The following is a 59,947-nucleotide window of genomic DNA, read 5'->3' as shown; positions in this document are numbered from 1 at the left end:
ACATCAAGTCATTTAATAGCGCCGGCACTTGTCCCACACAAGCGATACTTCTGTCCCTCAAATGAACAGTTTGGATCTGGTCACCCTGTGTGTGCATGCCCTCTTCCCATTTCCTGACCTGAAAACAATGAAATGATGGAGCTTCCCAAACTAATTTCACCCACTTCTTTACACCTGAAAACCTGTGATACAATTGATTCTGATTCAGATTAAGTGGTTAATTTAAATCTGTAAGAATACAAAGTCAAAGTCAGAAGTGGCTGACCGACCTTGACTACGCGGATGACATTGCACTGTTTGCTGAACACATAAACTCTGCTCAAGAGCCAAAAAGACAGAATGCCTGCTTCTGAATGAAGACTCTGTTCACCCAACCATCCGCTCCATGGACGGCAGTGACATCAAAGAAACTGAGGATTTCAAATATCTTGGATCATATGTAGTCAGTAGCTGAAAGGACTTCCTGACAAGGAAAGGACAGGCCTGGAATGGACTTACATCTTATATGGCAGTCAGACATCTCAAGAGCTACCAAGATCAACCTGTTCAAAGCCTGTGTGGAAAGTATCCTTCTTTATGGTGCCAAAACATGGACAATGAATAAGGAGTTTCGGGATCGTCTTGACGGAACATACACAAGACTCCTCATGCGCGTCCAGAACCTCTCATGGAAGGACCATCCCACTAAAGCTCAGATTTATGGAGGCACCCCCCCCCCCATCTCAGTTGTTGTGGCAGAAAGAAGACTCCGCTTTGCTGGACACTGCCACAGAGCAAAAGACCAGGTCATTTCGGATATTCTACTGCCCATCAAGAGGAAGACCTCTCACATTTCCAGATGTTCTGAGTAGGGACACAGGACTGACTGTGAATGAACTTGGCGTGGTAATGAGCAACAGAGACCAGTGGAAGCAGCTTGTGTCGCAGATCTCGAGGGCACTCGAAGGATGATGATGAAGAATACAAAAATTAATAAAAACAGTGCATCATTGAATGACGTATAAGGGTCTATTTTTAGCAGAGTTAATTAAATTAACACATAGGATTTTGCAATGCAGCAGGTTCTGTGTTTTCTTTACTTGATTTTCTAGTTCCATCAGTGGCTTGTTACTTCCACAAGATGTAGGTTGATTTGGAAGTAATATTTTAAAAGTGTTCAACTTTTGTCCATGTCCAACTGCATGGACATGAACGTCTTTTTCTTTTTTGCTGATGGGTTTCCAGATTGCAGGGACTTAAACCAAATCAAACACTTGATGCTGAGTGCCTAGCAGGAGGGATTATAGGTACCATTTTTATAGTCTATGCCTATGGTATGAAGTTGGCTGGAAATTGAACCCGAACCTCTCACTCTCAGGGTGAACACAAGGCCACCAAACAGCTGTCAATATGTAAGGCCATCATTTTAAAGATACTTAGTTAGGATTATGTGACTCTTTTTTTATAGGCTCATTACTTCATCTATTCTAATCAGATTATTTTAACATTATAAAAACATTATATTAACTTATTTTAGTATAGGACTATTGATGTGTAATCCATACTGTTAATTGCAGCAAAGCTCTTCATTTGTGATGAAAATGTAGTATGTAATAGCCCATAGGCCCATAGTTTGATGCTATAGATAGAAGCTATTAAAGGACCACTTTTCAACTTACCTTCATATAATTGGTCCTCACGAATGTTCATGATAAAATGCCAAATTATTTTCTACTCTGTCTATGTTTCTTGGGAGGGCTGTGGGCAGTTCAGACACCCATCCACCAGTGACATCATCGATGGGGAATCCAACCGGTAATAAAAACGGCAGACTTTCTATTCCTGAAAAGTTGCAGTCCCCTTTTGTTGTTACTAAAATATACAGTGGCATTTGTCACTGTAAATTTGCACATTGGCCTACTACGTGAAATTTGTCTTCTGCATTTCTTAACTATTAAGGGCAGTGGGCACTATTAATACAGCGCCTGCAGGTGTTAAGTGTCCGTCTTGCTCATAGACCGTACGACACGGTAGACATGGGCGGACGGACAAACAAAACCAATGACCTTCGACCAATTTCACCTATTGGGGAACTGAGGTATAGGGTAGATAATAATTCTAGGGTTCATTATGAAATCATCTTGATTTCAACTCTTTGAAACCAAACATCTATACCGCTTACATACTGTTAGTTCACTTGTCTTTGACTACATTTATATTTATACCTGACTGTTAATAGATCATACAACACACAAATCCCTGGTGAAAGTGCAGAGGGCCAAGCAAGAGCTCTGTGGTATGTAATGAAATCCTATCGTTTTGTATTTCTACCTAGCTGTATCTCTTTTCTGTATCGGTCCTGTGTTTCATAACTACAATGAATTACTACCAGTACCAGGACAACTGTATTTCCCCTCTGGGATTAATAAAGGTCTATCTATCTTCCCAAAGGGGAGTTCACACCCTTGGCCATGGGGGAAAGATGATGCTATCTCCAGGCAGGGCTTACACTGCTACACATACACACATAAACAAAACATTCAGGATCCTTCTCTTAGAACCAGCTTATTCACAAACTCACATCAACAATAAAATACATGGCAGGTGAATTTATTGTTCCACTGTACAACTTTCATTGATTCTGTGCAATATAAGTTGAAATACATTTACTGACCAAGTTGCTACTATTGTCTGTGTACCAGTATAATACATTTACAATAATAAAAAAAAAAAAAAAAATGATCGCATGTTAGGGTTTATAAAGCTATAGTACCTTTTGGTGAGGAAGAATAGAATATGGGTTAAAAAAGTTGTGGTTTTTTTGTTTTTTAATGAAGGGTTGACAAGAGTACTTTAACCGTTTCAGTGCAGCATTATTGAATTCTTGCAATTTGTTATTGGTCCATTCTAAATAAATAATAATAATAATAACAATCACCATAAGAAATAAATACTTTGTTCAGCACGTCCATTAAGATCTGAGAGTCACAGTTCTATATCCTCAGTATTTCCAGCGCTACATTTATGTCAAGTCAACAGTCAAGTGCACTTAAAACAGTCAAGGGGAGACACAACAGGAAGAGCCACGGCCCAGGGAAGATAAACAACCTCATTACAGGCTCCTTCCCATACACTGAGGGGACTGTTTAAGGCACCATGGAGCCAGAGCAGTTTACCACTGTATCAATAGTTGGTATGCGTGTGCTGGAACTTCAGTTCTGGTGTACCTGCCTTAAGCCTAATTTGTACATGATCAAACAACCATGATGTCGCCTAATGAAATAACCAATGTTCAAGTGAAAAACTGTAATATTAGTTAAGTTGAGTGACCCAGTCGTGCGACTAAGTATAAATGATTATCCCTTGCAGTGAAACGCATGTGGCAAGATGGTCCGCATTCAGGTGCCCAATACTATCTGCCTCTGTTCTGTATTCTGAGTATTCAACACATTATATCTTGTGCTAGGTGTAACGTCCTTCAGTTAATGTAAGGATGATATGAAAATGTGTTGGTATCACTTGTGTACAGCATTTTCCTATAGGAAAACGCCCACAACAGAAAATGAAATGAGACTGTACATGCATGGGGAATGATCTCAAAATGTCAGGCATGAACCGCATGATGAAGTTTACAGGTGGATCAAGCATCTGCAGAAAAGTATCAACTGCCACAGAAAGTAGCCACAGGCAGGACACGCGCACGTGTTCACACACATGGGCACGCACAGTCGCGCACGCACACACACGCACACACACACACACACACACACACACACACACACACACACACACACACACACACCACACACACCTGTACAGTACCTATATAAAACGTTTGAGACTTTGCAACACAATTTCAAACTGTCAAAAAAAGTGCCGTCTTGTGCGTGCACACAGTTTGTACCTCATGTTGATAGTCTGCACAGACAATTCTTTTTTCTTTTCTATTTTTTAACATTTGACAACACTTGAGAAAATTTAAGGCATGGGAATACCAACATACATTCTCATCTAAGCCCCAGAAAAGACCAGACAGAACATTTACAGCAGATCTATGCTAAAGCAAAAATGCTATTATGTCTTGTACACAACCAGTGAGATATACAGTATATATATATATATATTTATAATAAAATATGATCTAATCTATCTATAAATACACCATGTCTCTGTACGTATGTCTGTAATCGTTCGCCCCGCCGACTTCAAATTTGACACACTCGTTTCACTCCCCCACAGGGAGTGCAGTGCCCGGTGTCGAGTCGGTCGGACCCACAGTTGTCCAGAACGGCCACAAAAGGCCACAAAAGGCCTCTGCCGGGGCTCTGGACAGGGCCATATACAGTATGGAGCTGGCCCTGTTCTGACATCACAAAACTCCATATATACACTCTAGGAATAAAGGGACACAGAGAGACAGATACAGAAATCTCCATATATGGGCATGAATGGGACACAGAGAATGGTGGAATGGGTACTCTGACACTGGTACAACGTGTATTGCATAGCCGAGTGGGGCATATCGATCTCCAACTCTGTGCTCGACAGCCGGGCACCAGTCTAGTATATATGTATATATGTAAAGGTATAAAGCTTGGTTACAGCTAGCTCTAATGCTGTGAAACAGCATTAGACCTATTGACCTAGGTTACAGCAGGTCTCAGGATGCTGGCGCATCACAGACAAACTTCTTGGATGGTTGAATGGCATACAGTATGTTCCAGTTTTAAGCATGTGTCAAAACAAACAAACTGTTCACATTTTCATTTTGGATGACTCTTCTCCATTGATGGCCACATGGGGGCAGTCAAAGACCAGTATACTGTTTCTAAAAAATTAAATGAAACCAAAGGGTATAGTCTCCAAGTAAAACATGCTACTTGCCACAACAACACAAGGTGGCAATATAGCATCACGTTCATTCAAACATCAAAACTCGGGATTAACGTCCTTCCAGATAAATCACAATTTAAATATATTTACAGTAATGACTCTTACACACAATATATTATTTCCAAAATGGTTTATAAATTTGTACAACTTCATAAGAATGTATATGCATTATATTAATGTATCATAAAATATTAAAAGTACATCATAGTGTCATATGACTCAATGTGCGTGTGTGAGTGTGAGTGTGTGTGTGTGTGTGTGAGAGAGAGAGAGAGAGAGAGAGAGAGAGAGAGGTTGTGGTGATGTATTGTCAATTGTAATTATTACAAAGTGGTTGACAGTTGACCGTGTCATTTGTCACATCACTACAGTTGTAGTTGTAACAGTTTGTAACCTTCCCAATAGGCCTTGCCTTTATGCCTGGCAATATTGCCGGTATGGTTACATTTGCGGTACATTTACCGCAAATATAGTTATTTATCCCCTTATTTAACCTGGAATTGTGTTTAATGGTTTTAATACACTGAAACCTGGGGGCTGCCAAGAACTACCTCAATCTTGAGCCTGATTTATTAGGTAACTAGGTATATAAATCATGCTTCAAATGAGCAGCAACACTGGAACAGCTCTTGGGTTTTCTGCCTGGCACAAGAGCTCAATGGTTCAAAAGAGAAGAGTGGTCACAGGCTACTGTAATATGAACCTGTAAAAGTAACTTTAGATTATCTGAGATTGTTCTTAATTGTCCCCGATGGGGGAAAATAACAAGCTCACTGTACATAGTAAATCCAAGTATAAGCAATATGTGTTGTTTGATAAGTTCATTATCAACCATTCATGTTACTAGCTCACATTTCTGTCAACATTTGGTGAAACGTTTTGTGAAAGAGTTCCACTTTGGGATGCTGCTAGTGGGCATATACTCTGTTTATCAGCTCTACTAAGAGGTTTTACTCAGAGACCATCTTTTACACAAGGATACCTTAGAGACAGACAAAGCTTTAAAGGTAGCAGATGATATGAATCCCAGGTGAATGCAAAATGCAAGGGTACAGTGATGGAACAACAGTAGCAGTACAGTAAAGTACAGTACAGTACACATTTAGAATGATATTAAAACGAAAGCCAAGTTTTGGTCTTGTAAAATGTGACCTTCTAGCAGGCCCAATCAATTTCAAGGCATCACAGATGCAATTACAAAAAAAAATTGATTACCGCTCCCAAGAAATTACCGGATCCCCCAACATTAAATATCTCGCTCCTTACATAATGCTTCAAGGTACTACAATCAGGCACAGTGTAGTTCACCCATGTATCCGACACTGCCTTTGGAGAAAAAGGGCAAAATCTAATCCCAAATTCCCAAGTAAAACATCCCTTTTTTTAAAACCAGACGTCATCACCAAGGGGGCCACGTCATCTGTCCAGTTCATACCAGTGTGCCACCACTGTAATTTGTCCAGCAGGTGGTGTAGGTAGGCTGCGGATGGGAGTGGCGTCGAAGCTACTGTCTACCATTGAAGCTGGAGTTGGTACTGCTGCAGCTTTCCTCGTATGTGGGAGGAGGCTCTGGAAAACATGCAAGTTGTTCACAAAGGTTATCTTCAGCAACATCCTACTGTACCGTTTAAGTTATGTGGTTGTTAGGCACGTGGTTAGGCAGATGCTAACGTGAAATGTATAACCCTTTGTGTGACTGCGGCAAAATAATTGCAGATCTGCAAGCTCACAAAGCTTCGCAATGAGACACGTTGTGAGCTTGCAAATCAGCAAGCAGATAAAAAAGTACAAACAAGTATACACCTGTCTGTCTAGCATCAAATGCTGGATGAGTGAGAACTTTCTCAAGCTAAATGTTTTTTCTCGGCTTGATTACTGCAATGCACTTTTTTTCTGGACTGCCTAAGAAAACAACTGACAGATTACAACTTGTCCAAAATGCAGCAGCCAGAGTTTTAACTAGAACTAAGATGAGAGAACATATTACTCCAGTTTTGGCTTCACTGCACTGGCTTCCGGTTGTTTTTAGGAATGATTTTAAAATTGTTTATAAAGCTCTCAATTGTCTAGCACCTTCCTATCTACATGACTGCGTGCCTAAATATGTCCCAAACCGCCCCCTAAGGTCTTCCACTGCTGGCCTGCTCGCTTTGCCTAAAAAAATGGCAACTAAAAAATACGGGGAAGCAGCGTTTTGTTTCTACGGGCCGACGGCGTGGAACAAACTCCCACTGTACCTTCAACATGCAGCCTCTGTAGACATTTTTAAAGCACAGCTTAAGACCCACTTCTACACTCTTGCTTTTAATTGATCTTTTAATTTTTTGTTATTCATGTCCTCACTGTATTGCATTACTGCTCTTGTTTTTTGATGTTTATGCCTTGCTTTTCTTTTCTTTTTTTCTCCATTGCTCTGTAAAGCACTTTGAGCTGCATTTCATGTCATGAAAGGTGCTATACAAATAAAGATTTATTATTATTATTATTATATAGACCCCTAGGCCCGGGGACACTGGTTCAACAAAGTATAAAAGGTCTAAGTGTGATGTTTACCTGCTAGTTGCCTTTCAGAACACACTCCTCTTAGCACTCTATTTAATGGACCACTTACCCTGTTACTGGTTGACTAGGGGTTATGGCACGAATATAGGCATCTGCGAAATGCCTACATTGTAATTTGTGTACAATTATTCTCCACAAACCTGTGCTACTGTTCAATGTTCTAGAGAAAGAAATAGAGTCTGCAACACTGGTAAGGAATAAAGGCTCATTCATAGTCTGGATTGTCGGTGGTGAGGTGACCACCGAACTACAACATGACGTCACGAGCCGCGGTGAAGAGCAAACCACCACCACCGCCCCAGCCCTTCTCTCTGTTTTTATTCACCACCGCTCAACGTTATTTCAGCTCCGGTGGTCAGCTCACCACCGGAGCGGTGGTCACCTCACCACCGAAAAACCAGACTATGAATAGGCCTTAACTCAGCTCCACTGGTTCAATGTTTCGATCACTGGGATCGTCTATAGGAATGAAGATTGTGTAGCACCAATTGGTGTTGTACTCTTTGGTGAATTGGTGGCGGGACAACGGACATGTTTCAACTGTACTACAGTACATGACTATGGTGCGGGTGGGTGGTTGCCACACCCAATCTGCAGCCAAATTCTCGAGATACGAGATAACATTAGCCACTGTTTCTCTGTAGAGAATGAATGGACTTCCACCACATACGTATTCGTTCTTTGGTTGGTCGTGGTAATGTGAACATTTGTGATCAACAGTGTGATCATCAGGAAACACAAATGGAATCATTAACTGTGATAATGATAGCAAGCATGACTAGTGATTGTACATGTACAGTATGTGCATGTATTTGTGTGCCTGTATGATCCAGTACATCTGAGGCCGGCATCACTCCATTCCATGGCAACACCTTCACACCATTTTCCCACATAGTGATACATGTGCACAAAAAGAACCACCACCCCCAATTGACAACCACGTCTCCTCTGACACATACATTCACCTGACAGAGAGGATTTTCACTGGAAATGCATAACACATGCGGAGGAACACGCTAGCCCTCTCAGTTGTACTCCGTGCTGAACAGGCCAACCTCTAGGAGCTGCTAGTGCAGTGCCATGGAGACTAGTGTTGTAGGGCAGTGGAGTTGATGCAAAAACACTGAACATGTGTGTGTGTGTGTGTGTGTGTGTGTGTGTGTGTGTGTGTGTGTGTGTGTGTGTGTGTGTGTGTGTGTGTGTGCGCGCGTGAATGCATGCGCTGTGACTGACCGTGCGGGTAGTCCCAGCTGCTGTATTCTGGAGGGAGGATAAGGGAGCAGGACGTGGGGACGGGAGTGATGTCTCCTTCGGTGAAGAAAGGTATGGTGGCCCCCGTGGACACGCAGAACATGGGAGCGGATGAGTCACTGGCATCCGGCCTTCTTTGGCCGGTGGGGAAGGCAGCACTGGGGGCCTGGCCGAACGCACCAGGAGACATGCAGAGAGGCTGGCCCGACGGGTCCTGCTGAGAGTGACTTTTGGTGGGGATCTCCTCGCTGACGGGACCCCCCGCACACAGCTCCTCCTCCAGGTCCTCCTCAGCCGGCGGAGCGCTAGGGGTCACGCCACCCGGGCCAGGGGCCGGACTGGAGGTCACGGGTCTCGATGGGGACAAGGTCACAGCGGTGTTGCCGATGTAGATGGGCAGAGTCACAACCGCCTCTGGAGACTTTAATGATACCTGCGACAGCCGTAAAAACACACAAAGCAGTGTTTATGTCATCAGTGTCGGGCGGAAGTCATGTATGGCCAAAACTGTTACTTTTCAGGAAATAATGTGTATTCTAGTGGATCCAAAGTAGTTATCGTTCAGTCAAAAGCTCTTGTGAATGCTTTTCACAAGAGCTTTCTGCCCAACAGCAACAATGTGAGACTCTGTGAGTACTTGTGTGTCTATGCTCATTTCATAATGTTCTCTGCGTGCTGTAGCCTAATGGCCAATCTTCCAATCTGGGAAGGAAATAGTCTAATGATGTTTTTCTATCAATTAGCATGTTCCTGGCTTAGTGGATGGCTTATGCCTTATCGTACGGTAAATTGAGATTGTATGAGATTGAGTCCTTGACTCTGATCATAAAGAAGAGATTCAAACATTTAAATAATTCAAATGAATAGTCAAATCAGGATTCTGTTTAAGCAAGTGGGTATCTACAGTACATGCACAACACATACAGTATTAGTACTAGTATATTCACCAGAGGTATCTGCCAAACATGGTTAGGCAGAATTTTATTTGATATAATTGTATGTTTTCATCCTCTATTCAAATCACAGTATGGTAAGGTTTTAGAATTTGAATGTTTATCCACACAAAGGCCAATTCGATAGTGTTTGATATCGATATGACATGTTATTGATCTTTCAAATATTCAACCCTTTCATCCTTTGATATAACAAGAATCCACCACCATAATTTACATATAATCCAACTGTGCCTCAACGAAACTGATCTTGTAGGATCATTTCTGAAACACAGGCATAATCGAACATGCACAAAAAGCATACACAAAATAAACACAATCATGCCTCAGCATACACGCACGGGTCACACACACACACACACACACACACACACACACACACACACACACACACACACACACACACACACACACACACACACACACACACACCTGAATGAAGTAGTCAACATCGATGAGGCTACAACAGGAAAGTGCTGACTGAGGAAGTGGGGGAACGATGATCTGCTCTCTCCATTCTGCATGCTTCCCAGCCTTCACCCCGGCTCCCTCCACCTCCGCTATGGTCCTCAGGTCATACACAGGCCGTTTGCTCTTATACGCCACTTTCTAGGAATGGAGGAAGTGTTTCACGTTGGTACACAGCAACACCTTGCAGTATGTATTTCAATTAAAACACATTTTTCAAAAATAGCAGACCTACAAGCTCGTAGCGCACCACTCGGTGGCGCGCTATGAGCTTGTAGATCTGCTATTTTTCAATAGCTAAATAATGCTTAGTTAAAACACCAAAACGGGTGCCCGTCCAGAATGGGTTAAAATGGTAGTAATACATGTAATGACTACCACTAATGATACATTAACTGAGACAATGGATAATGACTGGTAAGTGTGACCTTGTTTTTGGAGCAAAACTCAAAGTACTATACTTTCCAGTGTGCAAACCCCCCCCCCCCCCTCCATCAGTCACCTGTCATCATCAACATGTTATCATGAGATTCCTTCTAAAATGTTATATTTGGCTGAATGCCAACACTTGAAAGACTTAAATAATAACACATAATGCCTTATCCTAATACACATGTACAATATAACACAATATGTCTACAAGGCAAAACAAGGTTTGACAAAAATCCCATGATGATAATCATCACAATCATATTAGTTGTAGTAGCATTGCGATCGAGCTGTGTTACCTGTATAAGACTGGCCAACACACACCCCGTGTCCTTGCCAGACTTATTGTGAATCTCCGTGGCTAGTTGGATGACCTGACCAGGGATGTAGCCTCTCAGGTCACAGCGAGCCTTCAGCATCAGCGTTCCTGTCTTCACCAGGAGGTAGCTGAACTTCTTAGTGGTCACGGCACAACTGGGTTGCTGGGGAGATGGAAGCGACGGTCATCAATATGCAAAGACTTGGCCTTGTCTGTGGCAAACATTATCTTACTGTTCTCGTTTTGATCACGAGACTCCATTACTGAATTCTTTCTTCATTTTCTTCAGAATATGTATCACACTGATTTACTATGATCATACTATAGTATGTATGGCACATTAGGACAATGGTTGGCTTTTATTTTCAACGAACGCTGGGTCATCGCGGGTCGTGGCGAAGAGTGGCAAAGGGGCAGAAAGACTGTGCATCGTCAAAGTGATGCATGAGAGCAAAGGAGGAAATGATTTAGAGGCCGCTCTGCCCTGAAATCAAATAAACCTCGATCGAGATGGGAGCTGATCAAATAAGTGCATGCTCTACACAGCTTCGCTAAGTCCCTGCCTCTGCTGTACCTCTGCCTCTAAATAAAAAGTTTGATATGCCCGGTCAAAGACCCCCGTCACAAATATTTATCTCTTGGACTCCAATCAACACAGTAATATTCCCAGTGTTTGTTTAACTCTGAGAGTGTACAAATGTCACCAATTAGAGCCGTCCATTTGTTTCCATTTGCACACTCTCAGATGTACAGACCCATTAAGGGTCTATTTGGGCCCTTTGTGGTCCCCAGACTCGACATTGAGAAGAATAGTGACCGACCGATATGTTTTTTGTTTTCTTCCGATATGTCTGATTACCGATTAGTGGAGAATCAAAGAGCCCGATAGCCGATATTATGAGCCGATATGAATTTTTTACAGTAACATAAATTCCAACACAAGAATTCCTTTAAATGCATTGGAGAACATTTATTGCTTATAAAAAGGAAGTGCAAGAATCACCAACAGAAAAGTGCTCTAAATCATCTCTGTGACATATTTAATCATACTGCGAGCTGGCATGAGGCTGTTTACTGTTTGTAAAAGGATTGAACCGGCTCTCAAATGCCCAAGAATGTAGAAAACGGTTACAGACATTTACAGAGGTGTTTTGAAAAGCAAGCACTTGAGGAAAATCTCCGGTTCCCAGAGCTCTCACCTCAATGTCGAGCACTTCATTGAGGTTGAGCGGGTTCAGAAGATAGAAGGCTCTCTGGGCTTTGTAGTCCTTGGAGAAACGGGGCGTGTCGATGACAGCTCTCACCCGGTAAACAATCTTTCCGAAGGGCCCTTCAAAGGAGGTTGGCACGGCGGCTGGGCGCGAGAAGGAGGAGAATAGGGGAAAACAATTCAAACAATAGTCTGACATCAAACACAATTGAGCGTGATTCATACTTTTTTATATGACGTGTCCCACTGCGAGAATAGCAGATCTACAAGCTCACAGTGCGTTAACCCTAACAAATTTAAGTTTAAAGAATGACATTCTTTAAAACCTTGAAAATGTGTCTTCAAGGTCTTGAAAACACAGCAGCCATTTGGCTGCCTTGTTAAGTGGTCATACAGTCTGGCCACCAACGCTTTCAAGATTTTCAACTGAGCCCTGCTCCCAAAAAAGGATGGAAACCACTATTCTAGTCCCTTATAGGACATTTGTTTAAAGATAGATTTCCAGAAAGAGATCTAAACGTAAATTCACCAATCTCATTCCTTACAAGACGTATTTAGATGTATTACTTTGTACTCATGCGTATGTATGTTATCCAGCAAATGAACCCAAATGCTCTCAGGTTGAAGTTTGTCTAACTTCCGTGTGAGTTGTTGTGAAATAAATTCCAAATCAAAGTCACATGATGCACTGAGCCCGGTCGGTCTGATCTGTGGAGATCTGACTCATAAATCAAAGAAGGAAGATGTTCTGTCTATTTGTTTACGGACTGCAGTGACAGAGGAGAGGAGAAAACAGGGAGGGTTTGGGGGAAAGGGAAGAAAGAGAAGACCAAATTAACTATTTTTGGAGAGTGCTGTCAGGCAGAAGGGTGTTGATGCTAAAGTGCAGAGAACAGAGGAGGAGAACCAAGGGCGTGATTTATACTTAGTCGTACAATGGTGTTGCACGATCTACAAGGCTCACGACACAAAGCTTTATGGTGTGTTGTGAGCATGTAAATCTTTAAAAAAATAACATTGGTGAGTAACACCATATGACAGAGCATAAATTAGTCTGATATTCTATCATGCCATTGTTATGAACTGACAAAATTGATGATAGAAAGATTGTCCATTCAGCTCAAGTGCACACTAAAACTATTTAGCAGCCTTCAATTTTTTCAAATAAACTTTTGATTATTGGATATCTCAAACACATAGGGTACATACAAAAACATATTTATCTCTCTAATTCTGTCTATTGAATAAAATTTGTCAGGAAAAGGTGCTTTGCAATTCTGCCACTCCCTCCCACCCCAGCCTTTTAATCGGTTCGCTCTTCCCTTGATCCTCATTTGAATGATAATGTCAATGTCGGTGGCTGTTCTGGGGACAAGGCTGCCTGCCTGCCGCTGCCAATAAGGATTAAGAGCAGGGCTGTAGTCTGGTTGCAGACAGCTTGGCAGGGCCCTGCAGCCAGTGTGGGGGAGACTGGAGACAACAGCAGAGCAGACAGACAGTGTCTCTCCTCGGACACACATCATAGTCCTATTGCACGTGGCTGGCTGCATGGACAGAGTGGACAGGAAACGTACAGTAAACCCTGTCTGTGTCCTTGAGTGTGAATAAATGGATTAATTGAGAACGGCATATAGTATTCAGCTGAAAGCGCCTTTATTACAATAGCTAACACCATCTCCGCCGCACGCACACACACACACACACACACACACACACACACACACACACACACACACACACACACACACGGTAGCACGGCTCGGTGCAGCAAGTGGTGCGGGAAGGACTGGGAGCTGATGGTGGCGCTCCACCTCAGCAATCCATCTCCCATCTCGCATTGTAACGGGGATAGACTCCCGCGTGTTACCGGCTGATACCGACAATAAGCCACTCCCGACCTACTTCTCCTTCTTGTTTTGGAATTGTTCAGTCCCAGGAATATGTAATTGTGTCATTTTCTCTCAAGGAGCTGGCTGAATGATGGTTTTGAGCTAAAAAAAAAAAGTAATTAGAACAGAATACAAATGCTGCCGAAGTTAATTATGCACATAACGCCATTGATCATAAATCATCTTAAGCCTTGCTGCTGCTGCTGCTGCACGGAGCTGGTTAGTTGTTCAGTGCAGTGTAAGTTGTGCTTCAGTTGGTATCCCACTGCCGTGCAATCAGCTCCTTATCTCAACAACATGTCTGCCTTTCTGTCTGACTCGGCCTTGAATACAAAGACAAACTTTGAAGGAAGGAGGAAGTATCCTATACTCATTAATTTACTGTATATCACTCATCTTCTCCACAGTCTACTCTAAACCTTTCCTGTATCAGGGCCCACTCTGTAGCTCATGTGTCTTGAGAACCGCCCGACCGGCGGTGCCTACTGCCTAGTATTATTAATACAATGTTTTAATTAATACAATGGGAGGGAGGGGGGACTTGCAGTATCCTCACGGCCCACCAGAGGGCTCTGGCCCACGGGTTGGGAATCGCTGGTCTAAAATATCTATTTAGACTTAATTGCACGACAGCGAAAAGAACAGATATTGCCATGCAGCAAGTGACACAGCCATGAGTATAAATTAGTCATTATTCCCCCCTCTCCCAGCTGCTCTCTCTCTCTCTCCATCATTGTTTCTGGGAACAAGGCCATTCACCTCTTCACCTCAGCTCTTCTTATCTAAACCCATTCATCCCTCCAGGCCTAATTGCACTGGTCCTGTGGTAGAGGCAGGCAGGGCTCTGCAGCTGTGAGTCCAGTAAGCTGAGTCAACCTCGGCCAACGCCTCCCTCGTGTCTGTCTGTATGTCTGTCTACACTTCCTTGTTCTCCGAGGCAGACACATAAAGCAAGGCAGGATAGCCTGGGTGTTCCTTTTCATATCAAGGAATGAGGGACCTCCAAATGAACATTAAGTTTGTCTGCATCCTATGCCAGATTTGTCTTGTTAAGATGTTTAAAAAGTATATTCCAAATGTTTTTTCACATGATTTATAATGGGTATAAAAGGGACACAGACAGACGGGTCCAACATGTATGCTGACTGTGGGTACAATAATGGATACAATGGGCATATTGCATAATAAGCGAATGGGGCATGGATTCCTCATTTGCATCATTCCCGACATGCATCTTTCCCGAGTAGGCAGGTGCCCGTTAATATTGACAAATGTTGTTGGGGATGCCACTTTGAGAAGCACTGGATACTTCCTGCAGCAAACTACTTCAAGCCTCTAATTTATATGGTCACATCGCAACCCGTTTTTCAGTTGAATGCCAGTTGTTTTTGTGGAGCTATAATGCTTGAAGATCGGCTATTTTTGAATAGACTAAGTATAAAGTAGGGCTTAATTGATCGATACATTCAACCAAGTACTTCAAAATTGTACTTTATTTGAGTAAATGTACATGTACATGTAAATGTACTTTGTTACTGTTCACCACTGTTTATTAATCCTTTCTCGTTTTCAACCTCCTCCATCTGAAACCCTAGCCTTCAGACTCGGTAAGTCTACCATTCACAAATCCCCATGTGTGCTCTCATCTTCCTACAAATGTCTCCATCCCTCCTTCCCCTTTGTCCACACAAGCTAGTGGAAGTTTTCTGAAACTTGACAGGAAAATCTGTAGTGTTATTGTCTCTGCCAGGCGTGGTCAAGACTGTTTTCTCCCCTGTCAGTCCGCCCCTGTGTGTGTGTGTGTGTGTGTGTGTGTGTGTGTGTGTGTGTGTGTGTGTGTGTGTGTGTCTGTGTGTGTGTGTGTGTGTGTGTGTGTGTGTCTGTGTGCGTGTGCGTGCGCGCGCTCTTGTGTCCGTTTGTGTGTACAGTACACTAAGCAATTCTCCGGTGACAATCAACTTGAAACTGTGCAATATCACTAACTCCCTGGAGGCCAGAGCAGAACCTCTGTAAACGACATGACAGCTTGTGACTGCAACTTGTTCCTGTTGGCAAATAACTCGGCACTGCAGGTTGAAAAGGCCCTCAGCTCTGAACTCGGTAGAATCTGCACCTGGCTCGCTGATAACAAACTATCTTTACACCTGGGAAAAACTGAATCCATTCTCTTTGGATCAAATAGTAACCTCAGCAAGGCAGATGGCTTCTTGGTTAGAGTTGGTGACAATATTATCACACGAAAATATTAAATTCCATCCTGGAGGCTAATCTTTCCGGTGATAAAATGGCCACCAACGTAATCAAAAAAGTCAACCAAAGAACAAGATTCCTTTATAGGATCTCCTCACTGGTCAACAAAAACACCTTGAAGACCCTAACAGGAGCCCTCGTACAAGGTTTCTTTGACTATGCATGCACCTCTTGGTACCACAGCACCTCAAAGGCCCTTAAAACTAGGCTCCAGACTTCCCAAAACAAACTGGTCAGGCTCCTACTTGGCCTCACCCACCGAACCCACCTCACCCTTGCCCACTTTGACGGGCTGGAATGGCTTAGGGTTGATGACAGAGTATAGCATCTTGCAATGGGTCTGGTCCACAAGATTCGCTACACCACCAAGATACCCATGTACCTGTCTAAATACTTCCTTAATGTTAACGAAGTCCACACCCACAACACCAGAGGGAGTGCAACAAACCATGTGCAACCCAGATTCGGCACAAACAAGGGACTAAATTCTTTCCACTCCTATGCCACCAAAATGTGGAACGCGGAAGACATGTGAATCCCTTGACTCCTTCAAAATCGCTCTCAAAGGGCACCTACGGACGGCTGCAATTCGAAACTGGCCCCCGTAGAATCTTAATCCCCTCACCCCACCACCCACCCCTTTTTCCCCTCACTGTATAAGTTTCTTTTCCCTTTTTTACCTACTTTATGATGAATTCCTGTTCTGTTCTTTGGCTATATATAAGTGTCTATTTGTACGTCTCTAAATGTTTTGATGATTTGAAAATGGTGGACCCTCTTGTAAACAAGTGTAATGCTTTATTGGGTCGTCCACTCACAGTTAACAGTCTTTGTATTGAGTTGTGCTTGAAATGTACTGTAATTCTGCAAACTGTTAATACATATATCAATCAATCAATGGCCCAAATGTTATAGCGCCACCAGGAGGCCGATATTTGCGCAGATCGGTATACACATTATCTCTATAGTCGTGTGATCAAGATGGATGCCTCAAATCATGAACGCACCACAAGGCCAATGAAGAAATGCTACAATGTTGGTATTGGCCTGATGGTGGCGCTATGTATGACATGCTGATTCACGCTTGAGCCTGCAACTCTTGAACCATAGGTCATAAAATCAAAATAAATTTTCCATCATTACTGAAGTCCCAGATGAAAAAATCACAATATGACACATTGTAAGCTTGTAGCTCTGCTGTTGCCACTCATCATTATCTCTCCTGCCATCTGTTCATCTGCTGAAACAACACTTGTGTCGCATCATTACCTTGTAGAACAACCAACTTTGGCCAACAGCGACAATGTTGTACTATAGAGACTACAAATTAAGCTTAAGACAAAAATAGCTCAACAATTATTTTAACAGTGCGTTCCCCAACTAGTCTGGCACCAAGCCTCGCTAGCAGTGACTGAAGCACCCCATATTTCTAGAGTTTCTACACATTTCACATACTTTAAGATCAGTGGTTCTCAAAGTGGTGCCCGGGGAACCCCCAGAGGTCCTTTAGTGCGTTCCAGGTGGTCCCCAGCTAAATTAGTTATCAACAAAAAAATCTGTTTATAAAATAAAGTGGCTCCAAAATGGCCGATCTACAGGCTGGTGTGATCACGTGGTCACAAAAAAACCCTGTTAACGACACACATCTTGTATCGGGGGGTCCCTGGCACCAAACATTTTCACATGGGGGTCAGCAGCAAACTGCACACATACAGTATTAATGTGGTGGTCCTTGATATGGAAATGTATGAGAAACAACTATTTAGACAAACACCTGACAGCAACATGCTTGTCTGTCCCTAGGGCAGACACATCCAGCGACACCTGATCATCCCTGTGTCTGGATCAATCTGGGTTTCGGTTTCCCCTTATCCAACACACCCGTTAATGCCTTAAAGGACTATTCCGGCATTAATACATGTCATTGTCTATTCACAGCTTCAGCCATGAATAAAAATAGACCAATTTACCCTTCATTTTAGATTTAGCATTTATTTACTACTACCAAACCTCCCTGAATAATTAAGAATAAATGTTGGCTGAACACAATTGTGAGGTTAATAAGTCATGGACGCTTCAATTTCACAGATCAATCTTCTCTCCAGGGACTACTTTTCAAATCAATATGCGCTTTAAAATGCAACAAAACGCCATTATGACTTGACTTTGAAAAAACAAGACAAGCCAGAGTCTAGTGACGGCGTGGCTTCCCTGTACAAGCTGTAGCTATGGACAGCAAGTTTACAACTGTACTGTAGGTGTGCAGTTTGAGAATGAAGCATCGATGTTCTGCGAACGTGAGCTTAACAGCAGCATCGCACGCACGCACGCACCAAAGCCTTTGGCTGTTTTGGCTCATGGCTGGCCCCTTTCCTCGCCATCAATCGAAATAACAGTACAATTTCAAGATTTTCCTTAACAAACCATGAGTAAATTAATCGAACGCATTGGCTGTGTTTTGGAAAGTGATTAGTGATAGATAAGTCAAAGCTAAAAATGTCGGTCCACCAGTTTTAGCCCTGTTTTACTGCCTTCACAGGGTGAAGTTTGTGTGTAGCCTGCAGTGATCCACTCAACACAAATCAGGGAGATATTATAGTTATTATAGTTTAGAATGTTTCATTAGTTAGTACATTTTTGTTTAAAATTTCTGTTTAGTTTCAATTTGTTTTTGAAATTGGTTTGCTTGTTAAATCTTTTGAAAATGTTTAGTTTCAGTATAGTTTTTGTATTGTTAGTGTTTTCTACTGTAATATGGATATGTGTCAGCGGCGAGATATTGAAAAAGACATAACCTTCTCTATGATTTTCGTTAGTTTTGTTAAACACACAAAACCGTTTCAATTAGTTATTATTAAAGCCTCGTTTTTATTTCTTAACTTAAACGTTGTGTCATTTCTAGCCTCAGTTATTTCTATCAGTCGTTTTAGTTAACTATGATAGCCCTAGTTAACATGTGCTGTGCAAACGCTCCCAGGATCCCCATGGGGTCTGAACAGGGTAAAGAGCTGTAGGCTGAGTAGCAAAGCAAGAGTCCATGAAGAGCAATTAAACACTGACAGCACCACGAGACGCTGCGCTAAAAATAACCCCCGTCTCAACCCGCCCCAGAGATGAGAGAGAGAGTACAACATCCCAGACAGTTCCTGCACTGTGTGCCCTCACACCTGCACAATCACCCTTCAGTCTCCTTTCAAATAGGGAGAGAGTGTTTCCTGATGTGTCACGCATGTGTGTGTGTGTGTGTGTGTGTGTGTGTGTGTGTGTGCATACTGTATGTTGCTAGGCCTTCGAGTACAGTATCGATGACATAGATCTAGGTGTCATGCCAATCTTTATGTTACATCACAGTGCTTTGTGCTTTACTCAAAGGAGCCCTCGTAATACACTACGAGCCTAATATGTAATACACTATGTTACATATTACGTGGTTGGAACATTTGGTTCCAATGACACACCCCATCATTGTCAAATCATGCTTACATAAAAACATACAAAATAAGTCATTAATTTTATGGAGGCTAAGCATACAAATACTGTATTGCTATGGTAGGTATACCACTGTGTTGGAGTGTAGTACCACTCTGTCTGTGTATTGACTATTACACAAATACGCAAAGGCACATTTCACAATACTGAATAGTGATACTAGTCATACTAGTGACATATTTCTACTAGAGACCGATATCCGATCTCCGATTATTTCCAGGGTCATATCGGCCGATACCGTTTCCGATATATTACATTATTAGATTATATATATACTTCCTACTTCCCTCCCCACTAACAGCTGATGCTCTACAAAAGCCATTGATGTTCACATTATTATTGCGTCATCAATGTCGGTGAAAATAAATCGGGATTATTAATTTCTACTTTATTGCAGCGCAGTAATAGTCTAGCCATAGTAACGCAGACGGAATGGTTAACCAACTGTTAAATAAATACCACTGGTGGTTATCTACTCCTGTATCTCCAAAGTGACACGACGATATGATATCAGCAGTGGTTCCAACTGCAGGTCATTTTACGTCACCTATTTGTTTTGCCACGAAATGGAATTGTGATAAGGATCATGAAGTAGTTCACCTTGGAAAACAATTATGGGAACCGCGGGCGTGTCAGTGACATGGAGGAATGAAAGATTAAACCCCAGCCTACCTGGAATGAGGAACTGGAATGGGAAGGCGTATTCACCAGCGTTCAACGTTCCTGGAAAAAGACCATTTTAGTTTAGTTTATCATAATAAAATGATGAATAAAATCATGGGGGAAAAAGGAAACAAAAGTAAATTAAAGTAAGTTCAATGAAAATAATATCTTTTATATAAATAAAAACATTAATATTTAATAACAAATGAAGATTTTACTTGTTTAAACATATTCCAGTCCTCCTCGTGGACTCAAGGCAAACAATACCTATTGTCTTGATAACAAGAGAAGTGAAGTAAGAAGAAGCGACAGAAATAGGTCAGACACAAAACCTTTCAAAAGGTCACGCTGATGTTTTAAGATGATAGAAAGCTCAACAACAATGTCTGGTATGCGTGTCATAGTCAACATGCAGGTCAATTTCCCTACAGAGGACGTTTGTGTGCGTGAGCGCGCATGTTGCTTGCTACACTCGTGCATGTGTGAGCGTGTGTGTTTATTTGAGCTGTTTTTCATAGCCTTGAGCACAAGAGCTGACACAGATATATACAGGTGACACACGGCCATGCCTGGCGGGCTTACCTATGTCCCTTTAAATGGATGGAGTTTCAGTCACAAACAGGCTTTAGTGTTCAAACACAGCCCGGCTGAGGGAGATACTTTCCCCTGCTGATAACACAGGGGGGGTTCACATTCACACACAGCTGAGTCTAATCACACATTGTCAGAGGAAATGACAAACTACAGGTTTCGTGAAACGCAATGCGTGTCGGCTGGGAAAGTTCAACAGTTTCCCCGGCAAAGTTAATCAATGATTTACAAAGCACAGCAAGGCTAAGCTGTGATCGACCCAAGACAGAAGGCACCTCTTGAGTTGCTATACCTCTCTCTTCCACCTTAACATCAAAGGGCCAACATCACTCTTGAGAGAGTACAGTTGTCACCAAATGGACCCATGAAAGGTCCATTTTGTGACATTTGTACATTCTTAAGTTAACACTGAGGATTTAACTGTGCACTTCTCCCCTTACTAAGGCCCTATTGGCACACTGGGAAAAATAGGGCTTACCCTCCTTACCCCTTATACCTAAACTTATTTACCTTTTTTTAGCATTTTGAAATACATTTTAAAATACTTCAAATAACCGATTTTCATTAACATGTTGTGAGCTTGTAGATCGGCTATTTGAACTACTTAAAAATGTTTTTCAAAACAGTAACAAAAAAGAAAGTTTAGGGATAAGGAGTAAGGCACCCGCAAAAATAGGGCTCCTAGATGTGTTGGCACCGTGTTTATAATGCAAAAAGCTACTGCACTATTTACTGTGCTATCTATCTATTTGTTCAGTTTTACAGCTTCTGAAATCAATGTGGGGAATAGAACTAAATTAAGACCCCAAATTCTTGGCAGCTGAAATATTGAGTCATATTATTATCTACATATTATACCTGTGTGGCATCTATACTTATGAATTACCTTAGTGATTCCGATGCTACATGTTGACTTCCTGCCTATCCAAAATCCATATAGACAAATCTGCATTCCCTTAAACTAAATAAAATGGAGGCGATCCTATCCATTCAACATGGGGACCAAGTCAGCTTTCTGTCAGTTATACCTCCAAACTACGGCAATTCTTAATACAGCAGGATACTGAGATTATATGCCTTTATGATGAGACTATTGCAATACTCTCCCCAAAGAAGTCAGTCACAAGAGAGAATACCACCGCACACATCAGCCGAGTAATGGCAGGTACGATGCATCCAAGGAGAAGGACACAGCAGCAAAGGTAACAAACCACTGGAGTGGCACGGACTGTTACGTGACTTTATTAATAAAGAAGGTGCGACGTGCACCTTCACTAATACGTACAGGCACTTAACAGTCTCTGCTCCAGTGGTTGATTTAGCTCAATTACAAGAGATCCAAAACACAGCCGCTAGTCTCTGCTAACAGTACCAGTAAGGAGAGACCACGTCACGCACACTCTTGTTTTTGGCTACACTTCACTGGATTCCAGCAATTCCATTTAGAATTGATTTCAGCGCCCCAACCCCGGAAACAAAGATCCTCTGGAGCAGGTTTAATATACCCAAAGTCACTCATAAGACACTTGGCAACACTGCCTTCACACACTCTATGCTTTTAAATTCTGAAATACCCTGCACGAAGACATTTGAGAAGCAGATTTGGCATATATGTTTAAGGCAGAAGCGGAAGACAGCCTGTCTCTTGGATATTAGTACCTTTTTACACTTGTTTATGATAAAGGAAGATTCCATTCTCTATGATTCCTTGCATACTCGTCACATGGATCACAATTTGGACTGATGCCTACAGTTGAATTGTATATCAATCACTGCATTGTCAGTTTTATTTGCAGATATCGATATCGGCCGATACCGACTGCTCATGATGAAGTAGAGCATTAATTTACAAAGATGTATAAAAAGTTGAAATATGGAGAGATACGAGGTTTCTGCCCGACACCAACGATATTAGCCCATTCTGGACGGGAACCCCTTTTGGTGTTTTAACTAAGCATTATGTTATACTTTAGCTATTGAAAAACAGCAGATCTACAAGCTCATAGCGCAAATCGTGAAAATGCGGCACAAAGCTTTGAATATATATTCCATTTAGGGTTAATATTAACCCTAAATGGGTTAATATTAGGCCCTTTCCCTCTCCTTCAAAGCAGGGACATCTTGAGCGCATCAGACCATCACTTATCTCTATAGAAGTCTAATTACATTCTCCCAGACAGTAACATCAACACTGAACACTGACCTCTTCAAGGGCAACCGAGCCACTGCTCTTGAATAGCTCTTGAAAGTACTTCAATGTGTACTTCAAATGCCTCTCAGCCCCAAAAAGTATCAAAAGTTAATTTTAAATGCCAATCTAAGATTAGCTATAAATAATGCTATATAAACGGCCTAAGAATATACTTTTTTATACATATTCACAACACACAGCTAGCATACTTACAGATCATATGCTTTGTTTATTCTTTATTAAATGTTTGCATGCCACATAAATGGAAATGGCGAGGGGGTGCAGGAGGGTGCTACTGTGCTATACCATAAATATTGTACTGTACATTTCTACTTGTACAACAGCTGTGGGGATGAGTTTACACACGTTTGCAGAGCTGACACAGACTGAGCAAGTAAACACAGAGAAAGGACCCGTAGGCCAAAAGAGTCTTCTTATGTATGTATGTATGTACCACCAAAGATAAAGGTTTTCATCATTATTGTTGTTGTTGTTGTTATTATTGATTATAACACCACATAATGATGTTGAAACGGCAATCAGTAATAATGGAAGTAAGATGACAACAATATGTCAAGACACAGTATATATGGTGCATATGCCTCAAGCCTGGGTGGGCTAAATATAAAACTGACAAGTTTACAAAACAAGCCCTGTGTGTCACCAAGCGTGTGACACACAGGGCTGACACGCACGCACGCATGCACGCACGAGCCGCCCTGCAATCCTGCCACTCACAAAGAAAGACAATGAATGACTGCAAAAGAACATGGGAGGGGGTATTGTGACATCACTGAGGCATACCACATTATCAGTGAGCCACAGTGAGTGTGTGTGTGTGTGTGTGTGTGTGTGTGTGTGTGTGTGTGTGTGTGTGTGTGTGTGTGTGTGTGTCTGTGTGTGTGGTCTGTCATTTTCCTGTATTTACTCAGCCCTTGGGGCACAGCAGCCCATTTTCACAACAGGAAAGGATATGAAACTGTTGGAGATAAAGGATGTGAAATTTAAGCAATATTAGTGGGTGGGTGTACTTTACCATGAAAAAGGAGGTAAGACAGCCAAACCCGATGGAGAGATCTTGCCACTAAATCTGTGAACTTCACACAACGTATTAAACTGGCTGCACTAGCGCTATGTCACCGACTCGCCCCCACAAGATTATATCTTCACATTATTCATTTTGGGACCTACTGTAGGAAGACAAGAGCACTGAGGGTGACTCTTTATCCAAGGAACAGTGACACATCTAGCATGTTGTGTGTGTGATGCGGCCAGGGCCAATACTCATTACTGCATTCTGTCTTGGGTCAGGATCCAACATAGGAACTGGAATCTGTTCCATCGCATTTGGAACAGTTTCCGGACACCAGTTTATCACACTGTCTGAGCTGGTATGTGGACTTCACTTCTGCTATACGATTATAATAGCGGTGGTTTTCAAAACGTTTTAATTCCAAGGACCACCATAACTCTGAGAGTGTACAAACGGACCTGTTAGGAACCATTTGGTCTCAGAGTTACAGACCTGCGACAGTCCACAGAACCAACCTCAAGTAACCCATAGGGTCCCTGGACCTCCCTTTGAGAACCACTACAATAATGCAGTACTGTATATAAAATGGAGAATTAGTGTTTATTAAAAAAAAGTATAATGAAGACCTAAAAAGAAAGGAATCTTTAAAAGGAACCGTTGGCCTTGGCCATGGCTCAGTGGTCCAGGCACCGTGGTTGATAATCCAGTCTGGCAGTGTGCCGCGGGTTCGACTCCCGATCTCGACGGCCTTTACTGCATGTCTTCCCACCCCATCTCTCTCCCCATTTCAGCCTACTGTCTGTCCCTCCATAAAAAATATAAAATAAAAGGCGAAAGCCACAAAAAAAACATTAAAAACAAAAAGGAACAGTTAAGGAATAGGACCGTTAAGAGGGAATCGTTAAGGAACCAGGATGGTTCAAATCCTAAAAGATCCCAACCATACTTCTGTCTGTCTGTAGTCCGTGGACAGCCGCATTACATGCAGGTTGGAACAGCTTCTGTCTGTCTGTAGTCCTTGGACAGCCGCATTAGATGCATGTTGGAACAGCATGCACATTGTGTAGTCCACTCCCTGTCAGTCTGTAGTCCTTGGACAGCCGCATTACATGCACGTTGGAACAGCGTGCACATTGTGTAGTCCACTCCCTGCACAGCGTGCATGTTGGCTTTCACTTCTTCACTGGGCTCTTTGATCTAACAATAGGCATGATTTCACAAGCAATCACTGGGAGAGATTATCTAAGAGGTGACAATCCCTGTAATAACGGGATCAAAACAGGAAATGTGTGTGCGTAGTGGTGGGTTAGTGAATATAACGGGACTGTTACACTACAGAACATTTTTAATCTTTTGCTCAGACGTGAAACCCGATTTGTGTTAAAAGACAATTTGTAGATGCAGAGTATCCCAATGCAGTTTTAGGTTTATTATAATTTATTACAGTTACATGGTGGACTGTAAACGTCTAGAGAAAGGTTGAGCTGCAATGTCGGAAAATGTAAATCGTGCACAGTAAAATTATCTGTGTTACTTTCACTCTGAAGAGTGTACAAAATACAAATGGAACCAAAGGAACACTTAAGATAACCTGACTCTGTCAGATGGGGGCGGTATTGGGTAACCATGTTCCCCAACACAGCATCCATCTGGGATCTCTCAGGGAGTTGAGCTAACACCGAACCGTTCCGTGGTTCGAACCAATCAGCGTGAGCTAAGGGCGGGATATGTGCGAAACCGGATGTGATGCTATATAGAAGCAGCTGTTGTGTTGTAGTTTTTTGGGGGGGGGCGCTGCTCGGCTACGCTGATCTGCGGTCGGTCTCGCGAAAAATCGCCGATCTACAAGCTCACAACGTGCCGCATCGTCGCGTTGTGAGCTTGTAGATCAGCGATTCTGGCGTGCGACACCTTCGGACGTACGACGGACGAGAAATATGATTGGTTGTGTTTGCACGCCCACACGGTGATAGAGAGATGGTCCCATCCAATCATCTACCAAGTATCTTGAAAAAAAGGAACAGTCCCGTCATCGAATTGCCTCCCGAGATCCCAGATCCCAATAAGCTGTGAAACAAAGTGTAGCAAGCTTCTTGGATCTGGCAGACACATATGTGTGATGCAGTTAGGCAGGCCAAACACTAGGTCTATTAGTCCACAGTTCAATTCAATGAACCATTAAGGAAATAAACAACTCAAAGAACTGCTGATCATAGTATAAACAATATACACAGTGAGTCCATGATCGGTGATTATGGCAATGAATAACAGTTGGGTTTCCAGAGGCTTTCTGACTCACGTTTGGTTAGTGGACGCACACAGTTGGAGGGTGAAGAGAGAGATGGTGCTGGAGGTTGGTAGACAACAAGCCGGTGTGGTGAAGCATGCATGAATGAGTGAGTGCATCTAGTCCTATTTGTAGCGTCCCACACCTGTGTGCAGTGAGAAAGCTTTGATTGCAGGATTGGCAGGGAGGCTCCTTGGGCCTTTTCACAAATACTCTGTTACAAGTGAAAAGTCTGGAATTCAATATTTACTTGAGTAAAAGTACAAAAGTACTGTTATCAAAATGTACTTAAATTAAAGTACCAAAAGTAAAAGTACTCCTCATGCAGAATGTCCCAGTTTTCACACTTTTAGAAATGTTTAAAACAGCAGATGTGATGGCCAAAATGTACACAGGGCTGAAGTGGTTAATGTATGGTCTGTAATAATAATCAAAATCTAAGTAACAAGTAACTAAACTAAATAATTAAACTTAAATAATTGTAGTGGAGTAGAAGTAAAAGTAAAGGTACTGAAATGTGTTAATACTTAGTCTCGTAGTCTCTTAGTAAAAATTCCTCAAAATTAAGTACAGTACTTGAGTAAATGTACTTAGTTACTTTACACCACTGCCCAATGACCGTCATTAACCACCAGACTTACGCCTATCTGGCGAGGTCCACAGGGTCCCATGAGAACACCTTTCGTGATACATTTGTTATTTCCTAACAAGTGTTGTGTTCTTGCCAATATTGTGGAGCCTTACATAACCATTTAGTGACATTTACTCGTCAAGTAATTTCCCCAAATTCAAGGTACCACTACCAAAAGTTAACTCTGAACTTGGTAGATCTGCTTTTAGCTTCTGTGGCCCTAATACATGTAATGACCTGCAAATTACATTAAAATTGACCACATTAAATGTGGTCAATTTTGTTTATTTGTAAACCTACAGTATGTAATTCACATGTATACCTTTTGTTTGTTTGGTTTTTTTCCTTTTCCTGATCTTCTGATGTATTGTATGTTTTTCTATTATGATATTGTATTACTCGACGACACTGAAAATGTGTTTAATTACTCTGAAATTTCGAGAATAAATAAAACTTGAATGAAAAATATTTATACAGGAATAGATTTACTGTGCTAGATTACATCTTCCCTTTAATACTCTCTCTTACCATTTCATTGATGCCACAACACCGTCTTTTCCCACTCTCATGAAAGGCCTGTAATTTATTGGAACATTTAATTTTGCTGTCCTGTGGGAACAGCCGCAGATTTGGAATCCTGGCATATTTCGTACCGTCAATCACGTCTCCATACCTCGTTATCCCGCTGTATGAGTCTGAATATAGAGCATCTGTTTACCGGTTAACCCATTTAGGCCTGAAAAGAAATGTCTTCTAAATCCTGACAGTTTTATGAAATACCTATGTTTCTAGGCCTATATCACTCAATATTTCATGTCAAGGACCCCAAAAATGATATGTAATTGGCCTCCGACCCTCATCTGAAAATATGTTGTTCCAGGGACCTCCCCAGATGCAAAGATTTGAGTTAAAAACGTTTGTTCTTAATATGATAATAGCAAATAATCACAGAAGGTCACTGCACTGAGCTGGTCTATACATCTCCTTACAACAGTGTTTTACCAGATTTTGCTGTTTGTGTTAAATAACACCATAGAACCGCCATTACCCTTTTCATGTCCCGCAGCCCCTAGAGGGCGTGCACCACAAGGGGTGCACGCACCACAGTTTGGGAACCCCTGGTTTATAATATGGTAGCCTGGCCCGGCCGGTGTGCTTTCTGGTATCGAGGAGCGCTGGATAATATTGGTTCACCAATCTGACCGCCTGCCCCCGCCCACCCCTCCCCTCCCGGGTAGAAAACAGCGGAGAAAACTGACGTCACCACATTTTGAGCGAAGCCCCTCTGCACTGTAGTTCACTCCCACTCCTAGACCAGGAAATGTGGCTCATTCCCCGAGCCGAACGAAAATGAAATCCTGGGTACAGAGGCTAATAATATGGTTAACTCTGAGAGAGTATGAATAGAACCATTTTGTTCACAAACGGATACATTTACATTGGGGATTGTACTGTGCCTGCTTACAGTATACCTGTAAAGCATTATGAACACGTAATAATAAGCACATGTAATAATTGTGTCCGGGTAACTCAGTCGGAAGAGCACCCTGCCTTTCGACCGCAAGGTCTTGGGTTCGATCCCGGGCACAGCCATCTCAGCGTATGAGTAGCATGGCTTGATGTCGTGCGGTGTGTACTGAGAGCTGATGGTAGGTGTTGCGCTCCACCCCAGCATTCCATCTCCCAGAGGTCTAGCGCATTGAAACGGACACTAGCACCCTAGCTGATACCGACAATAAGCCTCTCTGATTTATACTGACTTAATAAGCCTAAAACCTTCACCTTCAGTGATCACAGCATCAGTCAGTGCCGATGAAAATATTGGAAAGGTTACTCGTTTGATTCCTATCACGTTCTTATCTATTCTATTGTCCAAACTGTTGCATGGATGTAGTTTGTATTGTGGCTGAGCGTTCGGAAACATTGCACTACTGCGGTAACTGAGAGAAAGAGAGAGAAAAAGGGAGAGAGAGAGTGAGAGAGAGAGAGAGAGAACGCCCTGGGGTTAAGCATTGAAGTGCTGTATCTGAGAGAGAGAGAGAGAGAGAGAGAGAGAGCGAGAGAGAGAGAGAGAGAGCGCCCTGGGGTTAAGCATCGAAGTGCTGTATCTGAGAGAGAGAGAGAGAGAGAGAGAGCGCCCTGGGGTTAAGCATTGCACTGCTCAGTGATGTTTTAACCAGTGCAGATTACATGGTCTAATGACCGTCACTGAGGTCCACATGGCAATTTGCATTTTCAACAGGTTTCACGCATGCATGGCTCGCACGTACACACTCAAAACATACGCACACTCACACACTCACACACAGAATTACACAGTATACACACACCAACAATAGATTGTGTAAAGCCCTCATTTCCGAGGTCTAGCTATAAGCCCCAGTGTTGTAGGCAGGGGTGGCACATGGTGAACGGTGAACACATTTGACTGTATGCATGGCCTCACTGGCTCAGGAGGTGGAGTGGCCATCTAGGAACAGTAAAGGTCCCCGGTTTGATCCCGGGCTCCTCCTCTAGTTTAGTGCTGAACTGTCCGTGAGTAAGAACCTGCCCTCTCCCCGTGGTTGCTGTTAAATAGTTGCCCAATGCTCCCAATAGCCAGGATAGCTCTCACTACTAAGTTTGACGTCGTAGAGCAACGCAGACACCTAATATATACTCGCCAGTACGGCGGTGTCTCACGCAAGCCCACAACATGTCACATCGTGACGCATTGTGAGCCTTCAGCAATCATGAGCAATGTGACAACAAGCCTTCAGCTTGTCGAGCCTTGTGACAAGCCTTCAGCTTGTCACATTGCGATGCACTGTAAGCTACTGAGCTTATATGTCTGCAATGTTTCGTGCTGGACACAATCGTATGACTACCAGGGGTCAGTAGGCCTACATTCATTAGTATGGCTGGGGCGGAGGGGCTGGGGTCCGGTCTTCCTTCCTGTCTACATTCTACATACATGGCCGTAAAAAGCTAGGGCTGGGGTGGTATATGGAATTTTTATTGCTGCGGTAAAAAAGCAGCATGTCCTGGCGGTTTGTCGGTTAACGGCACCTATTACAACACAAATTCAGTGCACAGTAGGCAACGCCTCTACAATTATGTTTGTACTGAGAAAAACTGAGAAAAACTATCCCCTCCCCTTTACATAATCCCTGGAGAGCACACTATGTCTGCTGTTTCAGAAAGTATAATTAAAAAATCCTTCTTGATTATTCGATTAGCCTAACATTGGTTATTGCCAATAACGGGTCTGATTGTTTTATAACCAATAACTTATTGGTTATAAAACAATCATACCGTGTGAAGTGAGGAATAGCTGTGTGCACTCCTCAAGACGCGTGACTGAACTTCTCACCCTATCTCTAAGGGAGATGCCAGCCACCCGTCGAAGAAAACTAATTTCGGCCGCTTGTATTCGCAACCTTATTTTTTCATGACCTACACTTCAATCCAATGTATGCATGTCCAATGTATGTATGAGCAAAACCCACACAAACTATCACATACAGTATACCTTACAGTCAGGTGTTTTGACATGATGCAGATAACTACCAGTACCAGGACAGCATGACCAACATCCTAGTGTAACGATCTGATTTCAAACCTGGATGTCCTGTGTGGGAAACCAAACCTCTACAGCTCAGTCAAAGGGAAATCCCCCTTGACCTTGTTACATGGCTTCTGGGCTACAGGTATGGATGCTATGCTCAGTGCTCACAGAAAGCCATAAAACATTCTACCATCAAAGAGGACTTCACTTGAGAGTTTTATTATATATATATTATTTTGTAGAATCCAAACAAAATAAAAGGTTTTGCTCCCTGCAGCCCTAGTCAGTGTTACTGTTCTGTTTGCAAGCAGCTACAGCAGCTGCACAATCTGCACAGTGCACAATCTACAAGCTCACAACAATCCAACGTGTTGTGAGCTTGTGGACCTGCAATTTTCACTGAAATATCATCTTCATTAATCGTAACCGAGGCAAATGTTTTAAATGATCGTGATTTGTGATATTGATTTGAAGACATATCGCCCAGCCTTGTAGAAACTTAAACGACCTCACCTTTGTCAGTTACAGACAGTGTGCTGTTGAAATACTGCTCTTCCAGTGTCCACGAGGTGTCGTTCATTTTGTTGGAAACCCCACATGAGCCCTGGCAGTTCACTTTGATGGCTGGGGAGAGAGGAAAGCAAAGAGGAGTCAAAACATTGTTTGTTCCTACAATAAATTCTAGCAGTGATAAAAAGTTAGCATCAGAATTATTGTCGTAGTTTAAACTGAGACTTTTGCAATCTCCATGTCGGGCCACAGTTTACTCTGTAATTATGCTATTAGCTCGTTTCTTTCTGTCTCGGTTAATGGCATCAAAGAACATTCACAGGAGTTGCTGTTGTCTAGAACTCCTGAATACAACGCGCCCTGTTGTGAGCTTGTGAGCTTGTGAGCGTAGATCAGTTAAGTAGATCAGATATTTGGTGTAAAGGGAAAAAAGGATTGGGCCAAGGACAAACCCCTAGGGGACCCGGGTCAATGAAGTTTATAGGGTTTAAGTAGTTATTGGAGCTTACCCATTACTAACAAACAGTACTGCTTAGAAACTGTACTGGTTGTAGGAGAACTCACAAGTTCTAGTAAATTTTATATACTTGGGAGATAAAAGTATGCTGAAGTATAACCTTGCGTCACCAGGCTTTCCACCTCGGAGGAAAGCTTGGTCTGTGTTCCAAAATCACTGTGTGAACCGTTCTGGAGCGGATGGAAATTTTACGTCATGTTGTAGTCACTGATTTGTAGTCATCATGCATGAAACCACAAGGCAGAATAAGGCTGGGTCTGATTAATCGTTAATATGACCCGAAATAATAGTTTTTATTTTTTAGAAAATCTGTTGGAAAGGCAATATTGTCATCCAAACAGGTAGGCTATAGGCCTACCAAAGTGTGCCTGGGATGTGTCTGTATAGCTGCATGACTGAGAGGAGTGTGAGTGACTGAGTGTGACTGGAGATTGATTCCAATCAAGATACAGGTTTGGAGGATTTAGCAGGTGTTGGGAATTTACCTAATAAGGCCTTGGTTGGGGTTGCTATGGTGATCAACAAGTGGTCCTCATCAAAAAGATGGAGATAGTAAACAAATGGACCCTTATTAACTCTCAAGAGTTAAAACTATTGTTACATCAGGGGTTCCCAAACCTTTTTGGCTTAGGTACCCCTTGGATCATAAACCCGAAATGGAATGCTGCCCAGGCCAGCTGAAGTATAGTAGCTAAAAAATAACAAATTGAATATTTCCAACATAGAGTTAACCATTCAGGCAATCCATAAAAAAGACAGATCATTTTTATTGTTGTAGCCAATTTATATAGTGCTTTTCTAGATACTCAAAGTCGCTTTACAAAACTAAACTAACAAAAGACAGCATTTTAAGAAAATGACTAGTTAGAAGGTTAAAAACTAAGCAAACAAAATCATTAAAATTGGGATTTGAATTTGATGGCGAATGCAAGTCTGAAGAGGTGGGTTTTGAGGGTGGTTTTAAACAAGGCAAGGGTGGGGGTAGATTTGATGTGAGCGGGGCAAGCTGGGATGTGAGCCTGTAACTCACATGCTAGCCGTCAGCTAATCAGATTCAAACCGTTCCACGGGATCTAATTTGATCCTATGATGATCTGACACATCCTGACACATCCTGACCACAAAGCAGATTACATGTTTACGGAGCGGTTGGGACTCCACGTGGCTCCGTCGACACAGTGTGATAAAACGGACCTCTACCACATCTGCGCACACTAATTAGCATGAAAATGACCCAATCGAGCGCACAAATCACCGTGGTATACTTAATCATAGTGCCACTTGAGCGGCGGTGGGTGTATGGAGCCTTATTCTCCTCTATAGTGGTAAATAATCTATCAAAGAAAGACTGTGGATTATGTGGCTGTCGGCAGATAGAAGAGGGAGTGTGCAGCCAGCACCCACATAATTGTTACAGAAATGAAAGTCTCCAGTAATCCGATTCTGAACCAGTGATCTTGTGGTTGACATGTTGGAACATGTTTTCATGTAGGAATGATGAATGATAATGCAGCAACAACAATGATGCAGAAAGTTATGGATCATGATTCATACCAGTGACCTTTGTGTGGACAAATTTGATACAGTACACGCTCCTACTCTTCAGGCCTAAGGCCGATTCTAAAAACGCCTCTAAATCCTGACCTAAGGTTTCTGAAAAACTTTAAATATTGATATAGCAGAATCAAAAAAATTACATTTTTGAATACTGTACATACTGTACAGAACCCAAATATGGGTTCCCGGCCTGAGGGGGTAAGATACAAATATGGGTTCCCGCCCAGAATGGGTTAATCCCACGTACAATAACGCGATGAGACTCTTCTTAATAATCCATACCAGCTGATATGCTCAACACTTTATGTCTATAACTTCATGTAGCCTGCATACAATTTTTTGTCCCCTTTCATTTCACCCACTGTTTTACACCTGTAAACCTGTGGTGTGACAATAAAGATGATTCTGAAGTTAGATAATCTTATGGCTAACCTATGGTATTGATAATCTTAGTTGCAGACTCAGGACAGTAGCCTACTGTATCTCACACACACACACACACACACACACACACACACACACACACACACACACACACACACACACACACACACACACACACACACACACACACACACACACACACACACACACACCTCCGTTGATCTCCCTGTCATGACGTGAAAGCCTTTTTTCATGGTGGCAAAGAAATGCCGAACAGGACACAGGGTTGCGTTTCTCTCCATTCTACTTGAAAACTGATTCCCACGCTATCATATTTCCTCATGGCCTGAAATCGTCACAGAAGGCATGAGGACCAGATACTTAGATAGAATGAGGAAGTTATTGTTTAGCGCACTACAGTATTCACACATTTAGATTTGTTTTTTTTACAAAGATTGTTAAAGACAGATACCTAGATAGTTTGTGAATTGGTAAACAATAACATATGGCACAAATAAATAAAAACTGCAGCAAAAAAGGGATGTATATTATACTGACTGTGAACTGTGTGTGGTCACACACACACACACACACACACACACACACACACACACACACACACACACACACACACACACACACACACACACACACACACACACACACACACACACACACACACACACACACACATACGACAGATGGCAGCACTCTCCGCTGGCAGTGGCAGAGCTGGATATTGGCACAGTTTGGAGGGGGTGTGGTGTGTCAGGGTTGGGGGGAGGACATCTTCTGCCGCTTAAAAACAATAACCAAAATGTGTGTCGCACTAAAGGCAGTGCTGCCCTTCAACCTAGTCACTGTTGATGTGGGCATTAAATAAAACCCATGCAATCTGCTTTTGCAGCCATCTGCCCTATTCACAGAGGGGTGCTATGCCATTGTGAGACCCCCCTAGCCAACCCCCCCCCACCCCGCGCGCACACACACACACACACACACACACACACACACACACACACACACACACTAGACATCGCAGAGCAATTTATATGGGTCGCTCGCACGTAATAACATCCGTTATTTAAAAAGATAAGAGCAAAGATTACAACTTTATCAATTTAAATACACAAAAAAACAAATAAATACACTTTAAAGAAGCAATGAAAATAGCAGATCTAATAGTGGCACGTTGTGAGCTTGTAGATCTGCTATTTTCACTAATTTAAGCACCGGGCAAACATCTAATCTCTCTTTTGGGTCTTGAGCTAACAGATTTGGGAACCACTGTCCTGGAGTATTTTGCGAGTTAAATGAACACTCAGGATTTTACTGTGTACGACTGTGTAAAGGGCTCAGCCTTGAAAAAGGTCAGAGCAGGGATAATCTGTTCATATCCCCCACCACAAGCAGCAGGGAACCTGGATACTGCAACAGAGTGGAATATAGTCTAATGCCTAATCTAATGCCTGCCATAATGCCATATCACCTCTGTCGGCGGGAAACCTTGTTTATGTCCAAAACCAATACTTTTCAGGAAATACATAAAAGAGAACCAGTGTTCCAATGGATAAAATGTACTGTAGTCTCGCATGGCCAGACTGTTGCCTCTTGCAATTTTCAAATGCTTCGAATTCCGTCATACAGTCTGGAGCATGGAAGCTCTGATCATGAGTAAAATATAAAGAAGTGAACCCCCGCACAGTTGGTAGTGCTGTCGCCTCACAGCTATAAGGTCCTGGGTTCGATTCCCGCTCTGGACGCTGTGGGTCCGCGTCATCAGTGCCCTTACCCGAAGGCCGGGTTGGCGAAAGGGCCTTTCTGTGTGGAGTTTGCATGTTCTCCCCGTGTCCCCTAGGGTAGGTACCCTCACAAAAAACATGCAGTAATCCTGGTCACTAAACTGCCTCCCCCTGGCCAGCCGGGGCGCCTGATGGAGGGGAAAGGAACTGGTTGGAATAACGTGTTCCTTCCACGCGCTACGTCCAACCAGGGAAACTCTCCCCTGTCAGGTGTAAAGGAGCAACTTGGACACTCAGGCATGAAGGAAGCATGAGTTCAAGTCCGTTGCTCTCCCCTTGTCCCCCATATATGGGGACTAGGTTGGTGGAGGGTGTGTAGAGCCCAGGATCACATTAGATGATTGACACAGGGGTGAAAAATGGGTTACAAAATCGTGGGATAAAAAATATATAAAAGAAAAAGAAAAAATAAGTGAACCCTCCTTTCCGTCTCGTCTTTACAGGCGCACACATTTATCCTAATATTAATAGAAATCATCCAAGCATATAGATGCTTCTTAGCAGAAATGGAAATAAAATAAATAAAATGTAAAGATATCTGGGAAGACCAAATATTAACCAGGCCAGCAGTAGGGTAGGTTTGTCTTTTGTCTGTTCAACTGTCAACATTACAAAACGGGAGCTCAAAATATACTGAGTGGAGATCAACACTGGATTTGGACACACACCCCCAGCCCAGAACTTAAAGGAATAGAGACTATACTTACACAAATATCCAACAACAGTAACTATGTGTGATTAATAGCCTACACAACACCCCTTTACCCCAGTTAGACCCCAAAAATCAATAGTCAAAAAACAATTGTGTGTAGCAAATACACAATAAAGATATTTTAAATTATATTTTATATACATTTAAATACCTGAAATACAAGCTCACAACATGTCATGTAGCGATGTGTTGTGAGCTTTGCGAAACACTGTCATACGATACGACAACGTACAAAATAGGGCATTGATTTATAAAAAGAAATAAAGAGATGAAATATGGAGATACAAGATTTGTGCCCGACAGTGACGATAATAGAAGGGGCATGTATGGGCCAGATGGACCAGCAGTTCTAGTAATGAGTGTGCTATCTAGAGGCACAGCGGTGACTATAAGGATGATGTGTTGCCACATTCTGTTACACACAGCCAAGGGCACTCTTAGATTATATTCATCTTTAATTATATGGCATATTTAAGAACAGGCTTTGACCCAACATACTTCCCAATTGAGGATAGCCTAGTCTCCAGTAGCCAGAGAACTGTCTATTCTACAATCTTCGAATGACCGTAAGGAAGCATTTGAAAATTGTGGGAGGCAACAGTCTGGCCACACGAGACTATAAGGATAGCCAAACAAAATATAATAAATCATAATGCACACAAAAGGAAGGCTAAAATAAAAAACACGTCAATCACAATAACATTCTGAAATGATAAGGTTACGAGAAACCAAATAAAACAATAGATTAAAGGACAACTTTAGTTTTTTTCGAGGGGGCATTCGAGCATGTGGCTAAATATGTATTCTTTTACAAAATTGTATGGTGATTTATTTTTTATTATTTACTATAGTCCTAATAAACCCCAGGAAATTACTTCTGGCGACAGAAGATCACATGATCTACTGAATGTGAAGGTAGCCTACTGAGGCTCAATATGTTCAGTTTGTCACATTCAATATCGTGTGATCTTTTGTGGCCAGATGTAATTTCTTGGGGTCTAGTAGGACTATAGTAACTAATACAAAATGAAATCGCCATACAATTCTGTAAAATAATACATATTTAGCCCCATGCTCGAATGCCCCTGCCCCCTGTCAAAAACTGCTAATATCCCTAAAACGAAAGAAAGCAGCAAATTAAAGAAAATTAACACTCACCTTTTAGTTTCTCTAATAACAACCTAAAACATGAACCTTGGTTGAAAAAAACTAAAGTTGTCCTTTAAAATGCTGAGGTTATTAAAAATGAGTGGACTTGGCAAAGAAAGAATATGGGACAACCTCAGAGGTAAATGCAAGAGAAAAAGGTGACAGGCTTTAAATTTGAATTTAGAATTGTCAGCGGTTGAACAAGACTGTACCACATAAATCTTGGCTTCGCTATTGTGAGGTGAACATCCATTTTGGTGTCAAACTCGCATTTTGGGGGCCAAATGCGGCCCCCAAAGAGGCCTAATGTGGCCCTCAACATAGTTTTCAGAAAAGTAAAACATACTACCAGAGTACCAGTACAGTGGTACCTTTCTCTGCTACAGTTGAAAGAGAGTTTCATTGTCCTTACCGAGCAAGGGGCTGGCTGATTTTCCAAATAAAAAGGAGTATGCTATGTTTTTTCCTTTTTTTACTTGTTTAATTATTTATTTGTCTCACAAATCAATAATTAAAACTATTAGAACCAAGCCATTCTACTTAATATTAAACAAAAGTTACAAATGTATATACTGGTACTGCATATATGCGTGCCTGCTACTAGTCACAACAACTGCCCTCATCAAGTCACCTTTCCAATGTGGCTCTCATTCCGAAAGGAGTCTACACTGTAGATGGAATAAAGGAAGCTAAGGGCCCAAGTATAGACCCCCAGGGGACCACGGTCAGCTAAGTAAGTATGTAGGATGTATTGTAAGTGGTTAATGTGGGACATGAGACTATTCCAGAGCTATTGTGGAGCTAATCCATATATGAACAAAACGTAAAATCAATCAGTTCTGTTCTGTATTTCACTGGTAACCAGTGCACTTGGACCTTTTCTAGCAGCTGCATAAGAAAGAAAGAAAGAAAGAAAGAAAGAAAGAAAGAAAGAAAGAAAGAAAGAAAGAAAGAAAGAAAGAGTGCAACTATACTTTTGTTTGCGACCACAGGTCGCATTTACTATGGAATCTTGCATTTCCCGTCAGTGTGTTGGTTGCTCACACCAGGCAAAATGACATCACGGGCGCGAAATAGCGCACTGAGCACACTGTGCAATGCAAACGAATAGGCGAGTGCGCTCCCGGTGTGCATTTCCGAACGCACCCCACGTGACATCAGCCCCATATATGGTGTCCAGGTCATTGGGACATCACAGGACATCATCAGGGATGGATACGTCATGGTAAAAGCGACCTGCTGTCGCAGTTAAGCCCATATATGGAGATCCCTGATGTCATCAATATTGGCCAGCATGTATAATGTATAATATCAAATCAATAGTCCTTACTCCTAGCTATGAGTAATAATGACATCTTGTCGAGTACAAAAGACATGCCGGCTCCGATGACGAGCAAAATCACACACTGATCCACATATGTGGATCACACCTTTGACATGCCAGCTGGCAATAGTAGCATCGGAGCCGCAGGGCGTCTCTCAACAGAGAACTTACAATGAAAACGTTTAACTTTACCTCAGGGAAAGAGTGAGTCATAAAGGCTAATTGTACTGTGCCGAGAGGCTGGAGGAGAGACATTGAGAGAGACTATATATTGTGATCATCTGACTCAGTTGTGTGTTGGCTGGATCTCCCCGGCAGTAAAGAGACGGTCCAGGTGCACTGCTTGGCTCAGTGACTGTCTCTCTGTCTGTGGAACATGAGGGTAGGCGTGGATGCTGTCTGCTCTGCTTATCACAGCAACAGGACTGTTACAAGCAGTATCAGACTGTGTGGGCAGATAGCGCCAGCCAGGAGGAGAGATAATATGATCGATAGCCTTCTGACGGCAAGCAAGAGTGCTTTACGATGACTGCTCTGTATTGTATTGCTTCAAAGGCTTTGCGTAGGCCGTGATTTCCTTATGTGATGTGGAAATGGTGTGTGCGTGCGAGAAAGAGAGACTGTGAGAGAGAGAGAGAGAGAGAGAGAGTGAGAGAGAGAGAGAAAGGGAGATTGTCTGTGCAGTGTGTAGTGCATATTACAGTAATATTATAATACTTAGATCACACACACACACACACACACACACACACACACACACACACACACACACGGCACCACCCTCCTCGTGAGAAGCAGTTAGGGCCAGGGATCAGGAGATAGCTCACGTTGTAACTCTTGTTACAAATAAAGTTATTATTATTACCCCAAATCAATGAGGACTTGCGGATCAAAATGGAAACCCTACAGTTCCTGAACTAGACAGACATGTGACAACCATGGAGGGATAATTGTAGGCCTACTGTACCTTCAGTTTTTGGTAGTTTTAATTCCCCAAGGCATCTATCTGGGGATAGGATAGATTAGGAATAATTCTCTTATATAGTTACACCTTTTTTTGAACAACTCATTTATTTCTGTGATCCTCAACCACCCCTCTCCCTGCACTGGAATTTGGGCCCTTGAGGGCAACCATTCTGGATAGAATACGTGCCTGTTAAGCAATACCGCTGTTTGTTATCAGTCACCGTAACAAAAGGTACTTTTACTTCAAACTGGTAAATGGAGGTTCTTTGCTCATGATAATGACCACACTGGCCATCGTGTCAACACGAAAGATCAAGAGCAGAGAAATCGTTGTTGCAACAAAGGCTTTCCACTTCGTGGCCATGCAACACACAGCCCGTCTCCATCAGTCAGAACTTGACCTCAGTGATATCACTATATGGTATCACTAAGTCAGCATTTGTGTGGCGGCCATGGTGAGCAGCAGTGGTGGAGGAGGAACTATTCAGATTTTTTTTACATACTGTAAGTAAAAGTAGCAATACCACAATGTAGAAATACTCTTGTTACAAGAAAATGTGCAGCATTCACAATTTTACTTGAGTAAAAGTACAAAAGTATTGGGCATTAGTTTGTATATATATACATCAAAGATGCAATTATAATCCATCTATAATGGATAAAGCCTTGGCCTGGAAGAGAGGTCATCAGGTGGTCCCCAACATTCTGAGAGTGCTTCGCCCCAGTTGGCAGGTCAGCAGTGATAATTGGCCAAATCACTGGCCCTCTCATCCAGGCTGCCAGCTATTGTCTTTTCTCTTATGCCAGAGCCAACAGGAGTCATGCAGCCTAGGGTCCTCTTACGTCTCACCAAACTATACGTTTGTGCGGTGTGCATGCATTCGTCCTTGTCCACACTTGGCCTTACTCTGCTGTTTTCGAGTCAAAGTTGGTTCAAACGCCTCAAACGCCTTCTCTGAAGGCTCAAACGCCTTCTCTGCATCTGTGTCACTTTCGTTGTTGTTGCCGTTGAAACTGTCCTAGCGAGTCTCTCTCCTCCCCTCCTCTCGGGAGACTCTGGGGGTATTGGTCATTTGTACGATCTGTAGCTTGCGTGGTGCCTTCTTGCGAGTGCTGCAACAGGGGTTGTTGGCCCCAGCTACCCCATTGAAATATATCAAGAGTAAAAGTACTCAACAAAACCTTTAGAAAATAGCCAATCATCAAACCTAACCTAAAGTATAGATATATAGAGCTTAAGCATTATTGTATGTTTTGTGTTCCAAATCTAAATCTATAAAGTAACTACCGGTAGAAAAGTAAAAATAATTTGCCTCTGAGATGTGCCGTAGTGAAGTACAACTATAAAGTATTGAAAACTGGATATACTCAAGTAAAGTCAAAATACAGTACTTGTTGAGTAAATGTATTTATTTCCCACCACTGAGGTGCAGTCAGGGACACTGCGCCTGAAAGAAATGGTGTCGTATTTGAGGAATGGTTCTGCTGATGATCTCAGGCACAACGGAGCTACAGTTTGTTTAAATTCGGAACAATGCACACTGAGGTAGCCTGTAGCCATTTATCCTTCAGCCAAAACACGGAGCAGGGAAAGTACCCCAGACAAGGCGAGAACTGTGTCTATAAGATGACTGAGATATCTTCACAAAATGGGTCAAGAGGATTTAATGAGGAGATTAGGAAGGGCCTGGTGAATCTCTTGAGAATCTATGAACTGTGAAAAATGTGTGTTCCATAGATGCCAGGCATGAATACCAGAATAATAAAGCCAAATATATGCTTTGTAGGTAAAAGTGTTGCGTGCGCGTGACACATCACTCCCCAAAAAAGTTAAAGAAAATAATAATAATAATAAGTTGCAAGAAAATAACCCAAACTGGCATGTTCCGCATGTGGTTAGGGTTAGGGATAGGGTTAGTCAGTCGGACCAACATGACGTCGGAATAATGGGTTGTAACAATGACATGGCACTGTTCACTCAGCACCTTTTTAAGTGGTGCAACCACATCAAGGATCAGCAATGACTGTACCCATGTACAGTACTGTATGTCTGTCTGTTCAGGGTACCACTCATAGATTTTTTGTTTTACATTCTAAATTAGACTAGAATTTTTAAGTTTCCAGTTTTGGGAGTTTTGAATTCTAGATTGTTCAACATGAGATTTTTATTTATTATTAATTATCATACAAATTCCGATAATCACAATTCATAAATAATCCAATGATCAGTTAATAGCACTCTTTTTGAATCTTGAGTGAGAGAGACAGTGAGCGAGTGAAAAGAGAGTCAGGTACACATGGTCTCTTCCTCATGAATAGACAATGTGACACTTAACCTGATAATGAAAGTATGTTTGCTACAGTTCGCCGTGATGAGTTGTAAGTAACATGGTCAAGTTTAAGTGTATGATTTTTACAGATAAATGAGCGCCATGAAGCATGAATAAAAACAGAGTAATTATTTGTAGCCAAATTAAAATAGAAACTCCAATGAGTGCACCCTTGTCCCAATCTTTATAAATACCTGTTTTTACCCCTTGTGTGTCATACCCTGAAGAAGGCAACCTGTTTGCCGAAACGTTGGAATAACAAAGTTTATAGCATCGTATATAGCAACTACGAGCTGTGCGGCCTCTTTCCTTTCTTAGTCAAAGTTTTATCTCCTGCAGTCAGCACCTCCCCACTACTGGTGTGCCTTTTTGTTTGTTTGATTTAGGAAAACTAACATAGAAACTAGGGAGGTCCCGATCACTTTTTTTTTTGCTCTCGATCTGCCGATACTGAATTCTTTCGATCCGATATTTATATTTTTATAGAATTCAGGTGATCGGATCGGGACAACCCTAATAGAAACCGATTGTAAAACCAAAATGCAAGAAGTGCTCCTCGTTTCACTGTGTGCTGCCTGGATTTAGGCAAATCAATACAGATCATACCAAACATAACCTAGGTTGTGTTGGGAATCCGTAACCATAACCACAGTGGGGTCAGCTCAGACCCAGTATGTTCCATCATTATCAGAGCCGGGCCTTCGTGGCATAACTATAATGATAGCAGGGCAGCCTTTTTGCATACCATGACACTGAAGGAATGCCGACCTACGGACCCTGAAGACTCAATACCTTTACATACCACGCTGATGCTGAAGGAATGTGGCCCAGTGGACCGTATTGACTCACTATGAGGCCCAAGTGAATGGCCACACTGATGGTGGCCATCAAGCAGTGATGGCCACTTTGTCAACTCAGCACAGTCTGAGTTACATGATACCGATACGGTGGGGATCGGTTAATCTATTTGGAAATGGCACATGGTTACTGTACAGTATTTGACACATGGAGTTGACATGGTCCACATTCCACTGTCCTCTGTGTTAGAGTGTGGATTCATGCCCAAGAAATGATGCCTAAAACATGAGGCTGATGAGGGAACATAGGGTTGAAGGAATATAGGATTAGGGAACGTAGGGTTGACAGAACATAGGTCTGAGGGAACACAGGGCTGAGGGAACAAACTGGGTTGAGGGAACACAGGGTTGATGAGGGAACATATATGGGCTGAGGGAATAGGATGGTTAAGGCAATGTGGGTTGACAGCACATAGGTTTGAGTTTATTACCTCAGCCCTATGGTAAGTAGCCTTGCCGAGCCATGAGGCCCATAGGGCAGGAGCCTATCTCCTGTTTCTGTAGCGTGAGGCAACTTGATGTACAGTTACACCCCCTGGACATGACGCTAGTATGTCGCAGGGATTTACCCCCAATCCAACCCTTGATGCTGAGTATCAAGCAGGGAGACACTGGGTCCCATTTTTACTTTTTTTAGTCTTTGGTATGACCCTATGGGCTGAGGTAATAAACGGGGTTGATGGAACTGTAACGTGATACTGTACGTTGCCCCGTTACGTACAGTATAGTGCTGTTTTTAATTTGGTTTTATTTTGTGTTTAACACTTCACTGTGTGAAGAGGACTTTTTTCTCTGCCTTGTTGAACGCAACTGAATAGAGCGACCTGACGTCACTCGCTCATCCCCTGGTTCATGGAAATGTTTCTCTATGGAGAATAACACATTGGGGTCCTCTTAAAATCGTCTCATATAAGCGTTGTGGTCCAAAAATAAACAAACTGTCTCGGTGATATTGTCGGGGAGGTGTCACTGTATCGTTTACGACCGTCAGTCAGACATATTTCATACAGTCTGTTTCTAGCGAAAATTTAACTAATTCAGCAGCAGTAACAATAGCGTTTTCTCTCAGTCAGTTGATTCTTCATCTCCATATGAGTGAAACGGCCGGGACAATTTGTTTCTTTTTTAAATACAGTTCTTATACGAGGCGCTCAAAAGTACAAAATGCAAATAAAAAGTACATGAACATGCGCCCTCTACCGATATTGACGTCAGAGCTCTATAGTTACAGAACAGAATGTAAGCCATGGTATACCACCCCATTCCATAATATACACCAAACATCTGAGACGTGTTTGCCCAGTTTCTCACACTGTAATAACTCGAGTTAACAAATGGACAACATTAACACAGAGAACGTTACTGTACACACTGCACAGGTCATGATGTTTCTTTCTCTACATCCAGACAACCATGTAATCCGATGATGCATTCTATTCACTGGCCTCATTAAATGTTTAAGTGCTGCACACAATTAGTGCCTCTAGCTACTTTCCCCATATCTCCCTTGGCCTTTACACTGCCTCTGGACAGGACTCGACAAGATGACCGTATGATCTATTGCAAACTGCTGTAAGGGAATCCTTACAATTCTTACGGCTTCGCGCCACGTTGCGCGCTTGTAAATCGGCTATTTTCATTACCACTTAATTATTCATTCATGGAATTTCTTAGAATTGTTTGTTTGTTTGTTTGTTTCTTTGAAAATGTATACACATATTTAAATTCTCTTTGTTAAAAAAAATGTTTTGAAATATACATATTTTTGTAGTTAAAGAAAATGTTTTTTTACTCGAGTCGTGACCCGTATCCATGACCCACAAATGGGGCCTGACCTACTGAAACAGTGTCTTATTGAACTGATAGACACCCTTTGATCCTTATTCTTGGGACTCATATACTGTACATATTAGGCCTACTATTAATAATACAAGTTTACTCAAATCTGTAGACTTAGTAAACTGGACCCGAGTTGTCTTTTCTTTCTATTCCGTCTACAGTGAGTACATCAAATCTCTTTGCCAGAAATTAGCAGACCTACAAGCTCACACAACACAATGCAGATGTTACATCACGCAGCTGCCTGCAGAGTTTGAATGTGAACACTTGATTTCTCATCTGTGGTCACTCACCACAGATGAGAACATTAATCTCTACAGTATATATTAGATCCAGCGCCAAACAGGCAACCCCACATGCCCTCTGTGGTCACTGGTCACTCTTGTTCAGCTGATCTAGATGACAATGAATGAGATCGTACACACACACACACACACACACACACACACACACACACACACACACACACACACACACACACACACACACACACACACACACACACACACACACACACACACACACACACACACACACACATTTTCTGCGGTGTCATAAATCTCATCTATTATTAGTAGTCTTCATTTATGTTACAGTTCACTCAGCCTGAGTAGCCCACGTTTCTGATGCGCCAGCGAAACCAAGCCACTCTCCATCCATATTCATAATATTAGGAAAATTAATCAATACTAAATGTACTCTGTCTTGTAAATAGTCTGTTGCACTGAACATTAGTGATGCACCGAATATTCGGCCGCAGAAAATATTCGGCAGAAAATGGCTAAAAATGCTTTTTCGGCTTATTCGGTTTCGGCCCGAATAGGCAGAAAATATATCACCGAATAGTGTATGCAATTAATGCATTAAAAATAGCTTAATACATGTTTTATGGACCCATAATAGTGATTATTATTTAAGTTAGGTTTTGCCATAACCATTTATTTTGCCATACATCAGGTAGCTTTAAGGTACGGCCATGACAGCAATGGTAGGAAAAAAGATATATAATATTAATCATATTCGGAAATTCGGTATTCGTTTTTCGGCCAACTGTTTCCTATATTCGGTATTCGGTTTCGGCCAAGAAATTCACTTTCGGTGCATCCCTACTGAACATCATTTGAATTTCTCTCTTCTTTTTATTATTATCAGCATAGTTTTTCTTTTATATTATCAGCATTATTGTAATTTTAATTATGTTTACTGAATGTATACAGTATAACAGTGCTACAACCCGCTGCACATGGGCCACATGCGGCCCCTGCTTAATGTACCTGCGGCCTGCAAACATAATTAGTTATTTTCTTTGTTTTGAACAGGATTGTAGGTATATAGTATTGTTTGTTCCGAGAGAATATGGCCTGCTGTCAGTTGATTATTAACCACTTACTTATGAATTCACCTGTGATAATCTGTTAATTTATATGTTCTCTTCACATTTTGTGAATGAATACTCATTTTGTAACTTCATCATTAATCACAATGTTTTTGTTCATTGAGGTTTGGCCTGGAAATGTGGCTTTTTCACTGTGCGTTTCCTTATTTTTTTTGTCGTGAGGTCTCCGTTACTAAATAATAGTACTGACATTATTACCTTGCGGCCCTTGGACATTTGCTGAGTGGCCCCTGAGCCATCTTAAGTTGAGTAGCCCTGGTATATAAGATCCAACAGAAATACTAACCCACACAGGCCTTTCAGCTGGTAGTGTCTCCAATTGTGGATCAGCAGGTTGCAATTAGGATTGATATCTTCAACAGAGCATCAACAGTATCCTGATTCTTGAATGCTCCATTTGTCTTGAACTTGTCTGTTGAATGCTGTAATACTCGTCAACATGAGACACAGTTTCAGAGATTCGATCGAGTTGTGGCTGAATATAAACCAGAGTATAAAATAGTTGTCTTCTCTTTTTCAAAGTGATTTAATGTTATTTATTTATTCAGAAGGTACAGTGTAGAGCAGTGGTTCCCAAACTCTTTAGATCGAGACCCAAAAGAGAAATGTGACGTCTCCACAGGACCCAGATTAGTGAAAATAGCCGTCATACAGAAACTGACTACGTTATGGTAGTTATGTGCTGTTCTGCTGAGCTTAAAATCCATTACTACAAACACTTATACTTCATAAACTGCTATTTAAGTTATGCATCATTCTATAAGTTAAGTAAACTGCTATTTTCATGCTATACTCTTGTATAATGAAGTAGGGGATACATTTGCGAGAAGATTTTAAAAGTAAAAAAAACTAGAGCACTGTCCGAGAGCACTCTTCCACTGGCAAGCTCTTGATAGCTTTGAATGTCTTCAAAGCGATCAAAACAAAATGTACACAAAATAATGTTTAATGAATGATGTAGTCTAAAGTACATTCCTCCGCCAGCAAGCAATATTCTCAGTCTTGGTCTTAACAGGCATTGTTACCAAACAGAAAGGGTTTGTAGCGCATACAGTGAATTGGGAGTTTAATATTGACTGTAACAGCAATATAACATATTGTTGTGAAATCCCGAGTGTTCATTTTACTTTGAGTGTATGAATGTATTCAAATGTGGTTAAATTTGTACAGTCTCAAAGTTACAAATGAAAAAAATGACAAATGAAAAGATTTTACTGTGTTAAGTTTGACTGAAATCTGTAAATACACCGTTGTTGCTGTGGGCCAGAAACATTGTATCTCCAGATTTAATTTGTTCCCCCATAAAGTAGGACAATGCCCTACTTCATCATACGACTGTCATACAAAAGTAGAAAATAATAGCTGATAGATCTGCCATTTAAAAATGTCTGCAATTTTAAATGTTTGTGAAGAGTTTTTAATTTTGAAGCAATGAAATTATAATATTAATAATAATATTTACATACATGTGATTCAAGTGGCCCAAATCATCTATAAAAGAATCATCTAGAATGAGAAGAGGCAGTGCATTGGAAAAGATATCTCACACACACACACACACACACACACACACACACACACACACACACACACACACACACACACACACACACACACACACACACACACACACACACACACACATTAAAATCTGACTTCAGCTTCCCGTTCTTCAGTTATGATTTACAGAACATCTTGTTTCTCTTAAGTTTCAGTTCTCAATTATGCTTAGCACAAAGGCTGGCTTCTACCTTTTAAAGTCTATGGCCTCTACAGGTTGTACAAGACTTCATCTGTATGCAGTCAGTGCATTTTGGATAAGGGACATTTTCATGTTCACCAAAACCTGACAATGACCAGAAGCCAGCAGTAGACAGACAGCAATGCTATGTAGACGTGAAGAATGGAATGTGTGACATTCCACAGGCACTTCAACAATCTCTGCACCATCACACAAAACCTCCTCCTCCTTCATCAACAACATTACAGCCTCGCTCCTTTGCAGGCCACTATATGTTTACAGCAGTGGTTGTCAAACGTTTTCATGGAACCCCCAAATTTATATCTGAGATTTTTTGGGGGCGGGCCAGGAACCCACGTACATGATTTTGATGTTAATATGTTTCAGATTGTCTGATTGTCTATACCAGGGCTACTTCACATAGGAGGGTATTGGAGTCCAGGACATGCTTCATTGTAATGTAGACTTTAAAACCAGGAACAGACTTCATCCCAAATCCTATATGATATCTGCAGGGCTGTATTTTGCGTGTCTTAAGTACCAGGTCTTATTCCCTAACTTGAGTAAACTAAAGACCTGGAGGCGTGATCAATGCCATTTGGCTATTCTGAGTGTCCAAAGAGCATTGATCACGCCTCCAGGTCTTTAGTTTACTCAAGTTAGGGAATAAGACCTGGTACTTAAGACACGCAAAATACAGCCCCTAGTCTCATATCATGATGTTTCCCCAGTGGGAAATCTGGGACTCAAACCCCCAACACTGACCATGCACTAGCCAATTGGCACATACAGGCTTGTAGTAGAGATTGTAGTGCAACGCACTGATTCCGCATTAGCCCCGTTGCACTGAAACAATCACATCGCCTATGTATCATGTAAATCAAAACACCACATTTCTCCCCTGCTGTGCTGGGTGTAACCATTTCAACCTGTATCAACTCTTTACTCAACATTTTACTGATACAACCAACAGCAATCGATGACAGCAGGAAACAACGTTTAATTTCTCTGAAAAAGAGTGACTCGCTCTGGGATTCTTAAAAAAAGCCCTATCCTGGATACATAACGCTGTAAACTATAGGTTTAGATTTAGACCATGAGTCCTGACTGAGGTGGGTGAAGGTCATTCTCCAGCTTGGGAGCCAGGAGAGAGAAGAGTCTAGGTCAGGACACAGTTTGAAGTATTGGCCAGGGTGTCAAAACACTACAGAAGGGGAAGTTGTTGAGTCACCCTTCCTCATAACATGTCCACAGATCAATGGACATGGACATGGACATATAGTCATATTCCAGACAGTACGGGGGAGTGACAGAGGAAGAGAATGGGGAACAGATACTGTAATACGGTCGCTATGGCGTGTGCAGCCCTCGCAAAGAATCCTCTTAATGTAGTAGACCTAAATAACAGAGCATGGGGGGTTGGTTATAGGGGTCAACGGATCACCCAAGCGACATAATCCCAATCTGAGAGGACAGGTGGCGGTGACAATGCTCCAAGATTACGCTACGGACAAGGCGAACAGCTAAATGCTCTGTGTTAAGTGAGAGTATCGCAGTCTAGCTAATGCCTGGTGGTTGCGCACTAGGGCTGCAACTAACGATTATTTTCATAATCGATTCATCTGCCGATTATTTTAACGATTAATCAGATTATGACACTTATTTAGCTATGATTAGGCTGCTATTCAAATAAAAGACAAATTAAAATTAAATAAAGCAACTCATGGTGTCTTTAGGCTTATTCTGACTGCATACATTTGATTAAAGAATAGCTACACATGTGTCAGTCTAGAAGGAACAGTACTCTTCTGAACTCAAATACATAGGTCATTTAAAAATAAATATTGTTCTTGTTCTTGATATTATAATCGTTATGTGTCATATTTTGCTTTGCAGTCGCTACTGTGCAACTATTATCAGATTGTAAGGGAAGATGGCTCACTTCTCTTTTACTTTACTTACACTTAACACTGGAAAAACTATGGTTAAGTGCATGGAAATCACCTGATTGGTTAGTTGCCGATTCGATTCATCGATTACTAAATTAGTTGACAACTAATTGAATAATCGATTCGATTACGATGAATCGATGAATTGTTGCAGCCTTATTGCGCACAGGGATGGGACGTTATTATCGTTCAGCCTGATAATCGTATCGTGGACATTTTTTTTTTATCGTGAAATTGGTCTCCGTCATACACTAGGATTAATTAAATTAATCTGAATTAGCTGTTGTTGAGCTGCAAATTCAGTACCAATACAAAACAAACCTGTAAAGGATGCACCAAAAATGGCACATCTACATTCACACCACCAGGTCTGCAATGGAGAGAGTGATCAGCCTCAAATATCTCAGGGTTCACACACCACTGATGACCGAGGCTGGTCCACACCATTTGGCCAAGGCGGCAAGCCAATGGCTCTTCTTCCTCCACAGAGTGAAGCGATTTGGAATGTACTCTGCAACTTCTACAGCTGCACCATAAAGTGACTCAGTGAGTATCCTGACTGGCATGAAAGATGCTCCAAAAGCACCTTACAAGCACAGTGCTCTACAGAGGCGGTTAAAACAACACAGCAGAGTGTCCTAAGTGTTTTTCCTACATGTAATTTGGTTCACTGTGTAGCCCCTTAATCTAGTAAAAGGCTAATTTTATTTTATTGTATTTATTTATTTCATTTATTATTTATATCCTTTACTACCTGTTTATTTTATTTTATTGTTGTTTTTTTGTTGTTGTTCTTGTTGTCTTGTTTTGTGATGGAACCGGGGAGGGTGGGGTATATGTAGGGTTGTTTGTCTACAAAAATTGAAAATCTTATTGCGAACGCAGTGAGCCACTTACTATGACAGCAAGGGCTGAATGTCTGTGTGTGTGTGTGTGTGTGTCACGCTGTTACACCACCCGCCCGCCACCAGAGGGCGCAGCTGTAGCACACACACACACACACACACACACAGGGCGCAGCTGTAGCACACACACACACACACACACACACACACACACACAACCACACACACACGAGCTGCGTTCGCTTCCCGCGTTTGCGCGTCTTACTGGTAAATAAAGTTATAAAAAAAAAAAAAAAACAACACAGCAGTGACAGCACATCACCAGCACTGAGCTACACCCAGAGGAGAAGGCTTAGAGACCTTAGTACAGTGTAGCACTGGACACATTTACAAATGTCAGGCAAATTCCAATAAGATTGACAATAAAGTCTTGTGTCGGAGAAAAGAAAGGACTCCTGCACACTGTTTTCTTGCACACAAGTGTGCAAAAAGTTTGAAATGCAAGTTTGCATTTCAGACATATTTATTGCTGGTGAACGGAAACAATGTTTCGGTACACTGACATTAATCAGGTTAGCTTCTCAAAAGAACCAGATGAGAGATAAGATTACCCGGTGAAGGTCTGTGTGCCGAAACAATGTTTCCCGTTCCCAATAAATACTTTTTCAACCACTTAAACCCTCTATACCTAGTGTAACGGACCGGAGTTGGCTCTGTCTGTACTTGGTCTGCTCTTGTTTCCTTCTACATCAGAATGTTCCCCCCAGAATAGGGGTGCTTAGGGTACAAGTGGTTAAACGCAAGTAAAGTGATAGGAGACAGTGTGCGGGAACACTCTCCGTGAAATAAACACGGCAGGTATCATTACCTCTGTTCCTCCACCTGCTCACTCCCTTATCGCTGGCCCTCAAGGCAATGATGTCATCATCTACCCAGGCAGGCCCACAGAGTCTAGACAAACACAACGACACACAAACCCAGAGCTCGGCTGGCTGCAGAGAAAAAGAGATGCCCACCCTGGACTGACACTCCAGGGTTCCCTGCAGGGAAAAAGGTAGTCTAGGTGCTTCTGTAGGGCGGGTGCTGGTGCCTGCCCTGCGCACACTGGCGGGCGGACGGACCACCTCCGTCCGGACGGACCACCTTCACGTCACTCTGACTCTAGTCTCTAGGGACAGACTGTTGACTCACGAAGAGGGCGCTGTTTTTCCTTTGTTTTGCCAATGGGTTCCCAGATTGCTCTGACGAATAACCACAAACAAACTACGCTAAGAATTGAACTGACAAAATAGGGTTTCAATTGGCCACAAAAAATGTGGGACAAAATTATCGGTAAGTGATATTCCACTAATTACCGTAAGTCTGTTCATGACGTAATAGTTTATCGATCCGCCCAAATGACAAATAAGTAAATGTGTCAAAAAACGTTGTTACTGGCCTTTGGCTTTGTATGGCAAAATAGTTAATGCCAAATATCTTGAATTGTATTTTATACTATAAACATAATATATGACTATGGGTTTACACACACTTATTTTTAAGTATAGCACGAAACGAACAGCAACATAAATAAAATAAAAAACCCTGAATATTACAGGTTTATGATCTTATTGTTAAACCTTATTTAGTGTGATGTTTAGGCTACACTGAACTGGTCTGGTGGTGGAGTCGCTGCACTCCCTTGGTACACAGTATAATCTGCAGTGTTAATTTAACTCTGAGTATTTGTACAACCCCCCCGGTGTTACAAATAGATACATTTACTTAGTGTGTAGTCATCTTTTCTCAGAGCGCAGCCAGTTTTCCTCAGGGCGAACATGGTGTGCGTGCGTGTATGTGCGTGTCCTCATGATATAAACCACAGAGGGAGCGCCAGGCCCAGTGTGCAGGAGGTATCCTTTTCTATCTGAACGTCTCATCATCTTTGTTTTCTTGCACCATGATCACAATGCACATTAGTACAGCAGTGGTTCTCAAACATTTTCACATCAAGGACCCCCAAATGTATACATATTAAGCCACAGACCTCTGTTAAAAAGATTTTGTGCCAGGGGGACACCCATAAGAGAAGATCTTAGGTTTCGGATTAGATAGAGTACAGAATAATACCACTGTCTATACTGTAGTGTAAGAGGGGAGACAGAAATCTATGGTGTCATATGAATACATCTTATACAATCTCTCATCTCATTCTGTCACATCGCGATGCATTGTGAGCCTTGCAGATAGGCTATCTTGGCTACTTCTGATTGAAATAATGTGGTTAAACTGCTCCTTGTTTTGCTGGGGACCCCACTTTGCAGTACTGTAAGGGCCGATTCATACTCCTATTTTACCGCTGTAGTGCCGAAATGATTTCGGCTCGTCAGACATTTTCAGTAGCACAGAAGAGCCGACTTTAGGACGGTACCCTCCCCCCACCGAACCTCAAATTACGTCACATTGTAGGCTCTACAGAGCCGAACCGACTTTTATTCAGCTCTAAAATAGGAGTATGAATCAGCCCTAAGTCCTCATTCCCTGGATCTCTGTTCATGACAGTGCAGACTCAGAGGATGCCAGGCGTAGTCAAACTTGTTGATGACACACACTCTCTGGGGGGTTAAATGGAGCTGTGGCAGGCTGCACTCACTGCACCGTTATAACATGCTGACAAAACACTAGGACAGAATTAATTTAATGAAGCAAGCAGACCGAGACTGAAACCAAAGAGAAGCAAGAGGTTCTGTAAATCAAGGCAGAACAGGAAGCTGAGGTCAGAATTTAAAATGTGAGACTAGAGGGAGTGCGTGTGTGTGCACACGCGTGCGTGCGTGCGTGCGTGCGTGCGTGCGTACTGAGCGCATGAGTGATTCCGCAGCCTTGTTTACATCAGAGTAATGGCTCTCTCGTTACCATTCACGGTGATTCGGTTACACTACATGTTGCTGTTTGCTGCGAGCTAAGCCACGATTAATTACCATCAATCTACATTCAAATAGATATTCCCAGCTCTTATTTCCATACATGATGATTGAGCTGTAATGATAGAACATGTATTTTTGGCAGTTTCTCTTGGAAATTACTACTACTACTACCATAACTGAAAATCACTAAAAACACAAGAAGCTTGGTGATGCCAGAGTACATTTCAGGAACATGACCAAATTGACCATTCTTGTTTTTCTAGCAGAAGATGAAAGCCCACACTCTTCCACCTCCAGACCAGCTGGGATAACAGTTCAGAACATCACCTAAAGCTGCAAATCTTCGTCTGCTTGCTTATATAATATAATTCTATATAACTTCTATATAATAACAACTTTCTGGCCTTGACAGCCCATACATCCACTGTAAGCAGAAGGTGCACAGCACACCAATCCTTGTGAGGTGCCAGCCACACACTCGTATCTGCTAATGCCACAAGTTTTAATGGGGACACATTCAACCTTTTGGCATTGGCAGCTTCACGTGTGCTTAATGGCTATACATCTTTTCTGTATTTAGCTCATACATCCAAAAAGAAAAGTCCTATCTGGAATCTGGATGTATTTAATGACATTAAACTCGCCAACATTGCATCTGTTTTTCTAAAAAGTGTCAGAGTTTGGATTTGGAAGTGCTCGATTTCAATAACGCAACGTCCTGCTGCCTCCTGCATTATGTGCAATTTAGAAACAGGTGGTATGCGGGACCGTTGAGTGATTTCCAACGAGTGCTTCCAAACTTCAATGCTCCATGCTGCTCAATGATTTGCCACTCAGTCTTCTTCTTGGTCACTTGACTTGTCTAAGCGTCCGCGGCCAACCCATCAGACCATTTAACACGTCACGCCAGCCGTTCAGCTGTGGTGTTAAGTGGTCAGATGTGTGGGCCACGTGAATTATAAGAGAATGTTTAATTTTTATGTTTCTTTTAATAATCAATCAATTCAGATGTTCTTCTGGCTTGGATGAACCGAACTAACAGTATACGGTTACGTTTTAAATAAAATAATAATAATGACATGTTGTTTTTTTACATTATTTATTTTAATTAAAATTAATATTACATTATCAATAAAATCTTTAAAGCATTTAGCCACTTATTTGGGGAAGGATGAGGCTGGCAGGGCACTGCATCAGGCACACAGAACTAGAGGTAAGAAAACTGACACTATCGCATCGCTTTTGGGGATCCACCTGCAATATCCTCAACGTCGGTCACCGGCCCACAGGTTGTGAACCGCTGGCCTGGTATACAGCCATACAAGGTCAATGGCATGGAATTCCCCTTCTATACAGGACATTGATACGTGCTCTCACAGCTGTCCCGATACGTCAATATTCCTGTGCTGCATCAGGTGACTAGACAGACTGCTGGGACATGGTGGACATGCCAACAGTCAACATGATGCTAAACAGACCAGACATCCTGGCTCTCACTGCCACCCCAGATCTATAACTCTATCACACACACACACACACACCCAGGGTTCCCTCACCTCTCTCTGCAGCCACAACCATGAGGAGTTCCCAACGCAGCTACGACCAAGTATAGACTAATCCACATTCCAGAGACCCTCTGCAGATTCGCCCTCTGGGCTGAGGTGTAAGCCATGGAGCAGTGCCCTGTAGGCCAGGTGTAGCTAATCAGTATTGCTGCGCTTAATGGTACACCTTTGTGTGTCTAGCCTCAATGTCGTGTCGTCATGGCATCAGGCGCAAACAAATCAGTCAGCTCCATATACAGTATGGGCACAAAAGGGGAACATACTGATGACATCAGGGATCTCCGTGCTATTTTCACAACTCCTGTACAACACTCTTGTAGGACAAAGAAGGGAATTAAATTTACAACAACAAAGTTGAAAAAAATGAGTTTTCAGCGCGACAGTCTGTCTGTGTGTCTGTCTGTCTGCAGCCAGCCAGCACACCCCAGGTCATATTGGGCTGAAACTTTGCATAGCGTTATGATATGATCTGGGGAAGGTCATAGGCAGGTCAAAACAGTCAAAACACATAAATAAATATACTATAGGCAATACAGCTGAGTAGTCGCAACACTATGGTGACTACGAGTGCAACAGACAGTTAATCAAACTAATTGATTTTAATTCATTATAAAAGATAATCTATAATCGATCATTTTATAAGAATCGTTTAATAATCAATACCTATGTTGAGCATGTCATTATGATTATAGGAAAAATTTGTAAACTATTTTAAAAACTGAAAAAATAGCCGATCTACAGGCTCAGTCACAATGCGTTTTGATGAGACACGTTTTGAGCTTGTAGATCGGCTATTTTCACTATTATTGCACAAATCTGCAGTGCAATGAAGTATAAAGTTACGCTTAAGTGGTTATTTCGATTTGTTGATTTAAAAAAATAAAAGAATATGCTTCTCATTTATTCCACCATTCAAAAGAAGTCATCGATGGTATAATTGATATGCCATGACATCATCACATACCAGAATCAGCACTATTGGTCTACATTTAAGGGGCACATACAGACATACACACAGACAAACCCTGTTCTAGGTGGCATGGCAGAGAAAAATAATCGAGGAAAACACAACAGTTTCAGAAAATCATTGCTTTGCCGATTCAGAAGATCAACAAGGAGGATGATACAATCTTGTGGTGCATCAACCTTGCATTTATGACTCCTTAATTCTAAATGACGGTCATGCTACAGTAAGTGGGCTTATCAATGGAAATACTGACTAATGGTCTTTTCATCAATAATAGAGTGAGGTGGTGAATATCCCCTGTCCCACTTTTTCAACTCAGACAGAATCAACATCTAAGAAAAACGACACCAAGGTCTGCCATAGAGAACAATCTCTTCTCCATTTATTCCACCACAATTCTAGTTGTAACAGTATATACCCCACTCAGACTACAATGTAAATAAAAGGCTAACAATGGCTAAATCCATATGGCTCACATGATGCCACAATCTACTGTATGTAATGGATAGCGTGTGGCTTATCAGCTCAGACACACGTTTGGGTGGAACGTTAGGGTGGAACTACCACCTCTCAGCCTAACAAACATGTCCTGAATCAAAAGTAAACACCTATGGTCCATTTTGAAATGGTCCGGTTAATGTATTCTGGCTTGTTCCCCATAACTGGGCAGGTTCAGGCTCAAGTTCCAACCTGTTCCAACTTCCAAACGACTCAATGTATTTATTATTTAGTCAAAAGCCCTTGTTAATAGTTACACACGTCCACTTTCAACATTTTGTCAACAAAAAAAGCATGGTCACAACACATCAGAATAGGCATCATCATTAGGGCTGAAACTATTGATTATCTTCTTAGCGAATATAAATTCAGTAGATAACTTGTTTGATTAATTAAGAAGCGTGTTTTGCTATTATTTTTTGTTTTATACAAACGCAAAATAAAAACATTTTCTAATTGCTTTTTACTCATAGATCAGTAATGTTTTGCTACTTTCACATTTTTTGGAAAGGAATTATTCCTTTTTCTCATGGGTTAAATCAATTATTTTGATTAACTGACTGTTGAAGCCCTAGCCATGAGCCTAAATAAACATTGATTCCCGAGGCAGCTACAGGTGTCATATCCCCCAGCCTCCACACAAACCATAGGGGTCATGGTGTGACCTTACAGTGGGACCGCCACTGTACGCCATCTGGCCTACGTCGAGCCCAACACAAGAGGCTAATTAACATACCGTAGTAGAAACGAAGATACTATATGTACCATATCATACTTTCAAAAACTGTAGGGGGAAAAAATATCATACATGCAGCTACTGTAGGAAAACAGATGTTTCCTTGTATTTCCAACACTTCACGAGTTATGTTTCAAAATGCCATAGAAGCATTTTAATAATAATGAAGAGAAACTTACAAGTGCAAGATGGGAAATATGAACTCTAATCAACAAAGACACAGAGTGCAGAGAGAACTATAGTTACTATACATGTATTGCCTGATGCCTCAGAGAAACTATACGAGGTAAACAATGAGTCTAGCATCTGTCTAAACAACATGTTATCCAAATAACATTCAGGTTTGTTTTTACTGTTTTTTGTCTTTTCTTTTTTAAGTTTGTCTTGTCTTGTTTAAAAAAAAATTGTGTTTGTTTCATTTGTGTATTGCCCGGCTTGTCATAAAGGAACTCTTATTGTGAGGGCATCAGATCTACACAGTAAAACCTGTGAGTAGCCTACTACAAACATGGACCTTTAGGTTATCTACTCTAGTTACCCGTTATCCTGTAGATGTGAAGGTTGGTTCCAGCCCTCTATTATCTGGAAGAATCCAACAATGGATTCTTTGTGCAGTAGTTCCATCCATGAAACTCGACAAGCTGTCCTTCACCTTGAAAAACCTACTTCTGCACCAAACACACACTACCCCACCCATCCATAAATGTCAGCTAATTCTACTGTTCATGAGGCTTGTAAATCAGCTATATTGGGCGAGTGACACCTGTCCTAATCACTAATCAGTATAAAATATACTATATTGATAGGCTATAATATGGATATTAGGATGTGACACTATAATTGAATTTGTCTCTTATCATTTGAATACGTTTACAAATAGTCAACATTTCAATATCAATGTATTTAAGAAAAACTCAAATTGATCATAATATATATATAAATATAAAAAGGTGATGTTGGATTTTATCCATATTTCGCCAAGCCCTAGGTGACACCTGTTGTGTGATGATGCTACACACACACACACACACACATGCACACACACCTGTATTCTGAGTTCTGACCATAATGTGACACCATGCTCAACACCAGCAGCCTTCCCTAAACTAAACAACAAACAACCATTACTCTGGTTTCTCACACAATGAATGAGAATGCATGTTGGAACTAAGCAACATGCTGTAATGAACAGGATGCGGTGCAAGGATGTGGCATGGAAACATACGCTCTGACTGAAATGCAAAATAAAAACAATATCCACCCCATCATCACCAGCAGCAGCCAGCAGACAGCGAGATGAGAGCTGGGCGGATAGGAGTTAATCTGTAACGTCCGGAGCTTAACTGACGGTGAAAAGTGAAGAGTCCCTGTCACTCGCCGAAGAAAATGCAGATCTACAAGCTCACACGGCGTCACGTCGCAACGCCTTGTGAGCTTATATATCTGCTATTTTCGTCGCATCGCGACGTGTTCCAAGTTGCACCGGTGCGAGCGACGGAGTAAAATTACAAGCTCCGCACATCAACAAAACAATGTGCTACACAGCTACAGTATGCCCTCGCAAGTTGCCAACGGCTGATTCGGTCTGGTTTACCAGGCTACTCGCAAGTAGCAAATCTTTTATACACCCTCCTAGGCTCCTAACTATTATAGTCTTGACATAAGGAATTAAAATGGTTTAAAAACACCCGTTAACTTAACTTCCTCTACATTTCCTACAATGAGAAGGAAACTTCATATGTTATGGGAGAGAGTCGAGAGACACTTTGCGCTTCGGAGAACCATGCACTTGCATTGCATGCTGTTGCTAAATTGAAATTCTCTCCAAAAATGTTTACTACAGACTGTGTCACTGTATGCTCTTACCTTTATACGGCAGCGCGTTGACAGTTCTTATTTTCAAAGTTCCACTGATGGACTCGCCGGGACTGTAAACCACTTTATTGTTGGTGAAAGTAATATCAAATTCCTGCAGCTTGCCCATGGTGGCTCTCCTCTCCTCCTGCGTTCTGCTGCCTGCTACTCTGCCTCCCTCCACTGAATGTGAGTACTGAGTGAGTGGCTGGTAGAGAGAGAGAGAGCAATGCGCATCAGTCTCTCACCTGCTGCACTCCCTGCCTCCACCCCCGAAGTGTGACGTCATTGTTGAAATAAAAACATCAACATTGAAGAAATGTATCCATTATTATTTATTATTATTATTATTATTAGTAGTAGTAGTAGTAGTAGTAGTAGTAGTAGTAGTAGTAGTAGTAGTAGTAGTAGTAGTAGTAGTAGTAGGCATAGTAGTAGTAGTAGTAGTACAGAGCTGGACGAAGTGAGATAGTACGGAGCCCCTTAGGGGACATTACTAGGTAGATTATTTAAGAACTGGTGGTTTATGTTTTCTGGTATGGAAAAACATTTTAGATGTTGGCAGAAAAAAAACAAGGCTATAAAATTTTTCTTTTAGGAGATGAAAATGTTTTGAAAGGCAGTTGTGTTTTTGGGGGTCTCAAGGTTCGGGGACCCCCAGGGACCCCCAGGGACCCCCAGGGACCCCCAAATGGTAACTCTGTCATTCCTCTACCGTTTTGGACGGGGGTGGGCTCATTTGAATCGTGTCGCCCCCTTGGGGGCGTCTTTGGGGGTCTCAAGGTTCGGGGACCCCCAGGGACCCCCAGGGACCCCCAAATGGTAACTCTGTCATTCCTCTACCGTTTTGGACGGGGGTGGGCTCATTTGAATCGTGTCGCCCCCCTGGGGGCGTCTTTGGGGGTCTC

General features: G+C 41.9%; 1 protein-coding gene across 1 annotated transcript; it reads right to left on the bottom strand.

The window, feature by feature from the left end:
• Positions 1-4,281: 4,281 nt before the first annotated feature.
• Positions 4,282-59,209, bottom strand: arrdc1b (arrestin domain containing 1b). The gene is made up of 8 exons (XM_083793099.1): positions 59,052-59,209; positions 31,149-31,259; positions 20,365-20,415; positions 12,054-12,208; positions 10,835-11,017; positions 10,071-10,247; positions 8,668-9,118; positions 4,282-6,441 (listed from the first exon to the last, which is right to left on the bottom strand). The coding sequence occupies exons 1-8, from the start codon at positions 59,167-59,169 to the stop codon at positions 6,377-6,379; spliced, it is 1,311 nt and encodes a 436-aa protein (XP_083649225.1). The 5' UTR covers positions 59,170-59,209; the 3' UTR covers positions 4,282-6,376.
• Between the last annotated feature and the right edge of the window lie 738 nt (positions 59,210-59,947).

Source organism: Protomyctophum parallelum, assembly GCF_964188405.1.
Source record: "Protomyctophum parallelum genome assembly, chromosome: 21".
Classification (NCBI taxonomy): Eukaryota; Metazoa; Chordata; class Actinopteri; order Myctophiformes; family Myctophidae; genus Protomyctophum; species Protomyctophum parallelum.
Note: the sequence above shows the minus strand (reverse complement) of the source record. Positions and strands in the feature narration are given on the sequence as shown.

Bases quoted from the DNA above. Each gene is read 5' to 3' on its own strand.
- arrdc1b (XM_083793099.1), bottom strand. From the start codon at position 59,169: ATGGGCAAGCTGCAGGAATTTGATATTACTTTCACCAACAATAAAGTG. The intron at 20,416-31,148 runs GTGAGGTCGTTT...GTCTTTTTCCAG, and splicing joins ACTGTCTGTAACTGACAAAG to GAACGTTGAACGCTGGTGAA. The intron at 11,018-12,053 runs GTGAGAGCTCTG...CCATCTCCCCAG, and splicing joins ATGAAGTGCTCGACATTGAG to CAACCCAGTTGTGCCGTGAC.